The 72,089-nt window shown below is 38.7% G+C and overlaps 2 protein-coding genes and 1 long non-coding RNA gene across 5 annotated transcripts in view; 2 read left to right on the plus strand and 1 right to left on the minus strand.

Annotated features, from left to right (window-relative positions):
* Window positions 1–1,858: 1,858 nt before the first annotated feature.
* On the minus strand, window positions 1,859–27,350 carry bcas1 (brain enriched myelin associated protein 1). Of its 3 annotated transcripts, XM_066702759.1 has the most exons (14): window positions 27,194–27,350; window positions 25,139–25,228; window positions 22,734–22,818; window positions 18,934–19,430; window positions 14,710–14,892; window positions 12,955–13,014; window positions 9,673–9,876; window positions 9,271–9,303; window positions 8,348–8,569; window positions 7,371–7,406; window positions 6,031–6,144; window positions 5,446–5,511; window positions 3,482–3,736; window positions 1,859–2,449 (listed from the first exon to the last, which is right to left on the minus strand). In XM_066702759.1, exons 2-14 carry the CDS (start codon window positions 25,193–25,195, stop codon window positions 2,372–2,374), a joined length of 1,890 nt encoding a protein of 629 aa, XP_066558856.1. In that variant the 5' UTR covers window positions 25,196–25,228; window positions 27,194–27,350; the 3' UTR covers window positions 1,859–2,371. The 3 variants fall into 3 exon arrangements, with proteins under 3 accessions (XP_066558856.1, XP_066558857.1, XP_066558858.1); XM_066702760.1 differs by lacking the exon at window positions 7,371–7,406; XM_066702761.1 differs by lacking the exon at window positions 5,446–5,511.
* Window positions 27,351–38,856: 11,506 nt separating this feature from the next.
* Window positions 38,857–43,200, plus strand: LOC136748749 (uncharacterized). The gene is made up of 2 exons (XR_010816619.1): window positions 38,857–39,194; window positions 40,556–43,200. It is a non-coding gene; the product is annotated as an uncharacterized LOC136748749 (long non-coding RNA).
* Window positions 43,201–65,867: 22,667 nt separating this feature from the next.
* The window catches only part of cyp24a1 (cytochrome P450, family 24, subfamily A, polypeptide 1), a 7,215-nt gene continuing 993 nt past the window's right edge, over window positions 65,868–72,089 (plus strand). The window contains exons 1-11 of the mRNA XM_066702762.1: window positions 65,868–66,177; window positions 66,312–66,502; window positions 67,063–67,156; window positions 67,350–67,446; window positions 67,704–67,795; window positions 68,322–68,433; window positions 69,169–69,314; window positions 69,982–70,148; window positions 70,434–70,512; window positions 70,879–71,073; window positions 71,575–71,686. Of these exons, the coding sequence (XP_066558859.1) occupies window positions 65,938–66,177; window positions 66,312–66,502; window positions 67,063–67,156; window positions 67,350–67,446; window positions 67,704–67,795; window positions 68,322–68,433; window positions 69,169–69,314; window positions 69,982–70,148; window positions 70,434–70,512; window positions 70,879–71,073; window positions 71,575–71,685 (1,524 nt within the window). The 5' untranslated portion in view covers window positions 65,868–65,937 and the 3' untranslated portion in view covers window position 71,686. The remainder of the gene's footprint in view (window positions 66,178–66,311; window positions 66,503–67,062; window positions 67,157–67,349; window positions 67,447–67,703; window positions 67,796–68,321; window positions 68,434–69,168; window positions 69,315–69,981; window positions 70,149–70,433; window positions 70,513–70,878; window positions 71,074–71,574; window positions 71,687–72,089) is intronic.

The raw sequence follows: 72,089 nt of genomic DNA on the forward strand, positions 1-72,089 counted from the left end.
ATGTTCTTAAGGCCCTAATACCCTCTCCTGAGACTTGTTATCAGAGCTTGGTGTACTTTGGAGAAATAAATACAGGGGAGAAAATTACTGAATAAAAGGTTACTCCCACATCGTTGTCTTGTGTGTTTTAAATATGCAATTGTGTCAGTTGATCATGCATTCATTTTTTAAATTATTGATTGTTGTTGGTAGAAAAACTTGGTATTTGCCTATTTGATAGGAGTTTGCTTAACCTACTTTCTATCTTCTTCGATGTCAATTGTTATTACAACACTGCCGTGGCAAACAAAGGTTGAGGGCTCCCCCTTGTGGACTGTTGCACAAATTGTGCTTTTTGTTTTACAATCGATGTCCTTGGTGACTGGCTACCATTCCTTACAGGAAATATTATATTTGTATTGTTATTTTCTTCTACATTCCACCACCCAATAATAACAACAATAATATATATATATATATATATATATATATATATATATATATATATATATATATATATATATATATTGAGAGGTACTGGTAACTAATTCGAAAGGAGCTTCGATTCGATTTGTTCATGTATTTTAAAATATCCAGAAAATAAATATAACTCAGATGCATTGAGTATCAAAAACACAGTGAATACATAACACAACAAACACCATTAGAAACAAACAAAAAAAAGCTTTTCATTTGGATTGTTTAATGTAAATTTGAATTTGTAATGTTTGATGCCTTGTACTTAACTGTATTCTTGTACTTTGTTTTGCGCTTATGTTGTAAATAGCCCTGGATAAGGCCGTCTGCCAAGAAATAATAATAATAATAATAATAATAATAATAATAATAATAATAATAATAATAATAATAATAATAATAATAGTAAATACGAAATTGGGTATATAAATAATAAACTACAAAAACAGAAACACCAAAGCAAAACATGTTGATGGCATAATGCATCACTACCAGCATCATATCCCAGTTAAAATGTATCTTTTTGAGTTGGCTCATATGTAAGTGGTTTGGGTATTATAAAAAAATAAGTACTGTTCTGTTGTTTGTAATTTTGTAAAGTGCTCTGGGTGGTCTAAGCATTAAAGAAATTACGTAGAAATAAATCTGTATTGTATTGTGCTGCATTGTATGGTATTAAGTAAATTGAGTTAGCTCCCATTTCTGCCATTCTGTCTTGTCAGTGTCAATAGAGGATGCCCATCGATTCCCTTATCTGTATGGTCTCTCATTTCTGCTACTATGCATTTCTGGTTTCCACTTTTAATGTGCAGTAAGCATTTAGGTTGGTAAAAATAGCAGAGGGCTCCCCACATTCCTATTAAACCAGCAGGCGAGGTGCAAGCTGACCACACTCTCAAGGTTGGGTTTAATGTGTCTTGCTCCACAGAACGGTTCACTATTTTTGTTCCCCAAAGGAAAAAGACAAATAAAATAAAATGAACACAAAGACCTTGCAAATGCTACTCAGATAAAACTAAACATCAGCAATGATGTTAGTAGATAAGATACAAATGATCTGTTTTCAGGGAAGACACTTCCAGAAAGAGGATGAGATCTGAATATAATTCCCTTAGGAAGCTGAAATTAAAATTAAAGTTTCAATACTGTGCTTTAATATGCAAACTTGTACACTTTGTTCTGCCAAACCTACTGAGTCACTTAACTGCAAAGCTTCAATCATTGTCTAAATAATTTGATATGACTTACCTTAAATTGGTGTTAAAGTTATTATATTTTTGTTTAAAGAAAGAAAAACAATTCATAAGAAACAATCATAAGAACCAATAATAATCCTTTTTCTTAAAAGAATGAAAATAAGCACAGGAAGCTGCAAACTGAACCCAGTTTACCAATGTAAAAATTCCTCTTACACATTTTATTATTGGCGTATATTAACAAATTGTCATTTGCAGAACTACATGTGAGAAAGAAGATCGTTTTTGTTATCGTGAAAAATCCTGAGAGGGACCCAGTGGAGGTGTTAGAAGAATTAGCAGTTAACTGAATCCGATAAAGAATAAAATATAATAATAATTAAAAATACAATGAACATACAATTTAATTTAAGGCCATCTATCAGATGAAATTAAGTTAAAAACAAAAAAAAACCTTTACCTTATATCACTGAGTTGAAGTTATCCTTTTCTTTAGCCTTTCACACATTGAGTACTTCCTCTCTCCCCCCTGCACAACAGAACTAACTTCCTTCCACAAACAGTCACTTGCATTAAGCCCTGCTGTACTGAATATATAGAGAACTCCCCCCCCACAGTAATCAGACAATAAAGAAAAGACTTTTAGGGATAAGAGTTCATGCATCGACAGTCTGATATCCTCTCAGCACAAAACATACTTGAGGTTTCCAGGATGGATATTATTTGGACTTTTCGGTGGGATAGGTAATTGTCACAGGGTCTGTTTGAACCCCAACCTCTGACAGCCTTTTTGGGCCCTGTTCAAGAAGGAGAGAAACAGAGAAATACACAATTGGAGTGTGAAAGGTGACAGAGATGGAAGCCATTGTCAGCTTGCACTCAGTGTGGAAATGTATAATATGCTCTATTACCCATAAGACAAGTTATGAAGGCAATGATCATCAACTAGTCAAGTCTCCTTCTCCCGTTTATAACTAATTCTGTGCTTCCTCATGCTACTGAAAGGCTGAAATCTTAAAAATTCCCAAAACAAGTAATGAAAGCTATTTTGTACACCTGACAGGGATGGTTTTCAGTTTCTACAGAAGTTTAAAAAAGTTAAAGAAGAAGGGGGAATTAAAATCAGCCTGACAATGCTTATACTACAGCAAAAGTAAAGCAATGGAAGCACATATTAGATTTATTATTATTATGAATAATATTGTTTTATGAGAATGTTTTTTTTTCTGTTCCATCTTGCATAACCTGCTATGCATTTATTTTTACCAAAAGCAAATACTGCCACCTTGTGGCATTATATACATATTGAAATAAATAGTATTATTGTGATTGTTTGGATCACAGTAATTTGAGATAAGTAACTTTGCACATCCTGTTCAAAATCTTTGTGTCTCGAAACTTGCAAAGAACAGGATATTTTCCCACCAGATACAAACAAACATTGAGTTTTTCATATACATACATACACACAAATGTATATACATGCATAGATAGTGTGTATGTGATTCAGAATTACTGTGCCTAAATAGACAATCAACTCCCCTTTAAAAATATACAACAGGCACTGCTGAACAAGCTGACACAGAAGTGTAATGGCAGTGTGTCCTACTTTAGCAGTGAAAACCGTCTCCAACCTAGGAGTGTGTGCATCTTGCATCATAAATCTACTTAGGAGTACTCTCTCTCTCTCTCTCTCTGTCTCTCTCACAAAACACACACACTTACAACTACATATGTATAATCATAATGATTTTTTATTCTTCAATTGCAAAATGTCTTGCATTCAACTGTTGGTTAGAGAGATCCATAGTGGAGTGTGAGTGACCTACCAGGCCTTTGAAGAACACCCCGATGGAGTTCCTCTTTTCAATTTTCCTGGGGTTGTCTTCTCCATTCTGTGAGGTCTCCGAGACGGACTTGCTGTCCTGAGGGACCTCCAGGGTCTTGGCCTTCTGCAAACTCTCTTGCTTTCCACTTTTCTTCTTCTCTGCTTCAGCCTGAGACTTGGGCTCCTCTTTGGGTTTGGGACTTGCAGCTTCCACTGCAGCAGAAGCCTGGGCGGCCTTCTCTCTTTTGTCAAGAGTCTGGGGGAGAAAGACAAAGACACCGTGGGAGGAAAGATTCTAGGGGTTTCTATGTTGGAAAACACAGCATTTGAGCAACAGAATCTGATGTGTCCACACACTGCAATCAGCGAACAGGCAGGCCAGTCAGCCAGCAACAGCAAATCCAACACAATATATCTTTACAGTATTTAAATTTTTTAATGAATTAGGTTGAAAATATTGCAGGTATTTTAAACTTCTCAACCTATAGAACTATGAGGATGAAAATAAACCGCCTCCAGTGGGTCAGTGTGGAAGCAGTCATACATCATTATTCTTTTAATTAAATGCTTAAAAAAATTATCATAATAACTTAAAGACAGCTTTACATTTTCCTTGAAAACAAGTATAAATAAATACAAATTATCAGGAAAAGGTTTTCAGGGCTAGTTAATGTGAGGAGTGTTGGAGGCTGTCAACGGTGATAAACTGTGACCCCCTTAGGATAAACAGTGGTTTTCTGACACAATCTATTGTTACACTTCAGCTCTCTTGACTGAGCCTGAGGAAACCCCTTAATTATATATCCCCAGAGGAATAATACTGGAAAATTGCAGCTTTAGACAATAGATAGGTCTTTGCCTGTCCCATTTACTACCTCATACTTTACGAGAAACAAAACAGACTAGGAGGTTCTAACAAATCTTAATTACTCCTTACTGAATTGTGTCCTACACCCAGTTTAATATTTTTTCCCCCACAAACATGGAGGTTCTTGTTATTATTTCTCTTCTATGATACATAAACAATTGCCATGACTAGCTAAACAGCATTGCTTAATGAGGTTTAACTGTCTGTGTTACATTCAGCTATCTGAGGAAGTATTCTTCCATAAGGATCACCTACAGCCAATGAAACAAAATGCCATAGGGCAAGATTTTAATATCACTTATCAGTTATCATGTGGTGTGCAGTGCACAAAACATTTGCTCTCAAAATCTGTTATCAAAGGATGTACAAAGTGTATTTGGTGGTTCAAAGCTGTGATGTACATATTTAAAAAATCAATAACTCTGCCACCTTCTTTGTCTTAAGTTTCCATTTTGGTCTTCAAATTGTCCTTCTCCATATTTTAGTGTTAGCTCCATCAGAGGGGGATTTCATGCACTAGGCTACGTTTTGTTTGTGCTCTCAGAGGACATTTCAGGCAGCACCATAGCCGATTACACACACAACAAAAACAATGGTCTTGGAATTGGGAGATTAAATCCTGAAAACAAACAAGCTCTCTTTCACAGTGGGCTGCAGCGGCCATCTGTGACTGCGGCCCACTGAATGAGCATCCAGTGAAACAGTGTGGAGATTTCACATGAGAATGGATGCTGGAGTTTCTTTAGTGGTGCCCTTCATGTGTGAGAGACTTCTGAATCCAATGGGATCTCTTGACTGGAACAACAAATACTTAAAATTTATGAAATCGACAGCCTGCCAGCGGTCACTATTTGTTTAAGCCCAGACAGTTATTAGAAGAAAACATGCAGGATTTGTCCCCTGGGGCAATGTCCTATTCAAAATTAAAATTAAAAACCCTCCCCAAATATGACAGATTTTTCTTGGAAATGATAGAAAGATAACAGCAAAGATGTGTTTACTTGAAGAGAAAAAGCACAAATAATCAAACTAATAGACATAAAGAACATCACCATCACCACCACCACCAAATATATCCAGGCAAAACCATCACTTACTGTAGGGTCAGAATCTTTGCCATTTACTTCTGCTGAATCAGTTTCATTTTCCTCCTCTTTGACAGACTAAAATCACAAAGGTTTCTTGTAAGGTACAGAGTACAGACAAAATAAAGAGGCTGTAGAAAGAGCCTAAGGTTAAAGGCGATGAAGCTCGGCCTGCAGTAGCTGCTTTTGTTTAAATTTGGTGATTAGAAGGCATATTTTGATATTGTGCTGGGGTTTGTGAGTAGGTCTGGCATTTAAGATGTCTCAGTTTGGGTGCCACAAGGAATACTATATTGGAGAGACTGTCCAACAGACTTGAGAAGTGAAACCGCCATGCTTGGCCGTGCACAGCTCTACAGCAACACCTGCTAGAGAGATCTGGTGAGGCGGAGACAAGTGATTTCAAGGAAGGAATAAGGAACATCTGTGTGAACATCTGAATCTGCAGAATGGACAACAATATGAGGTAGCTGGGAAGTGGTGAGGATAGAGTAAAATAAATTAATTTTTCACATTGCATTAACGCTTTTTCTCCAAAAATACCCACTTTAATAGCTTTCTTTCTCGGTCCAAGCGAACGTGCTGCAGCTTCCTTACCTTTGTTTTGAAGAAGGAGATGAAATTGGATTTGGATGGCTTCTTCTCTTCTTCTTTTGGTGGCTCTGGCTCTGTGGGCATTTCTGGGACTGTGGACTTTGCATCCACCTCAGCCTTGCACACAAACGAAAAAGAAAATTGGTTTGCTTTCATTTTTTTCCCCAAAGATGTACAAAGCGATTTTCCCCGCTTTGCTCCACAGCACACTTTGATTCCTATAATATGTGTAAAAATAGAAAGTTGCAAAATCTTCAAGGCAGGCTGGTGGATGTTTGATGTGGCCTTAAGTGCTGCAAGCTACAATGCCCTGCTCTCTTTAAAGGAGCATCCTACAAATCAAGAGGATTGGTCTAATTTCCCAACTATCATGCTATACATAACTGAATTCTGCATTCACACTTGCATCACCCTGCATGATGCAAAAAAGCCAAACTCCATTTTATGCTAAATCTGTTGCTGCAGGTGTAATATGTCTATGGCTGCTTATTATAATCTAGAAGGACTCTGTACAATAAGATTGCAAAACTTAAGACCAGTCATTCAGAAATGATTAGCCCTGAAGGCTCCCGACACCCTGACCCCATATAGTGATAATTACAGCGGTGTGCTTACTTAATAGAACACATTCGAGTTTGTCATCTATTTAGATTTCCTGAGAGTACAGACATCAGCTACCCATTTCTGAAACTCGTTTTATATTAAACTAATTGATTTAAATATGTTTTGGGATCATTATCTTTTTAAGATAATGGGCAATATTAAATCAAAACTTTGACCCACCCGCTAATAGAAAACTACAAACCTGTTCATCATTGCGGTTACATTTATGATTAGAAGAAAGTGTCATCTTACTAAAAATGAAGCCGTAACTGAGTACAGTTCTGTAGTTTTCTATTAGCGGGTGCGTCAAAGTTTTGATTTAATATGGCCCAATATCTTCTTTTACTAAAAGATTGATCATGACCGATCATGATTATGGATTAAAATGCTTTAATAGATTGCATCTATTTGGTGAGAATGGCCAACATCAAATCACAAAGAAATTCCAACGCATTTCTTCCATGTGCTCCTTTCTCAGGTTACTTTAGATTAATTGCATGAGGGGAGTTGGATTACAGATCATTTTGCAGGAATTTGCAGGAGAATAGCTGGTTTGATTTAATATGCATAAGCCATCCAAACTACAGCAGCAATGGAGGTGTTCTGCACACTGCTACAACTGCACCATATGCAAGCAAGATGCCTGAAACAGATACGTAATTCCGCAAAAACCTTTCCCGGAAGCAACAAAACAGGACAGTTTAGAAAGGCAATGCAAACACATGAGCTTCCTGGGTTACCTTCCCATCTGCTTCTGGTATTTCATCTTCCACTGTCTGCAGGTAAGGGTGGAGAAGAGAGCAATATGAACCTGACACACACTGGACTCATTTTCCAAAGCTGGTTAGGTGCAGTAAAGGTTTTTAATTGAAGAAAAACAGGACAGAAAGAAAGCAGTTTCCATACTGGATTCAACCCTGGAACAGTTTTGTTCTGGAACACTTTTGTTCTGCTGTGAAATGAATAGCAAGTCATCTGTTTTATGTCGACTATATACATAAAAGATTCATACCGGCTTCGTTTTTCTAACAAGGAATGAATGCAATTAATTTATAATGGTACAAATAATTATACAAGACAAATGGAACAACTGTAGTATTCTTATAATTTATGTTACACAGAGTCCCTGCTGGCAGTAAAACCATGTCTAATGTATTTGTTTTTAGTTAAGCAATAAAGCCCAATAAAAAGTGATTCAGAAATCCTCTCAACTTTATTATGCTGTTCATTGTTCGCCCTGCTGTGTCTTTGCATGAGAACAACGCCTTTCTTTCCGCTGAACCCTGCAGGATTGACAGCCTGCAGCAGCATCCTGTCAGTGCTGAGATGCAACGCAAACTAGATAGAACTGGAAAAGGCATATTGCAAAGTACACTGTGCAGTATTGGGAGTGTTATTTAGGAGCAGTAGGTGAGTACTTCATGGCACCGCCCAATACCCTTTTATTGGATTGTCAAGTGGAAATAACACGGTTGCATGAAAATGTACAACCAGTGCACTACACAAGAGGTACCTGTGTTCATTGTATGTGTGGCCACCACAGTATTATGATGAGAATGACAGATTAGAGCTATACACAGTTGTCTGAGATTGGTACTTTGGTAGTCTTTGCTGCCATTTTTACCATGCTTGCTTATTGCAATGGAAAAAGTAGTACAAATTGAAATAAACCCATTAATAGCAATCCCTTCAGTTCCCTGCTGTGGGTTTCTCTTACCTTTGGGCGGAAGAGTTTGCTGAAGGGGCTGGATGTGTCCTTGGCAGGCTTCTGCTTCACAGGGGTCTCGGGCTCACTGGCTGCCTCTTTAGGTGCCTCTTTCTGGGAGGTTTTCTGGCTCTTAGCTGCTGAATCTGCTTTGCTGTCACCTTTAGCTGCTTCTGGTGGAGCCACAGCCTTGGTAGCTTTCAAAGGCGATGCAGCATCCACGTCCTGTTCCCCCTGGTCAGGGAGAAAGAGCCACTTTAGTGCGGAAGTGGGTAGAGTGTTTATTCTTGGGCATGAAGCTCAGCTCTCTAACTTAAATGCTGTAACTGCTGAGGGCTGTTCAAAACCAGTTGAACATTAGGCTTCTTCTGCATGGGACTGACAAACACTTAGAATGATTAAATGGTTACACGGAAGTACATGACACTTTGATTGTGCTTCATCCTAAAAATCCAGTCAGCGAGCAAACTCCACAGCTAATGAAAAATACATTCTTCACAACACTAAATGTATATCTGATTGGCACCACAAAATTTAATTTCTGTTAGTGTGCTACTGTAAACGGTTTCCTGGTTGGGGCATGGTTCTGGTTCACTGCAGACAATGCTTTTGCCTCCATTTGCTTAGTAGATTTTAAACCCACATGGCTGAAGAGTTGTTCCTAAGGTTCTGCTGAATGCAATATTCTGGAGAGGATATAGGAATTTGTAAACAGTAAACCTTAATTAACAGCATTTCTTAAAACACAGTCACCTAACTGCATGTAAATGTGAGAACATTAAAAATAAATGCATGCTTGTATCAAGGTAGTAAGTGAATAATTGCTTTCCTGTTAGCATTGTAAAATTTGCATGTTGGCATAGGATGATCAGTTATTAATAGAAATCCATTAGTTTCCTGTGCAAAGTAATAAATACACAGCTGTGTGTACTTACATTTGTTTTTGCCTGTGGAATCTCCTTCACTGTCTGAAAAGATAAATCAATTAAAAGATCTGTAAATGTCAGGAATGCTACAAGATCACTTTTACTAAAACTATTAATACTGTGGTAACTGCAACAAAAACAGAACATTCAAATTGTTATACTTGTTATTATTAAAGCATTTAATTTGTGGTTCAAAGTGATTGTGCTTTCATGTATCTGTTGTCCAGAAGACAGAAAACACGTTAAAATTGCACAAACCCTATCAAAAGTGCTCTTTCCAGTGTATAAATGTATACCTGGAGTCTGATTTTGCAGTCCCTATCGTAACGTGGTAAAAACATTCACTCCATTGGGTGGATCTCTAAGCAGGCAGAAGAACTCAATATTGAGGCGATCCCTAGTCAGTGGTACCTTTTGCCTGAAGAGCATGCTGAAGGGGCTGGAGGTGTCTTTCTCTGTTTTCGGCTTGGCTGGGGATTCCTGCTCTTTGGTTTTGGTTGATTCGTCCTGGGCTGCCTGAGGACTCGACTGTGCCCCTGAAGCCTTCTCCATTTTCAGCTGCTTCTGTTCCTTCTCAGCTTTGCCCTTACCTTCAGACACCTCACTGGCTTTCTTCTGCACGCCAGAAGGTAAGGGAGTGAGAGGGAGTACTCTTTGGCACAACCCAGGTGGTTATGATATCACATGCTTGTTGTACAAACAAGGAGCAATTGATATATATATATATATATATATATATATATATATATATATATATATATATATATATATATATATATATATATATATATATATATATATATATATTATGTCAAGGAATGCTTTCTTAACATGTGTCTTTGCTCAAGCCAAACACTGGCTTGTTTATATGGGAAAGCAAACAGGACTATATAACCAGCAAGACAAGGATATGCAAATATCACCACAATTTCCTGCGCAGAGAAAGGAATCTCTTGACACAAAATAAAAATTATAAAGGAAAACAATGAAAGGAATGTTTTTGTCTTCTTCCATTTCAAGTGACATGTGGGATATTTGTTTATTTTGGTTCATATCTGCTGAAACTCTCACACCAAATTTGAAAAAATGATCATCACAGAATCTGCACAGTGGCACAACCACACCTCCTCTAACTAAATCCACATGACATGTGTGTGAGGTGATTCATGGGAAAAAGAGGATGCCTAAGCCCTGGAAACACACAGTTGTCGACCTGAAAAGTAATACACAATCCTATCTACTGTAACATATTCATTTTCAGGAAGGAGTAACAACAATCTCAAATGTTGGTTAAGGGGCACAGAATCCCTTCTAGTCTCACTGGTTTTACCTTAACCTTAACCTTAACCCTTAACATGTTATATATTTTATTTATTTTATTTTACTAATATATATATATTTTTTATAACTTAACAAACTTTTGTGGGTTATTTGCCTTTGAATCAGTCTGCCCATCATAGTGACTCCAGCTGGCATTAACATGCTGATCGTTCTGTGACATTGTCCTAGTCCACCCCTTCTACAAAATGGGCTTGGCACTTTTCTCCAAGATACCTGTGCAAACAAATGACTCAGTCATGAGATGCATTTTATTTCCACATTTGTCTTCTGTGTCCTCTAGTCCTGGTTGCTGTGTGGATATACACTAGCATTCAAAAGTTTGGGGTCAAACTGTTTTCCAAGAACAAATACATGAAATGAGTTTGAATAGGACATATAGCAAAATGGATAGGAAATATAGTCATTGACAAGGTTAGAAATAACGATTTGTAATTGAAATAATAATTGTGTCCTTCAAACTTCAAAGCTTTTGTCAAAGAATCCTCCATTTGCAGCAATTACAGCCTTGCAGACCTTTGGCATTCCAGTTGTCAATTTGTTGAGGTAATCAGAAGAGATTTCACCTCATGCTTCCTGAAGCACCTCCCACAAGTTGAATTGGCTTGATGGGCACTTCTTACGTACCATTCGGACAAGCTGCTCCCACAACAGCTCAATAGAGTTGAGATCCGGTGACAGTGCTGGCCACTCCCCAAAGACAGAATACCAGCTTACTGCTTCTTCCCTAAATAGTTCTTGCATAGTTTGGAGCTGTGCTTTGGCTCATTGTCCTATTGTAGGGGGAAATTGGCTCCAATCAAGCGCCGTCCACAGGGTATGGCATGGTGTTGTAAAATGGTGTGATAGCCCACTTTACCACAAACCAAGGCACCCCCAGACCATCACATTGCCTCCACCATGCTTGACAGATGGCGTCAAGCACTCCTCCAGCATCTTTTCATTTGGTCTGCATCTCACAAATGTTCGTCTTTGTGATCCGAACACCTCAAACTTAGATTCGTCTGTCCATAACACTTTTTCCCAATCTTCCTCTGTCCAATGTCTGTGTTCTTTTGCCCATCTTAATCTTTTCTTTTTACTGGCCAGTTTTATTGCTTCTGTAGTCAGCACAACAGTTTTCAGCTGTGCTAACATAATTGCAAAAGGGTTTTCTAATGATCAATTAGCCTTTTAAAATGATAAACTTGGATTAGCAAACACAACGTGCCATTGGAACGCAGGACTGGTGGTTGCTGATAATGGGCCTCTGTACACCTATGTAGATATTCCATTACAAATCAGCCATTTCCAGCTACAATAGTCATTTACAACATTAACAATGTCTACACTGTATTTCTGATCAATTTGATATTATTTGATGGACAAAATGGACAAATAAAATGCTTTTCCTTCTAAAACAAGGACATTTCTAAGTGACCCCAAACTTTTGAACAGTAGTGTATGTTCATTAAAGACTCCCTCAATCTCAAATCTTCCTTTTCAGACTCAATAGATTTTGCTGCTTTAAAGTAATCTACATTATTCCATAGCTTTCAACCCTGAGCTTAATTTGATTGCTCGTCTCCACACTGCTTCCTGTCCATATAAGTATTTCTTTCTGGAAGGCAAGTCAAACTTCTGTATCAACTTTAATTTGGATGCAACTATCAGCTGTCTCTCTTACTGCATTCTCATATATGCATATCACTCTCTTATCTTGTATAATGGGCTGAAAGGTTTCCCTTTTAATTTTTGACCACGACATTTCCCTTGACTGTATATTGTACCTTCTCTCCCTCAATTAAGCTTACAAAAATCAGTAAATGATTAAACAAAGTATTTTCTTTTTACCTATGTGTCTACACTGAGCCACTATTTCACTATTCATTTGTTGCATTAAAGCATTAGAGTTAGCCAATGATAATAACTTTACCACACGATCCTATTTTAGGTGGAATCTTGTTCTTGCACTTTGGGCAATTTAGATTCTGATAGGTCAGTTTTCCTTGCATGAGTTGATTTCAGCCACAAATTAAACACTTAGGATGTAATTAGGATCTAAATGCCAACTTATTAAGATTTATTGGTGATAAGGTAGTGATAAGGAAAATAAATAATAAAAAGTTAAAGCGCTACGTACATACAAATTAATAACTTTATAGTTTCTGAAGATAATCAGCTGTCACACAGACATCAAGTTAAGCTTGTTTTGCATGACAGTGGAGTAATATACCCCTTCAGTTAAAAATCCCTCCTTAGATCACCCATAGGTTTTGTGCTTCAGAGATAATAAGCATATAAAAGCACATTTAAATGTTGAACATTTAATAGTATGTTGCTACGTTGTTTAATAGTATGTTGCTCATTGCTTACCTTCTCCTTTGAGACATCAGGAGAGTCAGGTTCTGCTTTTGGAGTTTTACTTGGGGTCACCTAAGAAAGGGATAGAAGTACCAATAAATCCATGAATAAAAAGTTAATGGTTATATGTGGTGTTACTGTGCTATCAAACCCATGCACAGTTTCAATGTCTTTGCAGCAACATATCAAGAGCATAAAGTAAGTCTTTCTACAATCATCTCAGTATTCATCTTTGCACTTATTATAGTATTTATAGAATCTTGGCTGGGATTAAATGAAAACTTTGGCCCACCCACTAATAGAAAACCACAGAACTGTTCTCAGTTGCGGCTTCATTTTCAGTAAGATGCCACTTTCTTCTAATCATAAATGTAACCGTTATGATGAACAGGTTTGTAGTTTGCTATTAGCTGGTGGGTCAAAGTTTTGATTTAATCCGGCCCCTTATTAATACTGAATCAACAATACATTTTCATAGTGCCTTTTCAAGCTTTATAAGATCATGATGGCGTAGGGCCTCGTAAGCAATTTATAGCACAGGTAGAGGTATAGTGTAGTGTAGTATCAGTTGTCAAGATTCAGATATTTAAACTGAACAATCAAAGAGTTGAATTAAGGCTAGCGGCAGTTGCAATCTCTGAATAAAGATAATGTTAATCTTAAAAGATACAGTCCCTAGATAAATGATGTAAAATGTAGATGAATTAGAAAGAAAATTTGAGACCTGTAGAGCACTAGGACTGAGATGAAATTTTAATGCACCCCCCACCCACCACCTTTTCCTAAGAGAACCAGCAGGACACTGAAGTGAATACTGGTATGTTAAACTCAAAGAGAAATTTGAACCCTCACACTTACCCTCCCCCCCCAACACACACACAAACTCAAAGCCCAACAGCACACCACACACAATCTCACTGCTTTCACTGCTTTTGTTCTCCTGACAAAGCATCAACTCCCATTCTTTAAAACCCGCAGATGTCAAGTTCCCAAGTCACAGGCTCTCCTTGTGCTCTCAGGCTGCAGAGGGAACAAAAAGCTAATGCACATGGTGACGTGATCACACACAGCCATCAGCACGAGTCCAGAGTATCTTTCACGGACTCTTGTGACTGTCCTACAGCAGTTCTTCTCAATCTGTCAAACAACAGGACTGGTTTGACCCAGCATCATAACGTTTCTTAAAGCAAATCCAGGCTTTTTTAAAATATCTGGATAAGACACAAAAAAAACCTGGAATCTACTATCAGCTCCACCACCCATACACAAATGAACAATGAAATCAGATGACAGCGATACACAATTCCAAATACAATGACCAATGACCAAAGGTCAGTGACATACACATTAATCATCTTCTATTGCTTCCCTAGGAAGATGTTTATCCCGACAACAGTGGAAAGCAAAGTCATGTTATTAAGAAAAAAGGACAAATTAAGGGGAAGGAACATTACAGAAATACAGCACCAGCTCCATATTGGCAGATAAAGGGCTGCAATTTGTATTTCTGGTTTTGTTCTGTGATAACATTGTTGGTTAAAAGCCCCCTTACTGATTAAATGCAGCATTCCTCTCTATGACTGAATCTTCAGAGAATCAAACTGTTAACCATTCAGTCATAACAAAGTTCATTTACATATTTCATCCCCTTTCCATATGTATATGAGAAATGCACTTGCATGAAATCAAAGAAAATACTTCGCTTGGAATACCTGCAAATGGAGGATAGATTTATTTGAGGAAATTATAGAAGACAGCACAACTTACAAGAGTTTTGAAAAAGTTCATAACTGGGTGGTCTTCTGCTGCAGTGTCCTCTTCAGCTCCCTCCTGTTGATTGGCCTGCTCCCCCACAGAGCTCTGAGTAGTCCCGTTGACAGCAGGTGCGCTCCCAGATTTACCTTCTGCTTTCTGGAGCGTCACTGTACTCTTCTGTACCTCCGTGGGCTCCTGTAGACAAATCAAGAAGAAGCGTCGATACACTGGAGCTGCAGAGCCGATTGCGATCTCGGCACTTGTTAATTGTGGCTTTGAGATGTGAGCACAAATATTCCAGCCATGCCACTGCCCACACTAACTATTAACAATTGCCCTTTTATTAATCCACAGCTTTTCTCATCTCTATTGGTATTCAGCAATGTTCCACGCTGGCCGATTATGTGTGCCCTGTGCTACGTGGAATGCCAGGGTATTTATAAATAGTTGTGCTGTGTTTTTATTTTTTGGGATAGGGGAATTTGTTTTATACCAGCCTTTTTTTTTTTTTTTTTACAAAATTTCTTGTCTGATTCACCCATGCATTATGTGTTAATTTGGGGTCTGATTGACATTTACTGTATGCATTCCAAGTCTCCTAAACAAGGACCTTATAGAGAAAGGAATGTTGTTGGCAAATTCCACCATGGATGAGTTCGAAAACTAAAATATGAGCTGCAGAATATGAGCTTTGAGTTTTAATCTTGCTTCAATATTTAGAATAATTATGCTTTACTATCAAGCTAAACAAATTTCACAGTTTGAATATGTTCAGTCAGAACTGTTTATCATTCCAAGCCCAATGGCAAACATTTTCTCCTTCGCTTTTATGTATGGCAATGTTCCTCTCTCGTACTGAACCACTTCCAACTAATTATTCAAACGTACAGACAACAATGGGGAGATGAAATGGCAGTTTAGGTTTAGTTTTTCCTGCAATATGCTCCAAATGCCAAATGATTGTGTGGTGATCATGATATGCAGAATAATAACCTGAAAGTCATACAATATTCATTGTGATAGAAAGGCCCCTCTAAACACAGTGCAGGTCACAGGCGTAGATGATGTGATGCATCTCATAACTATACTGGCACTTCCACTGTATTTCCATTCCAATTCAAATGTATGTACATGGATGATAACCCATTGCCATTATTATTATGATTATTACTATTATCATCATTTGCAATAAACAAGTACATCAGGATACAAATATGGTGTCATTTTGTATTACAGCTCATTTACTGTTACTATAACAGTAGTTCCCCAGAGAAGTAAGCTATTGACAGAAATAGACAGAAAGAGTTATTTGTGTTTATATCGTGCTTTTCTTTCTTTCTTTTTTTTTCATGTTCATTGACAAGACATTATCCAGGCACCCAGTTAGAATAACTGTTTATCTCTTTGGACAAGAGCTTTGGCTGTGTACATCCAGAGGTCTTGCTATTCAATAAGCATGTCATTATTCTGCGATCCTCCCCTAATCCTTAATGCAAACACACACAGAGCTATGACTCCCCTGCCAGTTTTTCTGTTTTCTTCAGCGAGGCATCTGAATACATTATTCAAATCCAGAATCGCAGGCATAAAGGCAGCCATTGTGCCCCTGACTGCAATACATATTTAAATTATTTACATCATGCAATTTATTTTACATACACATATATATACAGTGAAGGAAAAAAGTATTTGATCCCCTGCTGATTTTGTACGTTTGCCCACTGACAAAGAAATGATCAGTATATAATTTTAATGGTAGGTGTATTTTAACAGTGAGAGACAGAATAACTACAAAAAAATCCAGAAAAACGCATTTCAAAAAAGTTATAAATTGATTTGCATGTTAATGAGTGAAATAAGTATTTGACCCCTTCGACTTAGTACTTGGTGGCAAAACCCTTGTTGGCAATCACAGAGGTCAGACATTTCTTGTAGTTGGCCACCAGGTTTTCACACATCTCAGGAGGGATTTTGTCCCACTCCTCTTTGCAGATCCTCTCCAAGTCATTAAGGTTTCGAGGCTGACGTTTGGCAACTCGAACCTTCAGCTCCCTCCACAGATTTTCTATGGGATTAAGGTCTGGAGACTGGCTAGGCCACTCCAGGACCTTAATGTGCTTCTTCTTGAGCCACTCCTTTGTTGCCTTGGCTGTGTGTTTTGGGTCATTGTCATGCTGGAATACCCATCCACGACCCATTTTCAATGCACTGGCTGAGGGAAGGAGGTTCTCACCCAAGATTTGACGGTACATGGCCCCGTCCATCGTCCCTTTGATGCGGTGCAGTTGTCCTGTCCCCTAAGCAAAAAAAAAACCCCAAAGCATAATGTTTCCACCTCCATGTTTGACGGTGGGGATGGTGTTCTTGGGGTCATAGGCAGCATTCCTCCTCCTCCAAACACGGCGAGTTGAGTTGATGCCAAAGAGCTTGATTTTGGTCTCATCAGACCACAACACTTACACCCAGTTCTCCTCTGAATCATTCAGATGTTCATTGGCAAACTTCAGATGGCCTGTACATGTGCTTTCTTGAGCAGGGGGACCTTGCGGGTGCTGCAGGATTTCAGTCCTTCACAGCGTAGTGTGTTACCAATTGTTTTCTTGGTGACTATGGTTCATTGATCATTAACAAGATCCTCCCGTGTAGTTCTGGGCTGATTCCTCACCGTTCTCATGATCATTGAAACTCCACGAGGTGAGATCTTGCATGGAGCCCCAGACCGAGGGAGACTGACAGTAATTTTGTGTTTCTTCCATTTGCGAATAATCGCACCAACTGTTGTCACCTTCTCACCAAGCTGCTTGGCGATGGTTTTGTAGCCCATTCCAGCCTTGTGTAGGTCTACAATCTTGTCCTGACATCCTGGACAGCTCTTTGGTCTTGGCCATGGTGGAGAGTTTGGAATCTGATTGATTGATTGCTTCTGTGGACAGGTGTCTCTTATACAGGTATCAAGCTGAGATTAGGAGCACTTCCTTTAAGAGAGTGCTCCTAATCTCAGCTCGTTACCTGTATAAAAGACACCTGGGAGCCAGAAATCTTGTTGATTGATAGGGGATCAAATACTTATTTCACTCATTAACATGCAAATCAATTTATAACTTTTTTGAAATGTGTTTTTCTGGATTTTTTTGTTGTTATTCTGTCTCTCCCTGCTAAAATACACCTACCCATTTTGAGTGACCACAGGTATATGAATGAGAACAATTAGGGCCATCGGAGACACAGTCTGAATAGAGTTGTTTGTCTTCAGTGCACAGAACAAATTGTTACGCCCTGGAAAAATATTCTCTATAAAGACACTGCAGATGTGTATTAGCATTAGCATTACTAAAGCACATTCGAAATTACAGTAATTCATATATACACCCTTTCGCTCCTGTGCCAATGCTCCGGCTCACACTGGCCAAATTAATCTGGACGTTTTGGAAGGCTGTGGATTTGATCGGATGCCAGATATGGATTGTGCTTCACATCCCTGGATTTCTTTCTGTTTCCAAAACCCAAATCGATCTTCTGGACAGACCATAGACTGATGAAGTGATACTGAAGATGGCTGAGGTGAACACCTGTTAATTTCATTCAACACTATTTTATTTTGAAAATAAAATAAAATGAATCGAGAATCTTGATGCCTGTTTCTTTTATTTCAGTGGCTGAGTGCGGGCATCGCTAACCATTGAACATTGAACACACATGTATGTTCATATACTCATATACTTACAACATAAGTGCAAAACAAAGTGCAAAAATACTTAACTGTATTTTTGCACTTTGTTTTGCACTTATGTTGTTGTCCAGGTTTCTTGGCAGACGCCCTTATCCAGGGCGACTTACTCATATACTTACAACATAAGTGCAAAACAAAGTGCAAAAATACAGTTAAGTATTTTTGCACTTTGTTTTGCACTTATGTTGTAAGTATATGAGTAAGTCGCCCTGGATAAGGGCGTCTGCCAAGAAATAAAAATAATAATAATAATAATAATAATAATAATAACAATATTGAATCAAACCGAGTACAAGGAACTACCAAAAACCTTTCTGCATTGTTCTTTCTTTCTGCATCTGCAGGACAATAATAATAACGATGATGTAGATGTTTAATAAATTGTGAGAACAACATTAACCAGAGTAGTCAAGCAAATTCACAAATGCATGATTATTAAAAATGCCCATTACTCATATGAAACCTCACCCACCCCACATAACTTTGACCCCCGGTTGTGCACTTACACTACAGAGGGCATCGCTGATCTTCAGGGGAGCCTCCTCGGGGGGCGACACACTGTTACACTCGGCGCTGCTGGACTGTGGCTGGACCTTGCTGGCTGCTTGGCTACTGTCCTTCTCTTGTTTGAACAGCTTATCGAAGAAGCTGATCTTGCTTTCCACACTGACCTGCGGTCCCTCAGCTGGGCTCTCCTCCTGGGCAGAGGTCGGGTCCGGCTGGCTGGGAGGGGGGCTCAGGTTGAGAGACATGGCCTTCTGGGCAATGGGCACCATGCCATTGGGTGGCGGCGGTGGCGATGGATCGGTGCTGATCTTGGCTTCAGTACGGCCTGGCACCAGCTGGGCGAATGACATTGAGAAATTGGACTTGGCAGCCGAGAGCGTGACCCGGCCATTCTTCCTGCCATCATCTCCCTCCTTCTCAGACCTGGGGCTCATCTCCTTTGTCTCGGAGGATGAGGGGAGCGCACTGTTCTGCTGCACATCTGTTTTGAGGCACACTAGAATGGAGAGGAGGTCAATTATCTGACTTGACAGGAAACATTTAAGATATAGCACAGTCCCTGCATTAAGTCGCAGTGCACAGCCCGGTTTATGTGAAATGCACTGTTCTCACCAGGTACCGCAATGACCTACAGTCAATAACAGCAATTCAGTATTAGAAAATGACCTATGTCTGTGATAACTGCTGATCTAATAGTTCTCAGCAAATCCAAAGGCAGGTGCCCTAAAGGTTTTGAGAATTCCTGTAAGAGCTTCTCCAAATTCCTATCAAAAAGCAACATGATGCAACTGATCATATTATTTCTCTGTTTGGCTTTGGACAGTGAATTTGAGAAGCATTAGATTTGAGTTTAGTTGTACCTCTACCAAAGTTCCATGCTGTTCGAATTCCCTCAAAATGTTTTGTATCTCATTTCTACATAGGTTTGTAAGATCAATAAACTCCCAAAAGTTCAGTAAGCAATGATCATCTTTTTCCATGCAATCAAATCTTACCCATGAAAAGGAAAAGTATGCTTTAGTGTATTGGATTTATTGTACAGGAGTAGTATACATTTCCAATAAGAGAGCTATAGGAGAAAGTAATTAAAACAATTAAAATAATCTTTCAGGATTGCATTGTCTAATTGCATTGTCTGTTTCAGTCCTCAGAAGAAGACAACAATTACAAGATTGTGATTGACACAACTTGTAAACATCAAAACATGTAAACTTCACTGTGTGAAGCCAAGAAATATATAGCAGTTTCAGTGGAGATCTGAACCCCACAACAGTAACGCAATGGCTGAATGAGTCATCTAGTAATCTCCCACTGGACTGCATTTACTATAATGTAAAACATGAACCGGAACACTTTCACAGGGTTTCGTCTTCACAAGGGTCGCAGCTAAGAACAAGGGGACTTAATCGATGATTGCTTTCAAACTGGCAATTTTATTGTAATGGTAGCAGGGAACACTTTTGTTTTGTGGGTGGGTTTATTTTTTACATTGGGTGGGCTTGGGATCTACAGAGATTTAGTCGCTTCCTGTTTTGTTTTTTAAATTATTGCACTATATTATTTAAATTGTATGTATTTGTCTGCATCTTGTTATGCCTTGGAGTTTTATTGCAATTGAGAAAAATATATAATATGCAAAACCACTAATTCCATGCCCCCCACCCCCTCACCCCATCAAAGTAAAGCGTTAGGCACAAATGCAAGTGATAGATTTTGATTGATAGATTGTGATTGATTAATTATATTGTGAAACTTCACAGCACTAACAAAATGCATTTGTGTATGTGAAAACTCTTAATGCACAAACAAATATGTGTAATCCATGTTAAAATTAAATATCAAAGACACACAGTTTGCATATCTGAGGATCAATTAAAATTAAAACTGTAAGAAACACTGTGTTTTGCCTTAAACTGAATACAATCCTTTATTTTTTATTTTACAGATAATGTATGTCACAGCACGTTCAAGTTCAGCAAGTACTGCACTAACAGGAACTTTCTCAGAACTGTGACCTCACTGCATTATTTAGTTAAGGGGAGGTAGCTCTTATCCAAAGTCCCAGTCTAGTTTTTAGAAAACCACAAAACAGCTCTGTTTGTCAGCTGTTACTGTATTCTTGCACTAACTGAAGTGTAAGCATTATGTGAACTGAAATAGTAGCTTATACTAGCTGGATGGTCAATATAGCACAATAACCAACAACCCAATAAACATATTACAGTTACTGTCAAATCTAACATAAAATAACACTCCTTGCTATACTGAATAATGTAAACAGCATTCATTTCAGTGTACTTTTGCAGTACTAAGGAACTACATTTTTAAAGGGACACTGTCTGCTCCAATGTCTCATGATTTTATGAGTGCAGACTATACTGATCTTTACCTATTTAAAGCTGCAGACACAAAGAGTATAGAATTATATTGCATTGTGCAACATAAGACACTATGTGGATGAGAATGCAAATATCATCAGTGTAAAAACATTCAAATGACTCTTAATGCAAATGGCAATAGTATTGTTTCGTAATGTTTTCAATGCAGATTAGCCTGGTCTCTTAACGACACAACCTGAAACCCACAATGCTGGTGAGAGTTACACTTTTAAGTGTTACAAGTTGCTAATATGAACATTCACATTAATTATACACTCCTATCACCAGATGAGGACATATTAACCAAAATAAATTAGAATCAGTGAAAGCTGTCTTATTGGCAGTTTGATACAATTGTATAAAGTTTTATCAAATTGATTCTGGTCCAGTTCAGTACTTCCAAATTTCAGATTTTCTTTTCTCATTCATCCACAATGTAAGACCTAAGTTTGTAAAATATTGCAATATTTTGTAAGTCGCCCTGGACAAGGGCATCTGCTAGGAAATAAATAATAAATAATAAATAAAATAAATACATTTAGCATCTACATTTTATATGCTAAAATAAAACACACATTTTTATAATAAAAATAATAAATATGAGTGAGAAATAAATCATTATGCACTATGTTTGTGTGTCGGTGGCAGAAAATAGTGTGCTTTGAAGGAAAGCATTAAAAGCTGTGGTATGGTGTGAGATAAACATTATTTTGTAAACGCCTTTTAAAAGTTACATGTTTGAAATGTACATAATATACACATATATATCTCTCACACACACATATGTGCAGCACACATAACCAAATAGTTATTTTTTATTTTTTATAAAATCCAATACAAAATATTTACACAAGACCAAATCAAACAGACAGCCTTCCAAGTCAAAGCTAACACCCAGATTTTACACAGAGGACTGTTGATAGCTCTTAAAAGTTATTGTAACTACAGATTACTTGAACAGACAATGGAGCTCCACCCAGCTAATCTCCCAACACAAACACCTCCACAACAGGCCCTCCATGGGCATGCAGTAGTCAAATTCGGAATAATTTACAACACCGTTTTCATGTCATGAGGAAATACGTCATAAATAAACGTAAGTATTAAAATGTCTGTCTGTCTCTCGCTTTCACATTTACACAGAGTTAAACAAATGAAACCTTTTGTCTTCATCTTGGCAACAATGGGTTCTAATGTTTCTTTGCATCATAACCTTAAAATACTGCCAGTGATATTTTAATTAATCTTTTCCTGACAGTCTTGTTTATGATCTTCAGCACCTGCAGAGATCGAGGCTCTGTGAAGTTAGGAGTGTATATCTGCTCCAGTTGGGTTGGTATTTCAGTATTTGGATTGGTATTTCAAGGTGTGCATTCTCACTGAGAAATGTAACAGTGTGCAAGTGGTTTTAGAACACATACCTGCGTCATCAAATCCATTCACAGAAATGTTCATGGGCTGGCCAACCGGTCCTCCATTTTGCAGTTTCTCAGGAATGGGCTCTGCCTAAGATTGACATGTGCATGAATCTCACCAGTTGGAGAAGGTTTTCTTGCTAAGTGTGGAAACAATGCACCTTGAAGATGCAGTCACACATCAGTTAGCATCTGTTTGTGTAGTATCATTAGGGTACACAGGTCCCACCACTAAGACACACAAGACTGATTGTGTGTGACTTGCTAAGAAACATACATAGACAATACGGTTTGACAAAAAAGCCTACATGAATTTTTGCTAACCCCCGTATAACCCCGTATAGACTCCACATGCACTAGAGTGCCAGGGAATTGAACATAAATGTATCCATACCGGATATGTTTTATGTTCTGTGTTGGTTTCAATATCTAACCTAGATAATTTAGAGATATCTACAAATCATTTAGAGATATCTGCAAATCATTTAACAATATCTGCAAATGACTTCCTGTCTATTTAGAGATATCTCTAAATCTTTAAGAGATATCTTTAAATCATTTAGATATATATTCCGATGATTTCCTGTTCATTTAAAGATATCTGAAAAATATTTAAATATATTTTCAAATTACTTCCTGTATGTTATCTGAGATGATCACTTAGAAATGAATGAACAAGTGACCAGGAAGTGATGATCTTGGGCTACATACAGGAAGTCAGGAGATATCTCGAAATGAACAAGAAGTAATTTGCTGATATCTCTAAATGATTGAAAGATATCTGCAAATAATTTAAAGATATCTCTAACTGTACTTTTAAATATATCTTTAAATGATTTGCAGATATCTCGAAATTATATGCAGATATCTTTAAATTATATAGAGGTATCTTAAAATATTTGAAGATACCTGGAATTATTTGAAGATATCTTGAAATATTTGCAGATATCTTTAAATTAATGAAAGATATCTCTAAATTATAATTTGGCTTGCCATATGACCCTGCATATTAATCTACCTGCAAAAAAGGCAATCAGATTCTGAGCTTTATAAAACTTCAGAATATACATTTGTTTACAGCAATATGCACATTATCTTCCTTTTAGCATTCTTCTGATGCTTTTTTTTACTCAAATAGACAACAGCTAATACTATTCCTTGTATATTTCCTATCCTACAATAAAACTAAAGGCACAATAGCTGTGTTGGGCCTAGCTTTGAATCTAGCTGCTTCCAAGGTGACAAAATCAGTATCATTATTGTTGGATTACAGACAAGTAAGAGACAGCTATATTTCTTAATAACCTTCAATCATTTGAGCCTGAGTAAAGTATGTATAGTTAAAGGAACAGAAACCTGAGATGCAGTCTAATTGTTTTTAATGAGCTAGTTACTTCAGAACTGACAAACATCTTCAGCTACCCTTTGACTCCTCCAAGCTTAAGCTTTACAATATTCTTTTGTTTGGGGCGCAGAGATGTATTTTACTTCAGTGGATCTTAAAAAGACCTCCTGGGGAAAGTATTAATTATTATTATTACTTGACACTACTGCTATGCCCTTCACACTTGTAAGAATGTGTTAAATACCTAGAAGTTGATCAAGTGAATGAATTACAGTGTTTGACATGAAGGAATTCTATTTGCCTATTTATTGATTTGCTAAATGTATATTTATATATTGAATAAAGAAATTAAGAAATTGAAATACAAATACACCTGTCAGACATCCTTAAATCTACTATATAGTATTGTATTTTCTGGTGTTTGTTGAAAGGAATCATATACAATTAAAGTATAACATCTGGAACCTCCCTGATTTCAAACACAAGTTCTACTAATGAGGCACTACACCTCCTTGAAAAACAAGATCCAACAACACTGGCGCCAAGTAATGCCGGATGGTAACTGGTAGCCCTAATTCATTTCAATTTATGACTACTTTGCAGTGTTATTGCTCCATGATATGGCAATTATCAGAATATAAACAACTCTGCCTAGGGTACAAACAAGTATAAAATGCAATCAGGATTGTGACTACCTGATGTTTGAGAAGATGCATCATAACTCTGTTTACACTCAGCTTGAATTTGGTGTTTTTTATATGACCAATAAAACTGTAATGCACATTGCCCTTCAGTCACAATCACACTTAGCAGGAAATGGTGGATACTTGGGTGTCATTAACTTTTATTCCACAAAAAGCATCTAAAACCACAGCATTTCAAATTCGCAACGCATTACAGCATGAATCCCAAAATGGAAGCTCATGTCATTTATAAGAGAAGAGAAAGAAGGAGAAGGAGAAGGAGAATAAGAGGGAGAAGGAGAAGAAGAAGTAGAAAGAGGAAGAGGAGGAGCAGGAGGAGGAGCCAGAGAAGGAAGAAGGTAAAAGGAAGAAGATTATAATACCTGCAGATCAGTTGCATTTTCCCTTTCAGTTTCAGGGGTGGACAGTTCATTACCCATGTTGAATGAGGATCTGGGAGAATCAGGAAAAACCTGTACAGTCACAATTAAGAGAGCTTAATTTAGAGATCAGTTTACTCTTTACTCTTATGAGCAAAAGTGGAAATAAATGTTATAGGACATTTGTCAGCAGACCTAATTCTTGCTATTGCTATTCTTTTTGAATACCTGATAGATTTAATAAGCATAAGCCCCTAAAATAATAACATCATTCCCCCAAACACAGTGAAATGATCTAGCATTGCAGACAACGTGACTGTCACAAAGCAACAACAGCAACAACACATCACATGGTGGCATCTCTCCAGTAGCTATGAATCATGGTTTGTAGCTGTATTTTGAAATATAGCTTGTTCTTCTAGTTGGAGATTTGGTTACCAAAGTGCATGAAGGAGTGTTAACAAAAGTGTGGACAACCTTGTCTAGCATCCTGACGTCAGCTCTAAATGTTTACATGCTATCTGTCATGATTTATTTGAAGGTGGTATGGCTGGATTTCAGTCTTAGGGTGTTATTGTTAATATTAATTTAACAATTATTGCTTTGGACATTTAGGTTTTGTTATGTTGGTTTAAAACTGTAACCCACCATAACCACCTTAAATAAGTCATGTCTTCTACTGTACTGTATCTCTGACATGACATATATACCAGCATGCAAACGCAGCCAGAGATAGACAACGCACTCCATCCAGTACCAGTCCTCTGAGTGTATCTAAGACAATGTTGAGAGTGAGGTAAAGTTACTGGTATGTGTTTGTGTCTGGAGGTCCCTCTACAGGCTGCCTGTTGTATGTAACATGTCAATATTGAGTAAATTCCAATAAAAGATTAGTGATGGATTAACCAACATCCACAACATGATACTCTCACCACTGATGAGGTTAAGTTTACACAATACCTTCCCTAATGCCAAAACTACAAACAGCATTGAAAAGTGTCATATACAACTTTAGGGATGCTAACTTGAGATGATGTGCTTTTTTTAGATTTTTGTTACAGGAAAGATTTTCAGAAAAGCAATGCTGGAAATCGTTTAATCAGCAACAAGGCTGTTTAGGTTCAAACATGTTTCTTTTTGTTGTTTTTTTAACACCCGATCATTCTGAAAGGTTTCATGAGTAACACTGATTTGCAGGGGTGTTAATAAAATCTGTGGTTTGAGAGTTACTTAGAGAAGCAATTAGCCTTTAATGGGGCATTGCTTGAGAGGGAATTGGTGCTGGAAATTTACAGAATTAAAATTCTCTGGCTCAACAGATCTCTATCCCAAAGTGCTTTACAGAGTAATATTCCTATATAGTAGTTAATCTACAGTTCAACAACATTCCTGCAAACTAAGTCATCAAGTTAAACACAAAATCTCTTAATATGACAAAAATAGATCAATAAGGCAGCTGGCATCAAGGTCGACACCAGAGAGAGAGAACTCAGCTGAAGGCATTGATCCTATATTCACAATGGTCCTGTTATTGATTGACTTGATAAGATTACCACCTCGAAAACCAGATGAATGTACAGGTTGTTCCAGAATCACAAGGTACAACATTACATTGGATGTTTTCTTTTTTTTCAAACTTATTTTCTCATAATTCTCTCAAGTCATTGCTGGAGTCTGAGTAAAACAACCCTGACACGGGTTGTTTTTCTAATGTTTCAAAGCCTGTAAGTGACAAATCCGAAGAGGGACCACCATATAAAATAAGAAGGCCATCAATTTTAAAGTAGAAAACCTGTTTTTGAAACACTGAAACAAATGTACTTTAGTTTGAGTGTCAGTTGTTCATGGCCCTTACACATAAGAGCATGGTTCCAAAGAAAAGGTATGGTAAATCACAAAGAATTGCAACATATACGCACACACATATAGTGTAACACATTAAGGTGACCAGAGAAAGGATACCAAATGCAGTTTTAAAAAGTTTCAGACAAGTGAAAATAATATATATATGCTTGGTTTGGCATTAGGATATATTTCTAAGAAAACTGAATGGTTTACCTTGTAGTACTTCCTTTGGCAGTGTCTAGAACATGTCACAGTCTTGTCTTTTTCAGGCGATGACAGCTCTCAGTAAGGCCACGGTGGCTGGTGCTCCACATGTAGATGCTCACTTACTCTTAGCTGGAGGCGCTTCTGTAACTCTGGGGGAAACTGGCTGAGCAACCTGTCCAGGACAAAGAGTATTTTTGCCCTTATTTGACTGCAGGGGTGGAGCTCTCTGTTATTAACCTCACGGATCTCGATTGCATCATGGGCACCCGAGCAATTGTTTGTTAGTTTCAGTTGTTGTACCATATTTACATACTTAAAAAAAACCTAAAACATTAACACACATGTATCTGCCCAAATGGAATATAAAACCATATAGGTGTGATTTCTCTGAGCTCAACAGGGTTTAGTTAATTGGGAAATTGAAGATAAATTGCTATAAATCCAGGCACTGGCTGATCCTTGTCTCAGACAGCTAATTCGCCATAACAAGAGTTCATTTTGTAATCAACCACATCCTCGCGATTGTTATAGATTCACTGAAAAGGCTTCATTGCACAACACCTGGTCATCTGTGTTCACTACATTATTGTATGTACATTATTGTATTATACTGTATTGTATAATATCAACTTACACACAGCAAGTTAATTCAAAACTACATCTAATTTGCTCAAGGAGAACAAATGTGCCATTTTATCAGCTATTATCAGTAATTTTCTGAACTCTATTTGAATAAGTTACTCACATGGTTACCTTGGTAATCGCTTTATCTGTGGCCGAGTTGTATGTCGAGTTCCCATGCAGTACCTGACTATGTGAATGACTGGAATTGGGACAGAAATCTGTCACCTACTGAAAGGCATAATGGCAGTTCAAAATTTACAGACATTTATTTCACCTGCTTGTGAGATGTATAGCAATAATTTCTGAGAGGAAGTGTGGTCTGGCTGGGTATGTAAGTGCCAACACTCCTATGGTTGAATCAAGTCAAAAGTATCATCAGCCAACCCCAACTGTAAAATGTAATAGGATTGTTACCATTATTTACCAACATTGCATTCGTGCAGGCACATTTGACTTTTTAGGGAGTACATTCATAGATCAATACAACCCTATTGGTGGACTCAGCCCTCTCATGTACACAACACACCTTCATCTGATAGCTGACAGAGCAAGCAGTCTCACTTATTCTTTGGAAGTGGAAATGTGTGTGAATTGAAGAGATATATTACTTAATAGCAGAAGAGCCTCTGAATAACCATCATGATCTTTGGCAATATAGTTATGTAGCAAATATTACCTTTAACATACGTCAGGCCAGGAATACTAAGTTCATTTCTATAAAATAGTTTGCGTAATAGTAGTTCATTTAAATAAAATACAACCACAGATCACCTCATCAAACACTGAAACATAAACTGTGTTGTCCATAGACGTACTGCACATCTCTCTTCATTCCTAAGATGCAAAATGTAACATAACACATGGCATCTCATAGAAGAGGAAGTTTAGAGAAATTCTTAACTGTTAATGATAACTGAAAACATGGAAGTGCAAAGGTATTAGCTGTAACGAAATATTGTAACATGTTGACATTCCTGAGAGACAATACAATAGCAACACACATTCATCCCACAGCAATAAGGTCACGGATAAGAGAGCCTTAGTAAAACTCTGTACTCTGTGATTAAAATCTGCTAATCTGAAGTTCTGAACACATTGTTTGATTTTTTTCACTGTACTGGTAATACTGTACAGTAGGGTAATGTAGTAAATCGTAGTCCTTTAATTTCCTCTAATTATTTTGTTTAGAATTATGTATTTATTTACTTTATTTTTGCTTAATGATTTTTAATTATTTCAGATCTTTGCCATGTTCTAAACAATTGGAGTGCAATATAATATTAGACTTGGCTTTGTTCAATTTTGTACTGTAAAATGAGTACTGTCACACAATTTGGGAATTTGTAACGTGGTTTTGAATTAGCAGTAGATTAACTGTGTCAAACTACTGTGAGCCTTATAGCAGATCGTACTTGGTTTAGATTTAACTTTTTTTTTGTAATGTTACTTGTTTATTTCATTTATTTTCTTGTTAAAATATTATTGTTTGTGCTTCTCAATGTAAGAGTGTTATCAATAAACCTTTTTGTTCTGTAATTTATTCTTGACACTAATATGATATTATCAGTAATTCTAAATGGCTACTTTTAAAGTAAACTATTTTACATTCATAAAACAATTTTACTCAATACAATGATGAATAATGTAATTACAACAAGAATAACTTATTACTGATATCAAATGAAATATACTATTGTGAAAATACAATTCATCATAACCAAATATCAACAACCACAGTAAAACAACAACAACAATAATAATAATAATAATAATAATAATAATAATAATAATAATAATAATAATAATAATCCAGAACATCAACTACAGTGATTAGACAAGGTTTTGGAAATACACAACTGTAATAATAACTTAAAGGGTCCTTTAACATAATTTAACTCCAGTTACTATTTGTAACAATACAGTAACTATTCGTATCAACAAATTCCATGGCATCTCTTGTGACTTAGCTTCCCACACCAGCTACAATAACTGAAGTATTCATTGCTACTGCTTGCACTTTTAACCTTTACAGCTATGTAGATTACTACATACTTTCATCCCATGGAATCAAACCATTTCTTTGTTTAACTGTACATTGAGTAAAATGAGTGTGTTATTCATCAGTAAAGCTATAATTAATAGTAAAATCCATATTTGCCTTTCAATGTATGTATAATTTATTTATGCAATATGTTCATGGAATGTCCCAAGCTTTTTTGAAAACGTTTTTATTTGTTCATTTCTTTGCACCTAAAACCACAAATAAACAGCAGCTGCCTATGGAAATAAGCGCCTATGTGGAATTACTCATGGCGGACATGTATTGCCTTGTCTGAGTCTCCTGGGCGTTTTGCAAAACTGGTAAAGCAAATGCACATGACCAACAAAACTCAATTAGAGCAGCCTTATTAAAATAAAAACTGCTTACTTTGTGATTCAGGCCTGTACAACCCATGTTGACCAAATCTTAAAACATCAATCATTGATGCTGTTAACTCATACACAGCTGTTCAGTGTTTGGGGTAAGCATATCCCTGCCAATTCTGATTGTCTAGAAAGTATCAAACCAATTAAAAGACTCAAGAGAGAGCTGCACACACATTAAGTGAAATATATCATTATAGGTGATTTATGTGATTTAGGCATTTTAAATGTATTGTTCCTGCAATGATTGATCCACTTTTGAAGTAATGTGTTTGTTTTTAATTATAGCAGACGATTTAAGTATCTTATCTGACCACTGCCTTAATGTTTTCACATTTTCAGAATAAAGCATTTCTAGGGATATTAAAAAACAATAACATTACAGGCATTGTAAAATGTATTTCAATAACTGCATAAATCCTTCAACAATATCTTACTTGCAATTGCAATTGTTACTTTGACTGACAGTTACATGGCATATATTCACTTGGATTCCACTTGAAAGTAAATAGGTCAGGGGTTCCCAAAGTGTGGTCTGGGGGCCAAATGCAGCCCGCGAGGATGTTTGGTGCGGCCCCCCAAAGCCAACCTTCAACCACCCCTTTTCTGAACCTTTACTATATTTTTACACTTTCTGACACATTTCTGTTACAAGTTGCACATGTACTTTGGGGGAAATAATAAAACAACAATTAAAGTTCATAACTGTTCCCTAACAGAAATTTATAGGAAATAAAAAGGTATGATTTGGGACATATTTAGGTTTCATCTGTGGATAATTTTCTACTAATTGCCCCTCATCCCATTCAACCTCCGGAAATTGGCCCTCCATCACCAGACATTGGGAACCCCTGAACTAGGTAATCTGCTTGTAATTGTACTGATGTTTATGGAAAATGGGAGAAAGAACAGCTGTGATTGTTTCTTTGAAAGTCCATCTTTTCTAAAACATCCCTCTGAAAGACGTCACTGGCCCTCTGAGTGGCTGAACCAAACCAAAAGAATTGAAGAGTTCAGAACAAAAATATACGCATCAGTACAATGGCTGTACTCATAACAGTGTTTAAGCCATATATTAAAGCAACCACCACTGTGTGTTTCATTATACAGCTACTCATGTGGACAGCAGGAAAGTTATGTGATTGTACTGAATGGCTAGCATTCTGTGGAGTGTCTGCCAAAACAGAGTCACATTGTGAATGTACACAACTTGGGGGTGGAGGCAGTATTTCAGTTTGGATTCCTTGTGTACTACAACTATGCATGGACTGAGATGAATGCCAGGAAGCCTAGGCAATGCTAAAGACAGCTTCCTCCCAACATAGCAATTTACAAAACACCATCTTTAGTTTTATCTGCTGTGGAAGCTTCTCAACAATGTGAATTAACTCCCCCTTTATCAATACAAGTCTTGGAGAGACAGAGATTAATTTCAAAAGAAAATGCTTAAAGACCTACGGCTCCCCCTTCTGGTCATGTTCCTTGTGTCACAGAAAGGTTACCAGCACACACAATTACAAAACACTTCACTTGGAATTGATTGGGCCTTACAGTGGAAGTTAGCCCCCATCTTTCTTCCAGACCAGATGGCTGTAAAATGAATTGATTTTTCCTCTGGGTCAGAACAGAAATGCTCTATAGGCCTAAATCTAAACAAAATCTTTTATGTAAGCTAGACCACAAACAGTCATAATAATCACCGTCCTGTTTTTCTTCAGTATTTTACAAGTAACAAAGCTCTCAGAATGATGTAAACAGAGTGAGCAATTCTAGAGGACTTTCTGTATACAAAGTAATTCCTGGTATATTAAACATCTAATTTTAAGACGAGAAGTAGTTATGGTAAATATTATGGATAACTTTCCTATAAGGCTTGGTAAAACACAGGGAACTTGTAATCAATAAAGGAAATATAAATACTACATATAAACAAAAGAATCCTCATACTTAAAATATTCAGTTTTAAGGGAAAAGCTTAAGACACATCTTGTCTAGATATATGTTTAATTTAAAGTACATTCAATTGTGTATATTTATTATGATTTATTAATATTATTTGCTGAAGACATTTGATTAATTTTCATTTTGAATCATACACATGTATTCTAATAAACAAGAATCATCATTGTTCTTTGCAGACTGATATGTAAAAGCCAAACATTTCAGAGACAGGGGAGCATTATCAGTCTGCCACAGCAGGTGTAGGGGTACATTCCATTAATTCAACTTAAATTCACTCTCCACATCAATTCCTTCAATTCAGTCAATTCTGTTAGAAGTTTCAAATCCTGGGGTGGGGTCTATTCCGCCAATTGAACTCCAGATTAGTCCTGTATGTAAATTAATTAATTCAATTAAATTCCTCCTGCAGATAAATTCTCACAATTCCAATTGTATATCATTGCTTCATCGCCGGATTAAATCAAAACTTTGACCCAGCTGCTAATAGAAAACTATAAATAAAACAATCGAAAGCAAAATGTATAGAATTGTAAACAAAAAAATATATATCGAAAGCAAAAAAAAAAAAACTTGAAAGCAAATAATGTTAAATCGAGAGCAAAACTCTGCCGCGCTCACCTGCAGCCCCTGTGTTTGCTTGCGATGCTGCGATCTTCGCTTTCGCCGCCAGTTTCTTTGATTTCGATTTTTTTATTTTTCGTTTATGAGTTTTGGCGCTGTTTTGCCTTGATGGCGGGATTTAGTGAGGCGTGGATCATGGCTCTCCATTGGTCCAGCAGGTTTGAGTGACGGGTTTTCCTAACCCATTCAGTGATCAGGTGGGCTGGTCTGGGTAATCTCTCTGTGGCATGAGGTGTTGCCAGATGGGGAAGTTTCCCGCCCAGTTGGGCCCCAAGAACACCATCCCCACCGTCAAACATGGAGGTGGAAACATTATGCTTTGGAGGTGTTTTTCTGCTAAGGGGACAGGACAACTGCACCGCATCAAAGGGACGATGGACGGGGCCATGTACCATCAAATCTTGGGTGAGAACCTCCTTCCCTCAGCCAGGGCATTGAAAATGGGTCGTGGATGGGTATTCCAGCATGACATTGACCCAAAACACACAGCCAAGGCAACAAAGGAGTGGCTCAAGAAGAAGCACATTAAGGTCCTGGAGTGGCCTAGCCAGTCTCCACACCTTAATCCCATAGAAAATCTGTGGAGGGAGCTGAAGGTTCGAGTTGCCAAACATCAGCCTCGCAACCTTAATGACTTGGAGAGGATCTGCAAAGAGGAGTGGGACAAAATCCCTCCTGAGATGTGTGCAAACCTGGTGGCCAACTACAAGAAACGTCTGACCTCTGTGATTGCCAACAAGGGTTTTGCCACCAAGTAGTAAGTCGAAGGGGTCAAATACTTATTTCCCTCATTAACATGCAAATCAATTTATAACTTTTTTGAAATGCGTTTTTCTGGATTTTGTTGTTGTTATTCTGTCTCTCACTGTTAAAATACACCTACCATTAAAATTATAGACCAATCATTTCTTTGTCAGTAGGCAAATGTACAAAATCAACAGGGGATCAAATACTTTTTTCCCTCACTGTAAGTAGGCAACTAGTGTAAAATAGCATGACGCAGTGGGCTGGTTTTCCTCCTGTCCTCCCCAATGTTTTGAGTCACCAGCCGCCATTATATCACATATTTATAATTTTTAGCATGACAGCTGACTCTTCCTTGATAGCATGGGTTATTAGCAAGTGTTACTCATATCTTGAACTTGGACAAATATTGAGTCTTAGGTAACTAGCCAGTGGCAATTTAAAGCAATTTTCTAGCCCCATTTGACTGAAGTCTATTTGACTATCTATGCATTATACATCCCCAGAGGCTAGGTACCTTAATAGTGCAGTATTAAAAGTGCAATACAAAAATAATGTTTACAGATTACAGTCTACTGCTGCATGCTTATATATATATACACTCACCTAAAGGATTATTAGGAACACCATACTAATACTGTGTTTGACCCCCTTTCGCCTTCAGAACTGCCTTAATTCTACGTGGCATTGATTCAACAAGGTGCTGAAAGCATTCTTTAGAAATGTTGGCCCATATTGATAGGATAGCATCTTGCAGTTGATGGAGATTTGTGGGATGCACATCCAGGGCACGAAGCTCCCGTTCCACCACATCCCAAAGATGCTCTATTGGGTTGAGATCTGGTGACTGTGGGGGCCAGTTTAATACAGTGAACTCATTGTCATGTTCAAGAAACCAATTTGAAATGATTCGACCTTTGTGACATGGTGCATTATCCTGCTGTAAGTAGCCATCAGAGGATAGGTACATGGTGGTCATAAAGGGATGGACATGGTCAGAAACAATGCTCAGGTAGGCCGTGGCATTTAAACGATGCCCAATTGGCACTAAGGGGCCTAAAGTGTGCCAAGAAAACATCCCCCACACCATTACACCACCACCAGCCTGCACAGTGGTAACAAGGTAACAACGTACAAAATCAGCAGGGGATCAAATACTTTTTTCCCCCACTTTTTTCCCCCACTACTTTGTAGATATATTAGGGAGGCTTCAGTCATAAAAACAACTTTAAAATAAGTCAAACGCCACGAATCAAAACAAACAGGTTTGCAAATACTGCATTAAATTAACTTACAAACAAATTGTGTTACATGAATGTCCAACTTATACTGATGTAATGTAATGTAATGTAATGATGTAATGAGTACAGACAAGCAGAGAGATCCATTGTGTTTGATCTCCCTCTCGGAACCACAAGAAGAACCCCTTCTCCCCAGGATTGGCTTTCTTGGCCCAGGGTGAAGAGCCTCTTGCCCCAGAGCAATTCTCTCACTTCCATCATATAGCCGAGCCAGACTCCAAAAGCAACAACACCCACACTGCTAAGCTGAATGGTCTACACAGCACACACTCAATCAAATCCAGTTTGCACATTGAATACTCCCACACTCCACAACTGGCACACTTACGACTTCACTTAGAAGTCCTATGATCTTCAAAAACATAAATAATTAATTTTTTCTTACTTTTACCATAAATAAGCACTGTGTGTAGTCTAGTGGGTGAGATAAGGATAGTTTTGATGCTGAAAATCAGGATAATCTTGATCGCACTGGAAGGGTGGATTCAGGGTGGATTTAGACACATATTGTGATGTTGCTACAGTGGGGAATCTTGGAAAAGATATACAACTTGATTATATATCATAAACAGTACTTAATGTTTACATTTTATTAAATTGACAAAAGAAATAAGATGTTCCAATAATTAACAAATGCCTCAATATATAAAAAAACGAATTGTCTAAAGTTCTTCAGAAAAATTAACCCCAGCATCTTGCAGTTGTTTTTGAAGAAAACAAATGCACAATTTTGCTTCTTTCTGTTGGAGCAAGGTCAGCTTGATATACAATCTTTCAACAAAACTCCCAAGAGGGCATCATACTAGGTGACAGTGCGTACCCACTCTTACCATAGCTAATGACACCTTTTGCCACAGCAAGAACTGATGCAGAGGAAAGATTCAACAGCACCCATGGAACAACCAGGAGCACAACTGAGCACCTAAATGGAGTGTTGAAGAGGCGCTTTGCATGCCTGAACTACCTACGTGTTGAGCCACAGCGAGCATGCAATATAATTCTCGCCTGTACTGTCCTTCATAACATAGCTCAAACATGGAAAGTTCCTCTCCATGATGACAGCGGTGATCTTCCACAGCCCCAAGTGGATGGCCCTGTCACACCACTGGCAGCATTGCAGCTGAATGGACCAACTGGAAGGTCAATGAGAGATGCTCTAGTGAACCTTTATTATTAAAAGGGTCCTTGAATTAATTAATTATAACAGTTTTCAGAGAAATGTGAAATTTTGTGTTGTTCATTATTTTTTTTATCCATTGAGAGTTGAATTTTGTCTATAAGTTATCTTATGCATTTCATGTATGTATATGTGAATACAAGTTACATACAAACTTTGTGTTATACATTTTAGTCTAGTTCACTCATGTCTTTTTGGCCTAACATGCCAGGGGCCTATTCAAATCAGGATTCTGTAATCTTGATCTTGTGGTATCTGGATCAGAATGATTCTATTTGATTATTTTCTGAAATACAGGCAAATAATCAGCAAGATTACTCTGATCCTGGATTGTAGAATCATTCTGATCAAGATCAAAAGTTTTGAAAAACTGGGCCCTGGATTTGGGTTCTGCAGAGATTTGTGATTTGCCTGGCTGCTGTTGTGCACATTGATCACGTCCCTGCAAATCTCCATCCTCTGGAAAGAAGACATAACGCTAGACGAGAGGAAGAGATGCATTCAAAATAAGTATTGCCACATTCTGAGCACGAGCTTTTAAACTGTAGTCAATCCCTAACAGGTCTGGAATAGAAGAAAACCCAGGAAAAACTCTGGACACATTGTGTAGAGATTTTGTTTCCATGGATATAGAAAAGATAAGATGATATTGTATTTATTTTGAGGACCTTCTCAACACAAATAAATACCAATCTGCTTTGAAACCAAATCGGGTTACTTTAAGGCGAGCAAACAGATTCTAAAATCTCAAAGCTTATGTGCAGTTTTATCATTTGTACTTTTTTTATAGGGTATTTTTATTCCATACAAATGTACAGTGCTCTCCACATGTAAGATAATCCTTTAAATATTTTACAGTTTGAATTCTACTATGACAAAAATAAGGAATTCAATGACGTACATGCATTCACAAATGCAATTTGAGACAAAGGCAATTAAACTGGATATGGCTCATCATGGTTCAGACTATTTTCAACTGGTATCGATATTCTTATTTCTCTTTTCCCCACAACAGACTCTATTGCCAAGATACATATTAATCAAATGAAAACGCAGTGCATCTTGACAGTGATTCCCTGCCTATTACAGGAATCCGAACGCAAGGTGGCTTTTGAAAGTGTGCTCTTCAAAGTGCCGTTCTTGTCTTTGGTTTTTATCCCCACCCCTATTTAAAACGTAGTGTTCGCAGCGAGGAAATCCAGGAGATGAGACATTGTGACAAAAGGATGTTGTAGAGCTTCATTGGGGGTTATCCTTTCCTCTGCACTGATGGTCAACATCTTCTTCGAAAGGTCAATGAACTCTAGCCTTTTCAGCCAACAGGTCACTTCCTTCCAGGTCAGGCATATTCACCTGTGCAGTAAAATTTGGGGAATTAATCTCTCAAGACAATTATACACTATAAGGTGAAATGAACACAAATACAACTTCCTAAGCTGAACAATCAGATTTTAAACAATTGTATTGTGTATTTTTTACTGCAACAAAAGATAACCTTATCCTGTCATCACTTTAGAAAAGGACACCTCAGTTATTACAAAATTCAAACATAGCTTAGCCCGATTAAGATCTCAGTTAATAAAGCTCATACTAGACCTGACGGATTGGTTATGGAAAATTCACATCACAGTCAAAAAAAAATGTGGCACGTGTAGTTCCTTCTCACAGGTGCAGTGATACATATGCCTTTATACACAGATATATCTATACTGATCAGGGTTTTTGAGCACAAGCAGTATGTTGAGCAGAAGAGGGATGGTTTCATAGAGATACTTTTTCCTGCAAGTGTTTGAGGGGCTACATACCTCCGCCATGTCATCCAAACATCTAAACACTTATGCCCTCTGTTCTTTAGATTGGATTCCAGTCTCTCTCTCATGGTCACCCTGCGTGTGTCGATTCAGGAGGTGATTTTACACTGGTGTAAAGACCCAGAGACCCCTAATATTGGCTAAGGCAATTTCCACAATTTAACAAGACCAAATGTGTGTATCAATTGAATGCAGGGTCAGTGTAATCTTCCAAAACAATTTATGAACACACACAAAAAATATGACAATCGTTTGGAGAATAAAAAATACTGTGTAGGTGTTGGTGTAGCCAAACTACTGCAATGTTTACAGCAAGTACAAAAACAAAGGTGCATTTAATAACCTATGACTGTTAATCTTTCAATATGCACATACAAATATGTATAATTAATAATTGAGCAGACATTTTTATTAGGTGACTAACAGTCTCTATTAGACAAGATTAAACCTAGGAGTTGGAAAAATCACCCTGGACCCCAATATTTGGTTTATTCCCAATTATGTCCAATTCCATCAATTGTATGGAATGTTTTGGAATTCTGAGGCAAAAGAGGACAAGCGAGGATTAGATGGGACATAAGGGAAATACTTGACTGGCTTGATAATTGGCCATTTATTCTGGCCATCATTTGCTGGACCCAAGTGAAACTCCCGTATAAGGTTCCACATTTTAAATAAGCTTCTACAGATGCATCTGTAACAACTGTCTGTTGTATTGCTTCTGTGTACGTATGCATGCTGTCTGACATGTAAACCCAACCTCCTGGCCTGTACAGTGCTCGTGTTTTTTTGTTTTAAGAATAAAAAAATCAAAAAGATCGTTACCCGTTGGCCTGGCTTATTATTTGTGTGACAAATGATTAGCTGCAATTCGCGGTTGTTTTAAAATGAGGCTGGTTGGGTCTGACCAATTACATGTTGTAGATTGATAACTTATTTACATCGTCCCATCACTATTCGGGTCCCCTACGCCTCAACGGGTATCTAATCGAGAGGGTCATCAGTGTGCTGCAGACTGCAGTGGAGTGCACGGAGACTCTAACGAGGCCGTAAAGTAAATCTGTTTTCTGTTTGTCTTTCTGGACATTGTTCCCAGTTTATTTTTTTGTACTGTGTTTATTGTTGTTTCATTCGTCACGTTTTTTTTTGTTTTTGTTGTATTATTGTAATTTAAAGTGTAAACAGTGTAGAGTGTTGGCGGTAACCAGTGCTTTCCCATCCGGGGCGAGAGGAAGGAGCGACGACTGGCGAAGGAGACAGATCCGTCATCAGGCCTGCTGGCGCTGACCGGCACGGGAGTCCGGACGAGCGGCTGGGAATAACTCGGACCCGTGTGCGGTGGCGTATGTATATATTTATTTATGTTTGTTAGCCTGCGGGACTGTGTTTTTTTTTTTTTTTTTTAATTACTTGTAATATATTTTTGTCTGTGTGAATAAATCCTCGTTGAACTGTGTTGTGTGTAATCCGAGGTGAAGAGTTTTTTTTGTACTGTAGTACAATTCGATAGTTTTCATCATTATTATTAATTTTATTATTTCGAGATCTCCACCAAATTAAAAAAGTGCACCAACGATAAAAACAAGGGATTCAATCTTTCGGGACATTTGGCCATTTATTGACTTTTCACGACAATTTGAACAATTTGTACATTTTTATTTGTTTCACAGTGAATTGTCGTGTTTTTATTTTGTTTTTGAGACTGCGAGTTCAATTCTGTGGTTTTATTTTCTTGACTCTTTACATTTTCCCAATTGACTACTTGATTACCCGCGATTTCTCTACCCCCATTTGTGTTTAAATAAATCAACATTTTTTTTAACAAAATTTGTGTGTTGCAATTATTATTATTATTATTATTATTATTATTATTATTATTATTATTATTTGTATTGCTAGTGTGGGGTAAAAAGTTAAATGCTAAATGTTAAAGTTTTTTTTTTGTAACTGTTAAAAAGTACTAGTTGCTTTAAAGTATTACTACAGGTATTACCATTGTTGTGGTTACTTAGTTGCTGAATGTTTGGGGGTGTTATATATATATATATATTTTTTTTTTTGTCCCTGGTTAATTGTATAGTGGCACTTCTTTGTGTTGGCATTGCTGGGGTGGAGACACCACACCATTTTAAAAAATAACTAAAAAAACAAAAACAAAACGGGATCAAACAATTCCCCATCTACTGCTGAGACCCAGGATTCTCCTTGTTTGTTTTGATTTCTCCATCATTTATCCAATGCTATTCTCCCTTTATTTAAAGCAGACCCACAGCTCCCAGTTATCCTAGGAACTGGGTGGAGGTACTCTGCAGGCAGAGTGATCAGGGTAGGGTTACACATCAATCAAACGTCTTTCTATGCATGTTCAGAGCTCATTGACATTAGCAGTACCTGCAGAAGTAGTGGTGTTGAGGTCTTACCTTCAGTCTCCACAGTGTGCAGAGTCCAGATCTCGGTCAAAGAACCTTGCCGTCTTTGTCCCTTCATTTAGCAAGTTCTCTGCTGGGACACCCTGCATCTCGGAAATGTACCGGATCTAGAAAATCTACAAAATTAAGCAAAAGGCACAGAGTAATGCTGGATTTTCAAATCAGAGTACAGAATACAGCACAGACTAGAGCTAAGAGCCTGGCTGAGCTTTGCTACTGGAACTAAAACTGAAGGCCACTTCCTGTACTTACTTGATCATACTCTGATGCACCAGGGAACAGAGGACACCCCAGAAACACCTCGGCAACGACACATCCCAAGGACCACATGTCAATGGCTTCGCAGAAGGGTAGGCTGAGGATGACCTCAGGAGCCCTGCAGAGACATAAAGAAGATGTGGGGTCACTGTGGACGAGCAGAGGCAAGACGGACATGATTTCAGACAGGGTGACTCTAGAACCCGAAGGCCAGGTTTAACAAAACTCACAGCGAGGATTTAAAAAAAAAACAGCCAATTGAAAATGCAAAACATGCAATAAACTGTTAAAAGTCAAAGTGATTTGTAAACCTGTAGTATGGGTTGAATTCCCTCACATGCACAATTGAGTGAGAAGAGCCATATGTCAAACAAACGCGAAACTGGAGAAATTATATGAATCTGAGGTTTGATCTCACTTCTAATTTGTCTTTAGTCCACATTTTATTCTTGGCATATTTTCCTGGTTTGATTTGAAGAAGTATTTAGAAAAAGCTATGCCACATGGCCTTACCTGTAATATCTGGACTGCAGGTAGGCAGACTGCACTGCTTGGGAGACATGGCATGCCAAGCCAAAGTCAATCACCTTGACCCTGCACGGCTGCATGGCAGGGTCCACCATCATAATGTTCTCAGGCCTGAGGTCAGCGTGGATGAGCCTCAAGGTCTTGAGCTTCGTCAGGGTGGTGGCTACTTGCTGAAGGATAGGTCGAATGTACCTGAGGGGCAGGGGCCTGGAGCGGAGGAAGTCGTGTAGGTTCTGCGCCAACATCTCAAATACTATGCGTATGTGGCCCTTGTGCTGGAAGCAATCGAGAGCCCGGACAAAGTTATAGTCATTGGCACACTCTGCGCTAAGCCTGGCCAGGATGTTGACTTCGATCAGAGCCTGCTGGTCAAAGTCTGGGTGGTTCTTCAGCACCTTGACAGCCACAATCTTGTTGGTGCCCCCCTCTAAGCACTTTACCACTTGGCCATATGTGCCCCTGCCAAGGAACTCTAGCACTTCATAGAATTTGGTACTGGAGCACAGCACCTCATGTTGCACCAGGTCATAGTCCCAATCAGTGTTGTAGCCACTGTTATTTAAAGTTGCTGTGGAGGTAGTGGCAGTGGCAACGCTGTTGTTGGACTCGATCGCCTCTTGCTTGCGCTTACGCCCAAATTTCTGGGAGCCATCTAGCCGTGTGACTGAGCTGCGGTGGCTCAGGTTGTGGCCTCGTCTTTTATTGGCTCGCCTGCCGTGTACCTACAGTAGACAGACAATGTGGATCTTAGCCAGCATGTTTTCCCATCATCTGGGCTTAAACTAAATGCTTCTGGATTCCACTGAAACATTTAAGGTTAAAGTAAGTTTTAGAATCTTTTGAAGTCTTCTAAAGTTGTTACAATAAGGACTTTTGATACTAAACATGGATTCACACCCACAATGAAAATCAAAAACGTCAACTGAGCCTATCAACAAAGATAGGTCTTACTCACCCAAAACAGAAGATTTTGGCAACATGGCTGGCATCTTCAATTCTCCAACTAGTCTAGTCAGATTTTAATAGACGTAGAATGAAATCTATCAAAGAAATCTATCAATTACCACCGTAGGGTATTTAACACAACGAGAAGTATCTCACTGAAATGGATTCCAGCATGTGGCCAGAATGTGCAGATCAGAATGTTGACGTATATGGAACAAACTAACGTAGTACAATGCTATGGTCAAACAGAGCCGATATTATTACAGATGGGCCCATTCGATCAGCTCAGATTTCCGCAGTTCTGCCTTGCTCCGCCAATGAGATCACGGAGCCGCTTTTTCTAGCACCAAAAACATGCTGGTCTGGAACCAAGGAACCGTGACGTCAGGGGGCAGGATAAAGATGTCTCCACCGCCATGTTTAAAAATCCAGCAGAGCCGGGGGCAGTGAGGAGAGTTTTGTTTAAAAATGAGCGAAATCAGCAGCAAACAGCGGTCTGTCGAGGAGAGACACTACAGTAAGAATATGGTCTCAGGTCAACTAACTAGTTAGTAGTTGGCAAATGGCAGCAATGAGAGACAACAGAGCGCACCTTCCGAGAAAAGGAAAGATGTGTTACAGCAATATTATGATGATGGAGAGTTAATGTGATGGTATAGATTGGACAGAAATGTTATTTGTTAATGAACTGGTCATTAACTGGTCCTTACTGGCAGAAATGCGGTGTTATGCCGAATCCAGCGCCCCTACAAGTCATGTGTCCCTGGTGGGTTTGCGCGTGATTCATAATTCATGAATATATTCATTTTCTTAGCACAGGGCGAATTACACAAAACATACATAAAATATACTAGACAAATTATTCGAGGGTCTAAAATGTAATATTGGACGCTATATTCAATGCCTATTTCTTTTCAGTTAAGTAGTTGCGAACTGTGGTTTGTTTTTTAAATGATCAAGAAATCGGATTTCCTATTTCGATACACTTACGTATGTATTATGTTGTACCACCAGATTTGATATTGTTCATCGTGTCCTGGGAAAACAGCTTACCAGGAGAATTGCACCGTTTTGCAGCACATGTTATAATAATGTTGTCAATGTATTAAAATATCCAACAATTGTTTATTATTCTGTGAGGAAACATACGTGAAAATGAAAATGATATGAAATAAAGTTTGTTGATTTCAACACCACTATGTAACAATAATAATGCGTTATCTGCATAAAGTTTGTTACATTTCTTGCAAATTATTATTCGAAAGCGTGGACACCCACATTTTTTGTACATAAAACACATCTCTTAAATTGATGTCAATGTTTAGTTTGAACTTTTAAATCCACAGACAAGCTGAACAAGTATCTTTTAGGACCACGTGGATGCTGTTTTCAGGCACAAAGCATCAGCACCGCCCCCCCCCGACTCCACCTACACACACACACACACAAATCTTGGTATCATGTTTTGGAAAGGAGACAAAACCACCACCAGTCCGGTAGAAGACTGCAACAAATAGCATAGTGGCTACATATTGTTTAGAGCAAGGGCTTCATGAGGGTTAATTGATTATTGAATGTATGTATGTACTCAAACTGTATTTATTTTGGTTATCTTGGTTGTGGTTTGTGGGTTTTATTTTCTTCTGGTGGTGGGGATAATATAGTTAATTGATTTATTGCACTGTTATTTTTCAGCCCTTGCTCCCATGTGAGAATGCTTAGTAGGCAACTGCGCCCTGATTGTAGGCCCACGCCTGTGGCTGGTTGAAGGAGTCTAGGCTTAAAACAGAGCTAAAGCCTGAGAATGGGAGTTCAGAGCGGGAAGGTGTGCAGTAAGGAGCTGAAGATGCTTTGTACTGCCGGCCCTGGGGCATGACTGAGTGGAGTGAGGGGCTGCTGAATCAAAAGCCCTGGAGTGCTGGTAGTGGAGGACAGGACTATGTATTGAATATAGCTTTAAGCTAAGTATTGTGTTCTGGCCTTTATCCCTAGGCTTGGGTCTTCCATGAGAGACATGCTCTGATTGAGAGGAGATACAGAAACACTGCAGATAAATGGCCATAGAGGAAAAAACCTGGTGGTGCACACAGACACTGAGCGAGAAGCTGTGAAGAATGCCAGCTACAAGTGAAGCATATTACAGTGTGCTAATTGTGTGCTGATGTATCGTTAAGAAAGTAGAGACTGGAAACTGGTTAAATTACAGGTTTATTACACCCCTCCTGGACACTGTCCTTGCAATGAGGGCTGAATTGCCCACTGGTGCTGGCTCACCTGAGGAGAGGAAGGAAAGTAAGGCTGCTGAAGAAGCTGTGTTGGGCCCACATAATCAATGATGTTCCATTTGTAGCTCTGGTGGTGTGGGGTCACTCCAGGTAGGGCAGTCTGAAGAGATCTGGGTCAAGTGCTGCACCTGGGGGGAGATGGAGAAGTGGCTTGGCAACTGATGACGTGAAAGAGAACCATATGATTGTCACTTCTCTGAGCTGTTTGATTTCTCTTGAGAAATTGCAGGGACTGTGTTAATCAGAGACCTATTTCTTTCTACACTCTGGATTGCTGTACCTGTGGGTTTTATTGTTTTGGAATGGGGAAAAATAATTAGATTTTTAGGGTTAGCTTCTTTTGTTTTTGTTAAATTTGTTAGCATTAGGTTAGGGTTTTTAGGTCTTTTATTCACCCCTTTCAATAAATGTGATTTTTAGTGTTAGTTTAATAGAATTGTGAAAGGAGCAGACTTTGTGCCCTGCCCTTTGTGTTTGTGATTTGTGTCCTAAAAGAATATAAAAGGTATACTTTTCTATTTACCTGAAGGTGCTCCAATATCTGCGCCAGAGATCGTGTGGTGAAACCCATAGGGCGAGGATTGAGGTTCTGCTCCTCACTTGAACAAGGGGTTGTGTAGTCCATTGGGGTGCAGGCTCACTCTGGGCTGTGACGCATGTTCTACTTGTCGGTTTCAATACTGAGATGCACGTTCCTGTGGCAAAGGTAAGCTTGAGATGCCCACCTTCTGAACACAGAAGGAGAATCATTATATCCATGTCATTATAATTTTCCATTTATTTTAATGTTTTTGTTTAGTGTTGGTTTGCTCCTATTTACGGCAGAAGGTATAGTAAGCAGCTGGTTGAAGGGCTATAGGCTACAGGTATTTGTGATACGGCAATTCTGAAACACAACTTGTTATTAGTTGCTGTGGCAGGGAGGGGGTTAATTGTCCCTCCCTGCCTGCTCATGGACTGCAGGTGGCTGGGGTGATTGATCAATTAAGGTCAATCAACCCCAGCCACCTGCTATATAAGGAGGCCTCAGCCGCCCATTGGGGGTAGAGGGTGTTGGAGAGTTATTTGGGTGTGGGAGGAAACCTGCCAAGATTTGTGTATGTTATGTGTTTACACAGTGAAGACCAGGTCCAGCCTGTGTATTATTCTTTGAGTTTTGTGTATCGTTTTGTTTGGCCATCATGCCAGTTTATTTAATAAAGACTTACTTTGTACCTGCGGTCCGTCTCCAAGCCTCCATTACTGGCTACCCTGCCACAGTTGCGTAAAATATATTAAATGTTTTGTTTATTGCGCTTTCGGTTCCACTGTTTAGGGTTGTGCTGTATACATATTAGGCCTAGGCAATAATCTGGATGTGGTGCTCATTGCTCTTTGTGTAACATTTGTGTACAATAATTATTTGATTAGTCTTTTAACCGCTTACTATTTGTTAATAATCTTTCTGTATTTCTTGGATGTTGACTGTTGTCTAATTGATAATTTGGGATTGTTTCTAGCCTACACAAACTGTCCTGCATAGAACTGAATGTTTTACACTGCAAGACATAGTTTCCCAAACTGTAATAGCCGAAGTAAGATTTAGTGCCCTTGTGTCTAAGTTGCAGAACATATAGCAAAAGATATTTAGAAGAAAATGATTAACTTTACTGCTTGGCTGAAGAGACCCCCCAGCAGTGCAATTTCTTACTCTTGCTGCTTGCATCATGCATTCATAGTTTTCTTCATTCTAGGTTGCAGAATAAGTAGTTGAAGGTACCCACTAACAAAAGTGTGTTAAACCATTTTAGAGTCATTTCTCAAAAGGGTCAATAAGTAGTTAGTGGTATAATTGTAAAGCCTTATTTGGGTCACATAATAAACTATCCAACTTCTATACTTTTTTTAAATAAATAAATCCAGTGTTTGGTGCTATAAGTCAGGATTTTAAAAAATGCTGTCAATGTAAATGAATAGAAATACAATATCAGTAGGGTTTTAAGGCAAAGCACAGAATTTCCTGTCTGTTAATGCTATATGTTTGTTTGATCTATGTTATGATAGATCAAATTTACAGTATTTCAATATGGAAGAATAAAATGCAACAAGAGTCGACTACTTTTTTTTTTTTCCTTATATGAATGAGTAGAAGAGTAAAACAAATTTAAGTTGGTGTTGATACTTGGGGACCTCACAGTTGTAATGAACAATACAGTGCTCACAGCTTAGTTTACAATCCAGATGTCCATCCAGAGCTAAACCCAATGACTCCTAAATTACCGATTTGTTACATGTGTATAAAATGCCATCTGCTGTTCCTATTTGAGAACTACAGTAAGATTTTTCCCACAGTGTATTAAAATTACAAAAAAAAAAAAAAAAGCTGTAACATTTTGTATCTCTCTGTATTCACCTGTCTTGCTGGCTGTATTTCATTGTGAACAGGAGTTAACATTCACATTCCAATTGACTGAATAGGGGATATACTCGGATTACAACAGGGAGTAACAAGTAATCACAGCTTCCTCTTCCTTGAGGAGACTTCAGCTCTAATCAGTTCATCAGTCATGCCACCTGCTGCTGTCTCCATGTGAATTACATACTTTAGGGGGGTCAGACTACTATAATTCTTTAATTCAACTGTTCAAAAATAGTAGGCAAATTAAGGCAATAGTTTCCTAAAATAAAAATATTGCTGTTGCTTAGCACAACTGAAAGTGAATGATCAATGCCAGCCCATTAAAAATGCCCCTTTGTGATCCATCTCTGTTCCAATTCATTATCAATTCAACACTTGAATTGGGATTGGCCTCAAAATTGAGCACACCCTTTGCCTTGCTACAATTCAAATATCGCTATAGGAAAGACTGGGGCTTAATTACTGTGCAATAGTACCTAAACTTGAATAAGAAATGATGTGCTACCCTGACCATATTGGAGTGCCTTACAACAAAACCTAATGTCTGTAATGGAATTTTGACAATTACAATTTCTTATTTTAAAAAAGTAATTATTTGTTCAGTTCTGTTTATCATAAAACAGCATATATAACAATGGGTTCTTTCTGAACAGCCTGATGTTTTTTCAGCCCACTAGATGGCACAGTAATGACTCCACATTGCAAGAGAAACTTCAACAGCAATGATGGAAGTGTGATCTCCAGATATTTTAACAGTATAACGGGTAACAGAACTGTAGGCTCATATAAGCACAACCTTATTTCGGAGAGCCTCAGTCCAGCATTTTGCAGGTCACCAATCCCTCATGCATATCTGAAGACAATTTTAGTTAAGCAGGAATTGTGTTTAGGTAAGTCATTTAGAGTCCATTTCAAATGAGAATCTGAACATGAAGACTTGAAAGACCAGAGATGGCCACATACCTTCTGATTTGTTTAAAGATTAACAAATTGTCATGGTATTTACAAACTGAGCACTTAGTGTGACCTACAGACCTGCTGGAATCTGCAGAATCATGGTTAGTCAGCCTTGGTATATGAGCCAAGACAGTGGGGAAATATACCTCCTATTTTTATATTCCCATTATATATCCTCTTACCAATTTTAAGTTGTTTGTCTGTTGAACATCAGGAAATCAACAAGTGTGGGATAATTAAGAGAGTTTAACAAATTCTAAATCCATTGATATATATATATATATATATATATATATATATATAATATATTTTTTTTCTGCTTCATCAGTAAAAACAAATCCCTGCCCTGAACAGAAATTCTTATTCACACATGGGGAGAAAAAAAAGTATAACTGGAAACTGAGAAGAATGTTAATGTAGGAAAGTCATTTGAATGTGTACTATCAGATAGTGTTGAGCTGTCCTGATATGTTAATGGTGATAAACCAAATACAAAAAAAAGAAAACTTATTTTATTTCGACAGATCCTCACGTAAGCATTTCCTTGATACACAAACAAGTTCTCAGCCATGGCCGAATTGAGATGCATATAAAATCGGTTCCTTCACAAACCGCTAGTGGGTGCCCTTGCTGTCTTCTCTACTTCTTGTTTTTCTACAACATGCTCATCACAGTGGAATGTCCAGAAGCAGTCTCCTTAGGGAGTTTCCATACTGATTATTCCTCTTTGCACTTAACATTTTGCTTTCTCACAGTCATAAATAATGTATTCCCTTTCCTTAGATATTATCGCTATTTTTCTCATTTGTGCTAATTTCCCCCAACATAGCTTGAGCACACTTTCCCTTGAATAGTACATTGGAGTTGTTTGTAAATCTCAATCACGTAACACCTAAGTGTTGATAATGATCTCCAGTGTCTGTATGGATAAAACACAATTGTCTGAAAACAGCACAGACATTTAAACTGGTTAATACAAAGCATAAAATAAGACATTGCAGTCCAAGTTGGATGAGGTTTTTCCCATTATACTACAACAGGCAGTTTTAACGCATAGCTATCAGCTTTAACACCCCCCCCCCCACACAGCCTCGTTCAGTTACCGCCCAGCCCACCCGCAGCCCAATGCAGCAAAAAGGGCTGCTTCATGTTTGCAGCAGTGGAACCAGTGTGTGTCCTGGGATACACTAGACAACTATATTTTGGATGTTTTCTGAACTGCGTCCATCTCCTGCTTCATTTGGAACTTGCCTTCACACACTTCCTTGCACTGTCCCCTAATCAAGCATGCAGGCTCTGCTGCTTCCATCTCCCACGCCCCCTCTCCCCTACTTTACCAAGCCCCCATGCAGAGCTCTGATGTCACGGGTCACCCCGTGCTTTTCACAAGTGGCAATAACTTTGCGGTGTGCAGACTTTCCTCCTGCCACTTCCTGCACATTTGCAGGAACTGTGTCGAAGCCCCTGCTGTACTGCCGTCCTCTGGAAACCCTCCTTCCCCAGATTACTGTTAAATCACCTTTCCTCTCCCATCAATATCCCCACCCTTGCTTCTGAACTCCTTACCCATCTCAACCCCTCCTTCTCCCACTACCTCCTGCATGGCCTTTCCACTGGGTTTTTGGAAAGCCTCATTTAAATTCCCACTTCCGATCTGCTCTGTCAGAACCTGCATCTGTTGACGCACTCCTTTAAAAGAACTCGCTTCCAGGTTAAACATCGTCCCGTTCAAGCACCACCCCTTCAGCTTTCTCAGCATTGAACCCCTTGTTGTTACCATGTGCAAATATTCAGGCAAAAAGCATCTCATAATTGACCTTTCCTCTCTCCATAACTCCACTGTCCCAAGCATTACAGTCTCATACCAAGTGCTGATTTCTCTCTTCAGTATGTCACCATTGACCACGCTATTACCTTCATCAAAACATCTGGCTGGGATGCCTAGCTGGCAAAGGCTGACATTTCCAATTGCCCCTGGCTCCTGACTCGTGGCAACTTTTCAACATTCACCGGAAACAACAATTCTATTTCTCTGTTCGTCTGACTTTCTGAAGCTCTTTGCTGCATCCTCCTCAACAATTAAGCAATCTCTTCTGATCTGCATCTGCTTGATGACTTCCTTTTGATCGATTCCCCCTACTGCCCCCCTGCACACTCCCTCACCACCCTTGTGTCTGTCTTCTCTGCCCTTGGCATGCCCCTTAGCTGCAACTCTGTTACTCCCAAGGACCCACACCCCTGGACTTGTTATTCATAGACCAGGCTCTGACACAAACCTGGGTCACCACTCTAGCATCAGAGTCGCCTCTTCTGCAACAGAAAAAGGAATACCTGACCACCCGATTAAGTCTCTTGAATGTTGGTCATCCGAAGCCTATCAAATATGATCCAATATCCGGGACATCAAACTAGCATGTGCTAGACTATGCATGTAAATTCTGTGTAGGTGTCACAGGGATCAGCCTCACACATGTGGGGGTTTGACTGTCTGGACCCGGTTCCACACCATCATTCCCACAGCCAAGAGAGTAAGCCAAACCACGTTACATCCAACCCCCTCACCCCAAATCACAAATCGCTGTGTAATAACCCCACAAAGTAAGGGAATCTGGGTAGACTGATAAGTGCAACACAATACACCAGTATGATTTATTCAGATCTTAACAAGGTCCTCTCATACCCTACATAAAGTGCAACACTATTTTTGCACTTTGTATTGCTCTTTGGTTTTGTAGGTGGCCCTGGATAAGGGTGTCTGCCAATAAATAATAATAATAATAATAATAATAATAATAATAATAATAATAATAAAAGTAAATTACTAGTACAAAGATTCAGAGGGGGGAGGGGTTGATCCCGTAAAACCACATGCCTGGCTACATTACTGATTTCACCTCAACATGAAGCAGAGGAAGAGATGCAACTGAAACCTGAAGGTCCCTCAGGTATGAATGTAGATGACACTGATTTACACTCATCGTCAGCAAGGTCAGGCAGTGCATGCTTTTACATCGAGTTCCTTTATACAGGGTTGCTGGAGTTCATCTGTGAGTACACTGCCCCCCTCCCTGCACCCTGTCAGCTGGCTTTCAACCAAGAACCTCCCGATCGCAGGCAGCAGAGACAAGAAATACATTTAAATAAAAAAATAATTGCATACATACACACACAAAAAAATCAACAGACAATAAATTAAGTACCTTGACAGGGGCCTGAGTTCTACACTGAAAACTAGCTATACATAACCACTTGATGTGAAATTGATTTCCAAAGCAAATACATTGATGACTTCAAAAGCACACTTAACCTCAGTTACCTGTATGTTTTTTTTTTCTTCCCCCCAGCAGTTTATGATTGACGGGAGTGCACTGCTCTCAGCAGTACAGGATACTGCTGCTGCCATTTGGATTGTAAGATACAAGACAACCTTGGCATGAAGTATGCCTTGGCTGAGAACCCAGACGGATTTTGTAATGGCCCACAATGTTTTGCTGAGCTGTGGCGCTTGTGAATTAAAGTTTTGTTTCCCTGTCTCAGTTAAAGCCAGAAATTATTAATCCTCTTTAATACCTGATGGTGGTGGTGGGGTAGGGGGTTGATACAGGTTTAAGAAAAGTGAACATTGTCTCACTAGATTGCTGTTTAATGCAGTACAATTGCCTTTTTTCATAAATAATAATAAATAATTTTTCACAAAATCATGTGTCACTATCACAGCTTATTTTTTCTTTAACTTTAGTTGAAATGCATTTACAAAATTATACTGAAGGATTGTGCTTATGTGACACTGTATAGTAGACTACATGCATTATGATTCTGGCCGGGATCCCAGTCTTGTATTCTGTGTATTTTTAACCCCACTGTAAAACACAGTGCTCTAAATGATTAGATATCAGAAATTACAGTTCAATCGCTTTTCAGGGGAACTACATACAGTGAGGAAAAAAAGTATTTGATCCCCTGCTGATTTTGTACGTTTGCCCACTGACAAAGAAATGATCAGTCTATAATTTTAATGGTAGGTGTATTTTAACAGTGAGAGACAGAATAACAACAAAAAAATCCAGAAAAACGCATTTCAAAAAAGTTATGAATTGATATGCATGTTAATGAGGGAAATAAGTATTTGACCCCTTCGACTTAGTACTTGGTGGCAAAACCCTTGTTGGCAATCTCAGAGGTCAGACGTTTCTTGTAGTTGGCCACCAGGTTTGCACACATCTCACGAGGGATTTTGTCCCACTCCTCTTTGCAGATCCTCTCCAAGTCATTAAGGTTTCGAGGCTGATGTTTGGCAACTTGAACCTTCAGCTCCCTCCACAGATTTTCTATGGGATTAAGGTCTGGAGACGGGCTAGGCCACTCCAGGACCTTAATGTGCTTCTTCTTGAGCCACTCCTTTGATGCCTTGGCTGTGTGTTTTGGGTCAGTGTCATGCTGGAATACCCATCCACGACCCATTTTCAGTGCCCTGGCTGAGGGAAGGAGGTTCTCACCCAAGATTTGACAGTACATGGCCCCGTCCATCGTCCCTTTGATGCGGTGCAGTTGTCCTGTCCACTTAGCAGAAAAACACCCCCAAAGCATAATGTTTCCACCTCCATGTTTGACGGTGGGGATGGTGTTCTTGGGGTCATTCCTCCTCCTCCAAACACGGCGAGTTGAGTTGATGCCAAAGAGCTCGATTTTGGTCTCATCTGACCACAACACTTTCACCCAGTTCTCCTCTGAATCATTCAGATGTTCATTGGCAAACTTCAGACGGGCCTGTACATGTGCTTTCTTGAGCAGGGGGACCTTGCGGGCGCTTCAGGATTTCAGTCCTTCATGGCGTAGTGTGTTACCAGTTGTTTTCTTGGTGACTATGGTCCCAGCTGCCTTGAGATCATTAACAAGATCCTCCCGTGTAGTTCTGGGCTGATTCCTCACCGTTCTCATGATCATTGAAACTCCACGAGGTGAGATCTTGCATGGAGCCCCAGACCGAGGGAGACTGACAGTTATTTTGTGTTTCTTCCATTTGCGAATAATCATACCAACTGTTGTCACCTTCTCACCAAGCTGCTTGGCGATGGTCTTGTAGCCCATTCCAGCCTTGTGTAGGTCTACAGTCTTGTCCCTGACATCCTTGGACAGCTCTTTGGTCTTGGCCATGGTGGAGAGTTTGGAATCTGATTGATTGATTGCTTCTGTGGACAGGTGTCTTTTATACAGGTAACGAGCTGAGATTAGGAGCATTAAAATTATAGACTGATCATTTCTTTGTCAGTGGGCAAACGTACAAAATCAGCAGGGGATCAAATACTTTTTTCCCTCACTGTACTGCCTTAGCTAGCACCAACTTAGCTCCCTACTGTGTGACAACAGGTGGAGAAGGTGGAGATCAAACAGATTATATTAGTGGGACATACCACTCTGTACTGCAGAAACTATAAAGCACGTCTGCACTGCCCTACCAGGTGGAAGTAATGCTCAAACTCTCTGCATTATCACTGGCCAATAGACATTATAATTCCCAAAATAAAAGCAGTAAGAAACAATAATGAAATGGGAATTGGTTGAAAATACTTCACCCATGTTTATTTTGTACCCCGCTGCACAATGTACAATTTTAAAATTAGACCTTCAGGCCTGGCTTGTTCTTCATAGGCCTGGGGGTAAATTTGATACAGCACCAGATTATTTTAATTATGATTTATGTCCTCGATATTAGTTCTTATTTGGGGTGATATTGGAGACGTAAGGTCAAATACATTATTTGATGCCTGATATTCCATTGCTGGAATGCAACTTCTTATTTATTAAATAAAATGCATGTTTTATTTGTTTTTGTTTTTTAAATCAAACATTCAAAGAGTCTTGAAATAGAATAGGCACTGATACTGCCTGCCATGATTGGAAGAAATATGTGATCCAGTTGGAAATTAATTATCTCCCATTCCTGTCCCACTTCTGATCATCTTACACCACAACCTGTGGTGCTCTGCAGTGCTGGGATTAGGTCATGACACATCACTTGAGTAACTGTCAGCCCCCGTTAAAACAAGATCAAAAGTAAGATCTCTGCAAACCTTCATGACACCTATTGAAATATTATTTTTGGTTGATTATTAAGGCTTATTTGCAATTATGACCGAAGAACAATAATTTAGACTAGTTTTATTTGTTTTATAACAAATCCAATATTTACATTCAACTAAATTGCAAGTTAATGTAAAAATATTCTACTTAATTATGATTTTAATTATTACTGTGTAGCTGATTATTTTATTCACCTAAGGGCTAGACAACATAAAAACCTTGATCACAGGGTATAACTTTAAAATCTGTAATTCATGGGTGGGTCAAAGTTTTGATTTGGTATAGCCCTAAGACTAACATACAATATTTATCATATTCAAAACATAAGGCTGAAAATATCACTTACTCTGATTCCACCACTGAGGGGCAAGAGAGGAAAAAGAGTGAACAGCTGTGCAATCGGATACATTACATTATCTATGAAATATTACCAAACATTTTAAAGACAAATTAAAAATAAATGTATCAGACCAGCAAATGATGTACAATTTGATATTACATAATATTATAGATAATAGTACAACAGAGGACATTTGCACATATTTAATACTATAAAACCCATAACAGATATGTACAGCATATATAATTTTAATGAATACATGTAAAACCAGTTAAAGACACGACATGATTCTACAATCAGGGTTAGATTAATTTCCTGATTTGCATGGCTAGTTACAGTTTCATTTTCATCTTAGGTGAGTAGGTGAGTGAAGATTTAATCAAAAACCATAAACTCACTGACATCTGCCAAGTGCAAGTGAAGACAAGTGTGAGGTAGAAGTCTGTGCCCCTCCTTGTCAGCACGGCCCTCCCTAGTTACAGCCATCATAAAAAATGAACGCACTTGCTGGGTGAGCAGGGCCGTGGAGTCAGTAAGTTCAGTGCGTTTATACTGAACCTCAAGCGCCTGCACTGTGACTCATAACAAATAATACTTTGAGGACAGAAGAACAGCAAACTCCAAATTTTTGGTCTTGATGTATTATTTGTTTATTAAAGGACACATTTGTCAATGAAGGTACATTTGCACAGGGCTTTGTGGCAATGCTAGTTTTATTGGTCCATTTAAAAAACAGGAAGAACTGTTTTGGATGTTTTTAGCTGAAGGCATTTGTTTCTGCAAGTAATTGCATCACAGCATACAAAAATACATACATACATACATATTAAAATACATTTTACAGACTGAAATGTTTAAATAATAGATAGATGCTATTTGTTGGTTATAGTATTTCAGATAGTATTATCTAGTTCAGAGGAACAGATGTATTTGTTTGGATGCATATTAGCATATGGGGATTGTAAGAATAATACACAAGTATAATGTCTAACTAAATAATTATGAGGACATCTTGTATTTAAAACAAGAGATCAAACTAAGATATCGAGGAAAAACTGGGCTTGCCTAATTTGCCTTATCATCCTTGCTTTCACTAATGGAAGGCCAAAACGATTTCTTAATTTTGTTTGAGGGCACTTTGGGGGAATTTGGACAGCAAGTGCGGAATAGGCATATTTTCTGCTTACCAAGCACAAGCAGCAGCACTCTCGGTCAGTATTGTCCACCAGGCCTAGTTTGTGCCAACTGTCTGAGATTTCACATTGAGCAATTTAGCCAGTGCGATACCCAACAGGTGCTGATTCATTTATTCATTGATAAAGTAGAAAAACAAACTGGGGGTAATAGTGAGAAACATCCATCTTTTAAAACGTTTAGGAGTATAATTGATAAATGAGTATTTATGACCATATTTCTATTCTTTAAAGGCATAGTTGTGTCAATCAAAATGTGGTTAAAGGGAGCGGTACACCCTTCTCCAGACTCTGTGGGTTTAGAATGCTGCTTTGTGTGTAATTGTAACTGCAAAATATAATTTCGTCTCCATCTGTGGTGTGCCAGCAGAATTCCAAACAGCAACTCAAATTATTGTTACATCTGTATTATGCTGAAAAAAATTGGTCTGTCAGCCAGCTGCTCTGTATAGGCCAAGTGAGAAAGGCCATACTGAACTGGCTGACCCCATTTTTGTAGCCCCCCCCGAGTCATCTTCTCAGTGCCCAGGGCCTGGAGAACAAACTCTGGCTTGGAGAAGGACACTGATTGAGGCCAAGTAAAACTGCATACTTCCTGTAGACAAACCTGACAAATTTAGCAGAGTACTCTCAGGTACTTTGAAATAATGGAGAAATGACTTTTACTAGTTTTCAGTAAGTTAAAATAATGTCCTGCTCTAAGAAGTATCAGCTTCATTCAAATATTGAGTTTTATTTGAACATTGTGTTGTACAGCGCTCAAAGCAGTACACGATGGAATATTCCAAGCAGAGAGGACAGCCAATAGCCTGCTAAGGGTTGAAGTCCTGAGGTTAATAAGGCTTTGTCAATAGCTGATTTTGTTTTTTTTAACTTGTGTACACCAAACCGCTGTTCATTCTAATAACATGTGAAATGTGTGCTTTCTATTACACTATGGTTCTTTTTCAATTGTTGAGTGTTTTCTTTCTTCTACAGTTGAAATATATAAAGACACAATATAAGTAGGGTGAGAAACATGGGAAATGTTCCACAGAATAACAACATGAATGAACGAGTTATCTTGTTATTAGATTGAACATAGTATTTCCTCTATCCTCAAGATTGCACTATATGATTTCCAAATATTTCATTGAGATATCTTTATAAATTACTTGATTAAACTGGTTAGGCATCAGTACCAATTCAGAAAAAAATCCATCCTATTTGCACTACCCTGAAATATTTAAAATGTGTGCACATTTTTTAAAATATTTATCTTATGTTTCACATTTTTCACACCTTTCACAAATAAGGAGTCATTCTAGAAAAGCACAAATGCAAGACCAAAACTTAATCAGCTATTAAAAATGTTCCAAATTGTGCATTCATTTTGCAAGCCTACAAACACCCCAACATTTATACAGAAACCTGAGTTCAGATCTATCATGCCGCTGGGAGTCAAGTCAAACTCAGCTCATAAAACTCCTCACACCTGAGCCACTGAACCCTGGACTACTAACTTTGAGGTTAGACCACTCTTTATCCTGCTTGGTATTAAAGGTGACAAGCCTATAGAAACTTAATGACATAAGCAGGTAATAACATGGTATCTGTCTTTAAAGCCACAAACACACAGATGTCTATTTATAATGTAGTTTTTGACACCTTCACTACAATCCAAACATTACATATGTCTACTGCGGAGGTTACAGTCATATTGTGTAGATTTAATTGATGTCGTTGCAGGAGGTTCACCTCAGCAGAAACTTTCCTTCTATTGGTATCAGTGGTGCACCATGGGTCTCCGGTACCTGGGGGCCATTGCCTGCCCTTGCCCAGCCCCTCCCCCACCCACACCCCCACCCCAGACTTGCAGCAATATTGAAAAGCACATAATACTGTAGTACATAGACATTTCAATGCTGAGGGATGGTGGAGGATGTGGTTGTGCAATGGGATGCCAAGAGCCACAAGGATATTACGTATCCAAGTAACATGGACTCAGTTTGATTAATTTGATTTGCTTTTCCACAGTGGACTAAAAGAAAACATTAACAATAACCACAAAACAAAAGATGATTTTGTGCTAATTGGATACAACTCCGATGGAACGTGGAATGCATGATGAACATTTACAGTCCAAAAAGTATTCAATAATAATAGTAATAACAGTAATAAACTTCCTGAACTGTGATATTGTACCATGTAACAGTGTTGTTTTGATGCCAAGAACATTAAGGTTTCTTGGAAAGGAGACATTTTTACCAAGATTGCTTGCTGAGCATCTCCTTTTCAGCTCTAGTAAAGGTCACTTAAATTGGACTCCAAAGAGCTGACCCACCCCCCCGTCATTATGGTGTCCTAACTGGCATGTCTCCTCCTGGGTTGTGTCTATAAGATGTAATCAATATGTGGCTGAGGTCAAGAGGATCACTGAGTTCAGCACGATAGCCTCCCAAGCCTGATTACTGAGTTCAGGTATACCACCATTGGGTGGAGTAAACCTGGATTCCTTAGAGATCAGCTCTCAAACTCAAATCTCAAACTGCGTAACGTAACTACACACCTTCAGAGGCAGTATACAAGACAAAAGTCCAGCTAGCTAACATTACAAATACACACAACAATGAATGATTCACTGATGATATACCTGATTGGGCAGTGGATAAACCTTGCCGGTACAAACATGATCATTTCTCAGCACAGCAACACCAAGCAAGATCCTGAATTTGGGTTGTTATATTTCATTTCCTTTACAAATTCTGATGCCAAAGTAAAATAAATAAATAAATAAAAAGGACAGCTCTGAGGTCCTAGAATAAGCATGCCAAAAGAGCAAACTAACAGCATATACACCAGCACAACACTGCAGTAGCATGTCATTTACTCCATTCAGCTTCTATGGTGTTTAAAAGTTGAACAATTTAAGTGTGTTGTTGCAGCTGTTGTGCCTAACTCATATTGTGGCACAATAGACAGGCTATGGACGAGAAAATCCATGTCAACAAAAATAAACTGCTCTCATAAAAAGACTGATATCACTGGTGGTGTGCAATGTGACCATTGAGAAATTAATAACTTTATACCTTATGAGGAAGTGGGTAGTACCCTATCACATGTGCTTATTCTCTTCCCACCCCTTGCTCTCTATAAACATTGCATTGGGGTCAAGGTTACAGTAATAGTATGTGATGCCTTGTGAGCAAGCGCTTTTTAAATTGCAATAACAAGTGTGATGGGTTTTATAATGTACTGTGGAAGCATGCCTTCCAAGAAACACTTAAAAAGTTGTAGTCATATAGCTCTGGGATTATGACAAAATGTAAATGTTTTACCAAACAAGCATTAGATTACCTGTAAGGCACACTTTGAAAATAATGAAAAGGAATGAAAAAAATAACATAATTTTGTCCTTACAGAAATCAGTATCTATTTATCAAATATGCATAAATAAATATTTTAATGGTATGCACAAATGTTGGTCTTTAAAAAAATAGGAGTGTATTTTGAATTTAATTTTCCATAATTTTGCCCCAATTGCTTTTTACAAATGGATCTGAATGATTTTCCCCTGGCTTTTATGCATTTGTATTTTCCCATCTGAAATTACCCTAACAGCTGAAAGGTTAATGTGTTAAGAAATTTGAATGTATAGTACATACTGTATTCTTTCCACAGCTAATGTAATGTAAATTTAAAGCATTTTGCATGGTATTGCAAAAACAGCATAGGGAGTGTGCACATTGGTCAACAACGGTTTCAATCCTTTTGACATATAGTTTCATCTCCCAACAGAATAAGAAACATAGAACTGTGGTACAAAAAATGTGGCTGAACATGTCTTTCTTCTAAGTAGTTGCTGATCTTTTATACATATATATATATATATATATATATATATATATATATATATATATATATATATATATATACTCTCAGCAAAAATAGAAAGTCCCTTTAAAGATAATTTTGTAAAAATCCAAATAACTTTACGGATCTTTATTGTAAAGGGTTTAAACACTGTTTTCCATGCTTGTTCAATGAACCATAAACAATTAATGAACATGCACCTGTGGAACGGTCGTTAAGACACTAACAGCTTACAGATGGTAGGCAATTAAGGTCACAGTTATAAAAACTTAGAACACAAAAGAGACCTTTCAGCCAAGGGTCCCTACTCATCTGCGTGAACGTGCCTTATGGAGGCCTGAAAGGAGGCATAAGGACTGCAGATGTGGCCAGGGCAATAAATTGCAATGTCCGTACTATGAGACACCTAAGACAGCGCTACAGGGAGACAGGAAGGACAGCTGATTGTCCTCACAGTGGCAGACCACGTGTAACAACACCTGCACAGGATCGGTACATTGGAATATCACACCTGCGGGACAGGTACAGGATGGCAACAACAACTGCCCGAGTTACACCAGGAACGCACAATCTCTCCATCAGTGCTTAGACTGTCCGCAATAGGCTGAGAGAGGCTGGACTGAGGGCTTGTAGGCCTGTTGTAAGGCAGGTCCTTACCAGACATCACCAACAACAACGTCACCTATGGGCACAAACCCACCTTCGCTGGACGTGATTTCCTGCAAGACAGGAATGTCAGTGTTCTGCCATGGCCAGTGAAGAACCCAATCACAGTGAAGAACCCAATCCCATTGGTCCCAGATACCCATTGGATCGGAGGGTGAGGGCTAGGGCTATTCCTGCACAGAAATGTCCGGGAACTTGCAAGTGCCTTGGTGGAAAAGTGGGGTAACATCTCACAGCAAAAACTGGCAAATCTGGTGCAGTCCATGAGGAGGAGATGCACTGCAGGACTTAATGCAGCTGGTGGCCACACCAGAAACTGACTGTTACTTTTGATTTTGACCCCCCCTTTGTTCAGGGACACATTATTCCATTTCTGTTAGTCACATTGTGTGAAACTTGTTCAGTTTATGTCTTAGTTGTTGAATCTTTTTATGTTCATACAAATATTTACGTTAAGTTTGCTGAAAATAAAAGCAGTTGAAAGTGAGAGGACGTTTCTTTTTTTGCTGAGTTTATGTACACTACTGTTCAAAAGTTTGGGGTCACTTGGACATTTCCTTATTTTCCATGAAAACATACATGAAATGAGTCTGAATAGGAAATATAGCAAAATGGATAGGAAATATAGTCATTGACAAGGTTAGAAATAATTATTTTTAATTGAAAAAATAATTGTGTCCTTCGAACTTTGCTTTCGTCAAAGAATCCTCCATTTGCAGCAATTACAGCCTTGCAGACCTTTGGCATTCTAGTTGTCAATTTGTTGAGGTAATCTGAAGAGATTTCACCCCATGCTTCCTGAAGGACCTCCCACAAGTTGGATTGGCTTGATGGGCACTTCTTATGTACCATATGGTGAAGCTGCTCCCACAACAGCTCAATAGGGTTGAGATCCAGTGACAGTGCTGACCACTCCATTAAAGACAGAATACCAGCTGACTGATTCTTCCTTAAATAGTTCTTGTATAGTTTGGTGCTGTGCTTTGGGTCATTGTCCTGTTGTAGGAGGAAACTAGCTCCAATCAAGCGCCATCCACAGGGTATGGCATGGTGTTGCAAAGTGATAGCCTTCCTTCAAACTTAGATTTGTCTGTCCATAACACTTTTTTGTCCATAACACTGTCCATTGTCTGTATTATTTTGCCCATCTTAATTTTTTCTTTTAACTGGCCAGTCTGGCTTTTTCTTTGCAACTCTGCCTAGAAGGCCAGCATCCCGGAGTTGCCTCTTCACTGTTGACCTTGAGACTGGTGTTTTGCGGGTACTATTTCATGAAGCTGCCATTTGAGGACCTGTGAGGCGTCTGTTTCTTAATCTAGACACTCTAATGTATTTGTCCTCTTTCTCAGTTGTGCACTGGGGCCTCCCACTCCTCTTTCTATTTTGGTTAGAGCCAGTTTGCGCTGTTCTGTGAAGGGTGTAGTACACAGGGTTGTATGACATCTTCAGTTTCTTGGCAATTTCTCGCATGGAATAGCCTTTATTTCTTAGAACAAGAATAGACTGATGGGTTTCAGAAGAAAGTTATTTGTTTCGGGACTTTTTGAGCCTGTAATCAAACCCACAATTGCTAATGCGCCAGATAATCAACTAGTCTAATGAAGGCCAGATTTATTGCTTCTTTAATCAGCACAACAGTTTTCAGCTGTGCTAACATAATTGCACAAGGGTTTTCTAATGATCAATTAGCCTTTTAAAATGGTAAACTTGGATTAGCAAACACAACGTGCCATTGGAACACAGGACTGATGGTTGTGATAATGGAACTCTGTACGCCTATGTAGATATTCCATTACAAATCAGCCGTTTCCAGCTACAATAGTCATTTACAACATTAACAATGTCTACACTGTATTTCTGATCATTTTGATGTTATTTTAATGGACAAAATATTTGCTTTTCTTTCTTTCAAGTGACCCCAAACTTTTGAATTGTTGTGTATATATATATACAGACAGGTGACAAATTAAAGGAAAAACCTGAATAAATGAGTGGAGGAACATAACGAATGCAGATGCCTGCAAATAGGCATACTGCATGATATAATTAAGCAATTAACATCCTATCATGTTCTGTGGCATGAATAAAAATGCTGAAAAGCCCAGGTGACCTTGATTTTGGATCAAGATGGCAAGAGGAAAGGATCTAAGTGACTTTGAAAGAGGGGTCATTATTGGGGCATGAATGGCAGTGCTCTTGACAAGTGGGCGAGTGCATGTGTGGCAACACCAAGAGAACAGTACAGGCCTGACTGCTGAGGCTCTGTTATGCTGGCAGGGGCATTTTCCTGGCATAGTTTGGGTCCACTTGTCCCCTTAGAGGGAAGGGTCACTGCAAATCACTACAAAGCTATTCTGAGTGATCACCTTTATCCTATGGTGGACATTTCTATCCTGATGGGAGTGGTCTCTTCCAGGATGACAATGCCCCCATCCACAGGGCACACTGAATGGTCTGATGAGTATGAACATGATGTGAATCATATGATCTGGCCTTCACAGTCACCAGATCTCAACCCAATTGAACACCTATGGGGGATTTTGGACTGACGTGTTAGACAGCGCTCTCCACCACCATCATCCAAACACCAAATGAGGGAATATCTTTTGGAAGAATGGTGTTTATCCCTCCAGTAGAGTTCCAGAGACTCGTAGAATCTGTGCCAAGAGCATTGAAGCTGTTCTGGCGGCTCGTGGTGCCCAACACCTTACTGAGACACTTTGTCACCCATCTGTATATATGTATTGGTCTGTATCGTTCTCTTGGTGTTGCCACACATGCACTTGGCCACTTATCAAGAATATGGTGAAGGATGACTTATCTGACCATATCACTTTTCTCCACATCTCTGTAGACCAGTGCCTATGGTTTTAGCACCACTGAACTCTCAAATGTGCATTTGTCTTTGTAATGAGTGGTTTGTGCACTGCAACCCTACTATAACACCCCTCTCTGTGTAGTTCTCAATGGACTGTTCTTGCTGACACAGTCTGATCACGTCATGCATTGACATTCTCAGTCACCTGGGAAAGAGTTGGTCTTCTGTTTTTCCTTATATATCACAGTAATGCACAAGCATCATAGTCATGGAATGTACACTTTCGACCACAATTTCCAACCCTGTTTACTGATGTCTTTCCCACAGATCTAAATACAGATGCAACTTTAGTCAGTGTTCCTGTTGAAACACTAGCCAGTTGAGCAGTCTTTGTGACTGAAGCTCCTGCCATTCGTGCCCCAATAATGTGTGTGTGTGTATATATATATATATATATATATATACACATACACACACACACACACACACATATACAGATTTACATATACACACACACACATATACATGTATATATATGTACACTGATCAGCCATAACATTATGACCACCTGCCTAATATTGTGAAGGTCCCCTTTTTGCCACCAAAACATCCCGGACCCGTCGAGGCATGGACTCCATTAGACCTCTCAAGGTGTGCTGTGGTATCTGGCACCAAGACGTTAGCAGCAAATCCTTTAAGTCCTGTAAGTTGCGAGGTGGGGCCTCCATGGATCGGACTTGTTTGTCCAGCACATCCCACAGATCCTCAATTGGATTGAGACAAGTCAAGTCAAGTCAACACCTTGAACTCGTGATTCATCAGACCAGGCCACCTTCATCCATTGCTCCGTGGTCCAGTTCTGATGCTCACATGCCCATTGTAGGTGCTTTCGGCAGTGGACAAGGGTCAGCATGGGCACCCTGACTGGTCTGCGGCTACGCAGCCCCATACATAACAAACTGCGATGCACTGTGTGTTCTGACACCTTTCTATCAGAACCAGCATTAACTTTTTCATCAATTTGAGCTACAGTAGCTCGTCTGTTGGATCGGACCACACGGGCCAGCCTTCGCTCCTCACGTGCATCAATGAGCCTTGGCCGCCCATGACCCTGTTGCCGGTTCATCGCTTTTCCTTCCTTGGACCACTTTTGATAGGTACTGACCACTGCAGACCGGGAACACCCCACAAGAGCTGCAGTTTTGGAGATGCTCTGACCCAGTCGTCTAGCCATCACAATTTGACCCTTGTCAAAGTCACTCAGATCCTTACGCTTGCCCATTTTTCCTGCTTCTAACACATCATCTTTGAGGACAAAATGTTCACTTGCTGCCTAATATATCCCACCCACTGACAGGTGCCATGATAACGAGATTATCAGTGTTATTCACTTCACCTGTCAGTGGTCATAATGTTATGGCTGATCAGTATATATATATACAGTACTGTGCAAAAGTTTTAGGCAGGTGTGAAAAAATGCTGTAAAGGAAGAATGCTTTCAAAAATAGACATGTTAATAGATTATATTTATCAATTAACTAAATGCAACGTGAGTGAACTGAAGAAAAATCTACATCAAATTCATATTTGGTATGACCACCCTTTGCCTTGCATCAATTCTTCTAGGTACACTTGCACACAGTTTTTGAAGGAACTCGGCAGGTAGGTTGGCCCAAACATCTTGGAGAACTAACTACAGTTCTTCTGTGGATTTAGGCAGCCTCAGTTGCTTCTCACTCTTCATGTAATCCCAGACAGACTCGATGATGTTGTGATCAGGGCTCTGTGGGGGCCATACCATCACTTCCAGGACTCCTTGTTCTTCTTTATGCTGAAGATAGTTCTTAATGACTTTCACTGTATGTTTGGGGTCGTTGTCTTGCTGCAGAATAAATTTGGGGCCAATCAGATGCCTCCCTGATGGTATTGCATGATGGATAAGTATCTGCCTGTACTTCTCAGCATTGAGGAGACCATTCATTCAGACCAAATCCCCAACTCCATTTACAGAAATGCAGCCCCAAACTTACAAGGAACCTCCACCATGCTTCACTGTTGTCTGCATTTGTGTACCTTGTGTCTTGTTGCTGTGCTCAGTCTTGCCATGGTGTATGACTTTTGACAGTAAACTTTGTTGTCTTCAGCAACCTCACCTTGTTATCTGAGTTTTGCTTTCCTCACCCAGTTTTATTCCTCCTACACAGCTGTTTCTGTTTCAGTTAATGATTATGTTTCAACCTACATATTGAATTGATGATCATTAGCACTTGTTTGGTATAATTGTTTAATCATACACCTGACTATATGCCTACAAAATCCCTGACTTTGTGCAAGTGTACCTAGAAGAATTGATGCTGTTTTGAAGGCAAAGGGTGGTCAAACCAAATATGGATTTGATTTAGATTTTTCTTCTGTTCACTCACGTTGCATTTAGTTAATTGATACATGTAATCTATTAACATGTCTATTTTTGAAAGCATTCTTCCTTTACAGCATTTTTTCACACCTGCATAAAACTTTTGCACAGTACTGTGTGTGTATATAGATATATATACACAGTGGCGATTCTAGGGTATGTGGGGGCCCCAGGCAACAAGGGGTTGGTATTTACTCCCGTGAGAGCGGGGGGGCGGACGGTGCTTTCGCCGGTGAGAGCGGGGGGGGGAGTTTTCCCATTTGGGCCCTCCCCCCAAGCCCGGGGCCCGTGCTTTTCAAAGTTTCTTTTTGGATACAGAATACAGAAGCACAGTTCTATTGAACTTCTCAGATTATTGGTATCATCAGCTACGGAAATGTATTATTGTTGCATGACTTGAACTATCATACAATTAAAGGAGAGAGAGAGAGAAAAAAATAATGTTCAACATGAAACGGGGGGAATGAAATCAAAGCAAATTCAGTAAACCATTTAGCAAATATTTGTTCAAGCAAGAGCTTGCTCGTAGTAGTGTTTGTAGTAGCAACACATTTACACAGGGAAAGTTCCGGTCCCTCCCAAACGTCAAAGTGGGAAAGGAATCCGTGTCTCGGTGAACCTCGTCACCCCGGGCATGTTTATTTATAGAGTAGTGAGCAAGTTCACTTCCTCGATCTACCCGGGGTCACGCGTTACACACAGCACAGCTAAAACATGAATGGTGGGCTCGCCAGCCACACCAACTCGCAACGGCTCCTGATTGGCTACACGTCCAGATGTAACTAACATCCCTTAGGGTATATAATGTAGCAAGATGGACCTATTTCATAAAGAGAAGGTGAAAGAAAAATCATCATTCAAAAATACATTTCAGAACTGAGTTGATTTATAATAATAATAATAATAATAATAATAATACAATGAAAAGGCAGATTACAAAAACTCCCCAGCTTTTGGGATTCTTAAAAAATAAATCGGGTGGGTTGCAGCATAACATGCCAACTTCATCGGCATGCGTGCTGGACACCAAAGTTGAGGCAGATGTTGCCCCTTGCGGGCACAGTTTGGCCGCCATACCGGGACCCACCAGCTGGCCCGTGGTTGGCAGCCTCATAGAGCTCCTCAGGAAGGGAGGCTTGAAAAGGCAACACGAGGCACTGGTAAATAATAATAATAATAATAATAATAATAATAATAATAATAATAATAATAATAATAATAATAAACAGGTTCTATAAAGTATAATAGTGGTTAAGAAGCACCAGTAGAACAAGCTCTTCTTGTGTCTCCGCAGGTCGGTTACCACAAAAAGTTTGGAAAGATGTTCCGGATGAAGCTGGGCTCCTTTGAGTCGGTCCACATCGGCGCCCCCTGCCTGCTGGAGGCGCTGTACAGGACGGAGGGCAGGTACCCGCAGCGGCTCCAAATCAAGCCCTGGAAAGCCTACAGAGACTACCGGGACGAGGCGTACGGGCTCCTCATACTGTGAGTCTTGAATCCCCATTGGGATCCACATATTCATACCATTTAAGATCAGTATCGTCTTCATACCAAGCAGTTACGCCACATTATTATAAGGATCGGGAAATATTGGACACAAAACCATAACTAGCCTATTATTTGTTGCAGTAATGGCAGAATTGACAAATTCATTTTTGCTTCGTAAAAAATAAATGTCACATTCTGTCCAGGGGATGTTGTTTAAATTATACTGTAACATATTTGTTGGATATTGAATATTTATTTAACTTAATATCCACACACCACGCAATAATGTAAGGACGTCTTGTCTGGCAAAATGATCAAAACTGTCAGCACTTACGTACAATGTAAAACATATATATATAAATGATGTTGAACATACATTATGTATATCATTATTAACCGTTAATTGTTATTATTGTATTTTTCCGTTTAAACATACCGCGTTTCATTTCTTGTTAGCATATCTAAAAAAATTTCTTTATAAAGATAAAATTCTGTATTTCGACAGAATCAAACTATTCATTTATTTAGTTATCTATCGATATCTATCTATTGCGCAGGGAAGGAAAAGACTGGCAAAGAGTAAGAAGCGCATTTCAGCAGAAATTAATGAAACCAACAGAAGTCTCGAAACTGGATGGAAAAATCAATCAGGTATGTGCCTTTAAACGAAATAATAATCATAACAATGTTAATACATCAATGAATATAGAATTGTTGATAGAATAATAATATCATTACAATGGCAATTTTCCATAAAGTAGATAACAGTTCATCTAGACACAATTAATAACGTAATTATTTATAATGTAATTATAAATAATCAATTTAAATTGGGAAATTGCAGGTCCTGATCGACTTCATTAAAAGGATTGAGGCTGTAAGAACCGAAAAGGGACAGATAGAGGATTTGTACTGCGAGCTGAACAAATGGTCTTTTGAAAGTAAGTCTGGTTGCTCGTGTATTTACACTGAACATACAACAGGTGATTGGATTTTTTTTTTTTTTTTTTGGGGGGGGGAGGAATTAAATGGGAAAGTGTGGTAAAATATGAGTTTAGTAAAAATAATAATAACAACAACTTAGATACATATATATTAAATATTAAATATTAAATAATAACTGCATAACTAACACAGCTCTGTATGTTGTCTGTTCAGTCCCCTCCTGTTTATTAACAAGTTTCTGGTCTGTGTCCAGCTATTTGCCTGGTGTTGTATGACAAGAGGTTTGGGCTTCTGCAGAAAGAAGTCAATGAAGAAGCTTTGAAGTTTATTACAGCAGTCAAAACTGTAAGTACATTATAAAAATAAACGCCATATGATTATTTCAGCAGACAAGTTGTTTCCTAGTGAAAAGCCTATTCCTGATGAAAACTAATTTCCTCAACTTGTAAATTAAGCTATTCAGTCAGGAAAAGTAACAATATTTCAATAGACACAAATTTGAATTTCTACCACAGCTCACCACATTGCATGAGTCTTTTGCAAGTTTTCACAGGCACCGGGTTCATTGAGTTCACCTGGAGGTCTGAAGGCTAGCAGTAACCATGCTGCTGAGCCTGTCAGTGTGAGAGAAAGCTTGCCTTGCCATCAGCTTTCTTGGCAACAGTGAACCAGTAAAATAAGCATTATTTAACTAGAAAACATTGCAAACATGATCCTTGAAACATTGAAACAGATCTAGCCTTTTATCCAGTCACCAATCATTGTTGTCATACATCTAAAACAAGTGTATAATATTTCTTAACAGGAGTTGTTGTATTTTAAAATAATTATAGATTCCCTTTCTTGCTGTCATTTTTTTTTTTTTTGGTAGATGATGAATACTTTCGGAACAATGATGGTGACTCCTGTCGAGCTCCACAAAAGCTTCAACACCAAGACGTGGCAGGACCATACTGCCGCCTGGGACTGCATATTCAGCACAGGTGGGAATGACCACAGTGTACAGTTCCTCAGCAGATGACGTATGACCTTAAAAATACTTAAAACTAAGTCCCTGTGAGGTGATGCGATTGGGAATGTATTACCTGCTCTGTAGTGGCTACGGGGCAGTAAACTAGATGACCTGCCATGGGAAGTGCTGCCAAATATTTGTAGTAGCAGCAGCAGGTGCAGATTGAATGTTGACCTAGTGTTGCGCTACACAGATATGTTGTTGTTCTCTTTGCAAATGCCACACAAGAACACTGCTCTGTTCACAGATATAAACACTTGTGCCATTCTTCAAAGGGTTACTCCAGGACAACAATTGGTTGAGAATTTTTCTGTTTTTATCAGCTGCTTCATTTTGAAGTCAGTGGTTAATGATTAAAGCCCACTATGGAGTTATAGAAACCTATCTACTTCAGGGTTTAGAATAAAGTGGTTACTAACAACACGCAGTTTATGATGTTCTCTGTAGATTCTCTATATATTTATTAGCAAATCATGATGATTATGATCATAAAGGGTTATGATCATAATCATCATGATTTGCTAATAAATATATAAATGCACTAATATTTGATAATAAAAGTTCCATAGCAGATTCAATCTAGGTGGAGACAATGAAGGTGTATATTTGAAAGACCTTTTATCTCTGGCCTTTTTGTATGTTGCCACCCATTTGTATATTTAAAGCACAATCAAGCCTCTGACATTTATTTTTATGTCTTCTCCAGCTAAAACCTACATTAACAAGAGACTGAATAGAAACTCTGCAACATCTACAAATGACTTCCTCTGTGACATCTACCACCGCAGCCACCTGACCAAGAAAGAGATGTATGCTGCCACCACTGAACTCCAGATTGGTGGAGTAGAAACGGTAAGGAACCCCCTTTCAGGAAGATGTATTTTTTACAGGGAACTGCTTTCACATCACACTTAGCCCTGCTAAAGAAGAACAGAAGTAGGGGATGGATATTAGTTGAATACAATGTATTAGAATACAGAAATTATGCAGCAAATTAAGCATATACCACACACCACAATAGGAACTTCAATACTCTTTGTCATATTGTCAAAGCTCCCCTGTGACATCATGGGTCGAAAGGAAGTTTAGTCTAATATGTAAACAAACCATATTGAAACAACATGGCTAGATGGAAGAACTTGATGGAAGTCCAGTCAGGTGTATTCTGACACCAGGGGGAGCCACTCAATTAAACTTTAATTTGTTTAATTAAGTGAACAGTGGTTAAGTAAGGAGGAAGAAACATGAGATGTCTCCACATGGTTTCAAAACAAATCGATGTTAATGGATCACTAAGATAATTGAGACACCAATGGTTTATAAAACAAGTAAAAGTGGATTAATGGTTTAAAACAATTAAAACCATCAAAACTTAAGAAACCAGAGTAATGAAATAACCCAGGTACAAGTAAACTTAGTAGTTTTAAAATACAATTAGACACCTATAATCATAGCAACCCCCGAGTATGTAATTTGCATTCCAAATGATGTGTTATTGTTTCCTTCATCCCTGTTTCAGACTGCCAACAGCTTGCTGTGGGCTATTTTCAATCTCTCTCGCAACCCATGTGCTCAAGGGAAGCTTTACAAGGAAATCCAGGACGTGGTGCCCGTCAGTCACGTCCCAACTGCTGAACATATTAAGAAACTGCCTTACCTCAAGGCCTGCCTGAAAGAGTCTATGCGGTATGTAATATAAATTTTAATCAGCACTTCCAACCTCTCCAGTACATTATTCAGGACAAATATTTATATATACGGCTACAGTGTCAACACTAGCCTTACTGATAGCACTAACAAAAATAATAATACTATTTAAACACTAAATAATATCAGGTGATCTTTCACTGTGTGCACATAAATGATAGAAAAGAGAAGAAAAACATCAAAAGCTTATAATATTCCACTACAAATCAAGACATAATCGATTCTGCATCACTGCTGGTTACTCATGGTGTCAATTTCTTGCAGGTTATCTCCCTCTGTTCCTTTTACAAGCCGGACGTTAGACAAAGAAACAGTCCTTGGGGGTTATGTTCTACCTAAGGGTGTAAGTAGCATTGAATGTTACTAGAGCTTTGGTCTTTGTAACTGGGGACTCAGTGACTCAGTGAAATTAGTCCTGACAGCAGGCAGGCATTACATCAGTAGGTGTATTCCTCCCACAACACTGCTCAATTTCACCTCAAAGCCAGACCCAAGTAATCCCTTGAACAGCCAAACTGTTTTTGTATTGAACTGATTCACCAAAAAACAGATAGTGAAAACTGTACATTTTAATGCCATTGGGATCTTGCAAGAACATTGTACAAATAAACCATATAAACATTTAACATACAAACATTACATTTTAATTTATAACATGTTCTGAATATTGTGCAAGATAACTGAACTCAACCACCATATTTCCTTGCAGACCATTTTGATGATCAACAGCCATGCTCTGAGTTCAAATGATGAGTACTTTGACGAAGGGAAGCAGTTTAAACCAGAGCGCTGGCTGCAGCAGAACACCATCAACCCATTTGCCCATGTGCCGTTTGGCATTGGCAAGAGGATGTGCATTGGCCGGCGCCTGGCGGAGCTGCAGCTGCAGTTAGCTCTGTGCTGGGTAAGGCCAGGGCTGAGGCACACCGCAACAACTGCCCACAATCACACAGCTGCACATACTAAATCACCAAGGCGCCTACATTATCTGTACAGGATGTCTGTAGCACGGACATTTTGAAAAGCAGAATGTTTTTGCAATCATAGTACTTAAACAAAAGACATGGCAGATGGAAAATAACAATTGGAATAAAGCTTCATAATTGGACTTTACAAAATCACATTAGCTAAACCATACATAGACTGAACGACAGTGAGGTCTATATCTACAGCTGCTACCATCAATCTTAATGTTTTCAATGGTTTAAAGCTGATCTTCTTAATAGACTTGTAACAAATGCAGGTGCTTGAACTCCTTCGGGTTTCTGTTTTTCATGTAGGCATTACATTACCTTTTCAAGCATTCGTTTGGAATATGTCCTAGAAACTACACAGTGCAGGTACTACTACTTGTAATTCAAACTTTTGAAGTGACAAACCATTGTATTTGCTTTTTGGATCGCAGGTCGTAAGGGAATATGAAATTGTGCCGACTGATCACAAGCCAGTGGAAGCGATCCATTCTGGAACACTGGTCCCTAACCGAAAGCTGCCAGTAGCATTCATCAGGCGATGAGGTAATGAATGATTTGGTGATTCACATATTAACTGTGCGCAACAAAAGTAAAACACTACTGAAATACAAGGACTCTGAAAAAAATCAATGCATGTCAGCATGAAAGGAGCCTTTTATCTCTCTTTTTTCCTGTTCTGTCCTTTCTAGTTTGTTTCATGGAGGATGTGTGAACCTTATAAATCTTTGTTGTTTCTCCAGAGGTTACATGCCATTCTAGACCACTATTGCAATAAAAAATGAGAGTTTAATAAAGTCTCCTTCTGGCTATATCTGAAGATATGAGAGCAGTGAAACAACAGGAGGTGTTTGCATCATAGCTTTCATCTTATTTTTTATATTCGTATATGTCCTGTACTAAATGCACTACAGAATTATCTGCTATTGTTTCAGCAAGCATTGTTAAA

Source organism: Amia ocellicauda, chromosome 4, assembly GCF_036373705.1.
Source record: "Amia ocellicauda isolate fAmiCal2 chromosome 4, fAmiCal2.hap1, whole genome shotgun sequence".
NCBI classification, from domain to species: Eukaryota; Metazoa; Chordata; class Actinopteri; order Amiiformes; family Amiidae; genus Amia; species Amia ocellicauda.

Bases quoted from the DNA above. Each gene is read 5' to 3' on its own strand.
- bcas1 (XM_066702759.1), bottom strand. From the start codon at position 25,195: ATGGGTAATGAACTGTCCACCCCTGAAACTGAAAGGGAAAATGCAACT. The intron at 9,304-9,672 runs GTACCACTGACT...TTATCTTTTCAG, and splicing joins GCATGCTCTTCAGGCAAAAG to ACAGTGAAGGAGATTCCACA. The intron at 3,737-5,445 runs GTAAGTGATGGT...TTTCTCCCCCAG, and splicing joins GCAAAGATTCTGACCCTACA to ACTCTTGACAAAAGAGAGAA.